We start from the raw sequence: 72,089 nt of genomic DNA, 5'->3' as shown, positions 1-72,089 counted from the left end.
AATAGGCCAGTGTATCCATCGGGGCCTGGGGCTTTCTTTGCCGGAGAATTCATAATGGCTGCCCAAACCTCTCCCTCTGAGAATGGGTTATCTAACCCCACTTCCGGCAGAAGAGGCAAATGGAGCTGCTCCCAGTTGATTGTGAGGGGCCGGTTTTTTCTCGATCCCAACTTATTTGAGAAATGCATGAAGATCTCTTGGGCTTTCTCCTGATGCTGGGTTAGTATCTCCCCTCCTTCAGATTGCAGTGAATGCACATAATTTTTTCTCCTTCTATTGTTGTACTTTGCGGAAGAATTTTGTGCTAGCATCTCCAGCCCTAATCCATAGCACCCGAGAAGCTTGTCGTCTTCTAACTCTCTCAATTGCCGCAAATCCGAGCACTCTGGCTTTAAGCATTTTCCTTAGTGCAAATTCTTCCTGGGTGAGTTGCCTGTTCTCTTGAGCAATATCTAGTCTAAGGATGACTTCATTTGCTATGTGGATCTGCATCTTGGCCTTGCTGAAAAGTGATTTGCTCCATATCCTTAAATTCTTTGCAGTTCTCTGGAGTTTTACCTTCAGTCTGATGAAAGGACAGTCGTGGGAGACTGGCCTGTTCCATGCATGCATCACTGTTTCTTGGAAGTGTGGAAACTTGGGCCAGTGATTTTCAAACTTGAATCTTGCTGGCTTTGGTGGGCTTGCACAAGGGGAGAGGAGTAGCGGGCAGTGATCTGAGAAAGACGTCAATGCTGCATTCAGCATGCATCCATTGTGCAAGGTCTCCCAGTCTATATTGCAGAAAAATTTGTCTATGCTGCAGAAGGTTGGGCTCTCTCTTTCATTGCTCCAGGTGAATCTTCTGTTGTGGCATTTGATTTCCTTTAAACCCGCAAAATCTAGGGCTTTTCTGAACCTTCCCGTGAGCCTCCTGTTTAGGCTTGAGTTGCTTTTGTCTCTAGCTTCATAAATCATGTTGAAATCTCCTGTGATCAGCCACGGCTCTCCAACTGGTGGTGTAATGCTGGCCATCTCAGCAAAGAACTCCTCCCTGATGGTATCTTCATTTGGTCCGTAAGCCGTTGTGAGCTAGTACTGAGCATTGGTGCTAAGCTCAGTGACTTTGGCCATGATGGTGAATCCGCCAATTGAGTGTGAGTCGATGGTAACTATATCTTTGTTCCAGAAAAATGCAGCACCACCCCTCGTCCCCAGGGCCGGGAGAACAACGCAGCCCTGCAGTAGCTGCCCACCTACTTCTTTTGCTAACTCTGAAGACCAAATTTCTATCTTTGTTGCTTGCAGCGTCAGTATGGCAGTTCTGTGAGTATATGTAGTTTCTCGAATGGCCTCTCGCTTGGCAGGCGCATTAAGCCCTCTAACATTCCAAGACATTATGGAGCAATGGTTTCTATTCATTTGGACACAATGATTTGCTCCGTCGACTATCATTACTGAAACAGGGGATACAACACACCACCGATCGTTCCAGGGGGCGATGACGGCCACCAACAGGCCCAAAACCCCGTCATCGTCTAACTCGCAACATGATCCTAGAACTGAAGGAAATATGCCCTAGAGGCAATAATAAAGTTATTATTTATTTCCTTATATCATGATAAATGTTTATTATTCATGCTAGAATTGTATTAACCGGAAACATAATACATGTGTGAATACATAGACAAACAGAGTGTCACTAGTATGCCTCTACTTGACTAGCTTGTTAATCGAAGATGGTTATGTTTCCTAACCATAGACATGAGTTGTCATTTGATTAACGGGATCACATCATTAGGAGAATGATGCGATTGACATGACCCATTCCGTTAGCTTAGCACACGATCGTTTAGTATTCTGCTATTGCTTTCTTCATGACTTATACATGTTCCTGTAACTATGAGATTATGCAATTCCTGTTTACCGGAGGAACACTTTGGGTGCTACCAAACATCACAACGTAACTGGGTGATTATAAAGGAGTACTACGGGTGTCTCCAAAGGTACATGTTGGGTTGGCGTATTTCGAGATTAGGTTTTGTCACTCCGATTGTCGGAGAGGTATCTCTGGGCCCTCCCGGTAATGCACATCACTATAAGCCTTGCAAGCAATGTAGCTAATGAGTTAGTTACGGAATGATGCATTACATAACGAGTAAAGAGACTTGCCAGTAACGAGATTGAACTAGGTATTGGATATCGACGATCGAATCTCGGGCAAGTAACATACCAATGACAAAGGGAACAACGTATGTTGTTATGCGGTTTGACCGATAAAGATCTTCGTAGAATATGTAGGAGCCAATATGAGCATCCAGGTTCCGCTATTGGTTATTGACCGAGAAAAGTTCTAGGTCATGTCTACATTTTTCTCGAACCCGTAGGGTCCGCACGCTTAAGGTTTCGATGACAGTTATATTATGAGTTTACATGTTTTGATGTACCGAAGGAGTTCGGAGACCCGGATGAGATCGGGGACATGACGAGGAGTCTCAAAATGGTCGAGATGTAAAGATTCATATATTGGATGATATGGTTAGGCCAAGGGGTCAAGCCCATGAGGCTTTAGGTCGGTGCAAAAGGAGTTTTGCGGAGGCCAGGGGGCCAAACGCCGGAGACCTTGGCGTCTGGCCCTGGGCCAGACACCGAGGCCCATGGCGTCTAGGCCAGACGCCAAGGATTGTGGCGTTTGGTCCTGGAGTCCGAGTGGGACTCTTGCCTTTCGGGCAAAACCGACTTTGAGGAGGCTTTTGCTCCAAGTTTCGACCCCGGGGCTCAACATATAAATAGAGGGGCAGGGCTAGCACCAAAGACACAACAATTGATCCCTTGGATCTCTTAGCCGTGTGCGGTGCCCCCCTCCACTATAGTCAACCTCGATAATATCGTAGCGGTGCTTAGGCGAAGCCCTGCAACGGTAGAACATCAAGATCATCACCACGCCGTCGTGCTGACGGAACTCTCCATCGACACTCGGCTGGATCGGAGTTCGAGGGACGTCATCGAGTTGAACGTGTGCTAGAACTCGGAGGTGCCGTAGTTTTGGTGCTTGATCGGTCGGGCCGTGAAGACGTACGACTACATCAACCGCGTTGTGCTAACGCTTCCGCTTACGGTCTACAAGGGTATGTAGACAACACTCTCCCCTCTCATTGCTATACGTCACCATGATCTTGCGTGTGCGTAGGAAATTTTTGAAATTACTACGTTCCCCAATAGTGGCATCCAAGCCTAGGTTTTATGCGTTGATGTTATATGCACGAGTAGAACACAAGTGAGTTGTGGGCGATACAAGTCATACTGCTTACCAGCATGTCATACTTTGGTTCAGCGGTATTGTTGGATGAAGCGGCCCGGACCGACATTATGCATACGCTTACGCGAGACTGGTTCTACCGACGTGCTTTGCACACAGGTGGCTGGCGGGTGTCTGTTTCTCCAACTTTAGTTGAACCGAGTGTGGCTACACCCGGTCCTTGCGAAGGTTAAAACAGCACCAACTTGACAAACTATCATTGTGGTTTTTGATGCGTAGGTAAGAACGGTTCTTGCTAAGCCCGTAGCAGCCACATAAAATTTGCAACAACAAAGTAGAGAACGTCTAACTTGTTTTTGCAGGGCATGTTGTGATGTGATATGGTCAAGACGTGATGCTATATTTTATTGTATGAGATGATCATGTTTTGTAACCGAGTTATCGGCAACTAGCAGGAGCCATATGGTTGTCGCTTTATTGTATGCAATGCAATCGCCCTGTAATTGCTTTACTTTATCACTAAGCGGTAGCGATAGTCGTAAAAGCAATAGTTGGCGAGACAACAACGATGCTACGATGGAGATCAAGGTGTCGCGTCGGTGACGATGGTGATCATGATGGTGCTTCAGAGATGGAGATCACAAGCACAAGATGATGATGGCCATATCATATCACTTATATTGATTGCATGTGATGTTTATCTTTTATGCATCTTATCTTGCTTTGATTGGCGGTAGCATTTTAAGATGATCTCTCACTAATTATCAAGAAGTGTTCTCCCTGAGTATGCACCGTTGCGAAAGTTCTTCGTGCTGAGACACCACGTGATGATCGGGTGTGATAGGCTCTATGTTCAAATACAACGGGTGCAAAATAGTTGCACACGCGGAATACTCAGGTTAAACTTGACGAGCCTAGCATATACAGATATGGCCTCGGAACACGGAGACCGAAAGGTCGAGCATGAATCATATAGTAGATATGATCAACATAGTGATGTTCACCATTGAAAACTACTCCATCTCACGTGATGATCGGACATGGTTTAGTTGATTTGGATCACGTGATCACTTAGATGACTAGAGAGATGTCTGTCTAAGTGGGAGTTCTTAAGTAATATGATTAATTGAACTTAAATTTATCATGAACTTAGTCCTGGTAGTATTTTGCAAATTATGTTGTAGATCAATAGCTCGCGTTGTTGCTTTCATATGTTTATTTTGATATGTTCCTAGAGAAAATTGTGTTGAAAGATGTTAGTAGCAATGATGCGGATTGGATCCATGATCTGAGGTTTATCCTCATTGCTGCACAGAAGAATTATGTCCTTAATGCACCGCTAGGTGACAGACCTATTGCAGGAGCAGATGCAGACGTTATGAACGTTTGGCTAGCTCAGTATGATGACTACTTGATAGTTTAGTGCACCATGCTTAACGGCTTAGAATCGGGACTTCAAAGACGTTTTGAATGTCATGGATCATATGAGATGTTTCAGGAGTTGAAGTTAATATTTCAAGCAAATACCCGAGTTGAGAGATATGAAGTCTCCAACAAGTTCTATAGCTAAAAGATGGAGGAGAATCGCTCAACTAGTGAGCATGTGCTCAGATTGTCTGGGTACTACAATTGCTTGAATCAAGTGGGAGTTAATCTTCCAGATAAGATAGTGATTGACAGAATTCTCTAGTCACCACCACCAAGTTAGTAGAACTTCGTGATGAACTATAATGCAAGGGATGACGAAAATGATTCCCGAGCTCTTCGTGATGCTGAAATCGATGAAGGTAGAAATCAAGAAAGAGCATCAAGTGTTGATGGTTGACAAGACCACTAGTTTCAATAAAAGGGCAAAGGGAAAGAAAGGGAACTTCAAGCAGAATGGCAAGCAAGTTGTCACTCCCGCGAAGAATCCCAAAGCTGGACCAAAACCTGAAACTGAGTGATTATACTGCAAAGGAAATGGTCACTAGAAGCGGAATTGCCTTGAATATTTGGTGGATAAGAAGGATGGCAAAGTGAACAAGGGTATATTTGATATACATGTTATTGATGTGTACTTTACTAGTGTTTATAGCAACCCCTTGGTATTTGATACTGGTTCAGTTGCTAAGAGTAGTAACTCAAACAGGAGTTGCAGAATAAACAGAAACTAGTTGAGGGTGAGGTGACGATGTGTGTTGGAAGTAGTTCCAAGATTGATATGATCATCATCGCACACTCCCTATACTTTCGGGATTAGTGTTGAACCTAAATAAGTGTTATTTGGTGTTTGTGTTGAGCATGAATGTGATTTGATCATGTTTATAGCAATACGGTTATTCATTTAAAGTCAGAGAATAATTGTTGTTCTGTTTACATGAATAAAACCTTCAATGGTCATACACCCAATGAAAATAGTTTGTTGGATCTCGATCGTAGTGATACACATATTCATAATGTTGAAGCCAAAAGATGCAAAGTTAATAATGATAGTGCAACTTATTTGTGGCACTGCCGTCTGGGTCATATCGGTGTAAAGCGCATGAAGAAACTCCATAAAGATGGATTTTCGGAATCACTTGGTTATGAATCATTTGATGCTTGTGAACCGTGCCTATTGGGCAAGATGACTAAAACTCCGTTCTCCAGAACAATGGAACGAGCTACTGACTTATTGGAAATAATACATATCGATGTATGCAATCCAATGAGTGTTGATGCTCGTGGCAAGTATCGTTATTTTCTGACCTTCACAGATGATTTGAGCAGATATGGGTATATCTACTTGATGAAACATAAGTCTGAAATAGTTGAAAGGTTCAAAGAATTTCAGAGTGAAGTGGAAAAATCATCGTAACAAGAAAATAAAGTTTCTGCGATCTGATCGCGGAGACGAATATTTGAGTTACGAGTTTGGTCTTCAATTAAAACAATGTGGAATAGTTTCACAAACTCACGCCACCTGGAACACCACAATGTAATGGTGTGTCCGAAAGTCGTAATCGTACTTTACTAGATATGGTGCGATCTATGATATCTCTTATCAGTTTACCACTATCGTTTTGGGGTTATGCATTAGAGACAGCTGCATTCACGTTTAATAGGGCACCATCTAAATCCGTTGAGACGACACCGTATGAACTATGGTTTAGCAGTAAACCTAAGCTGTCGTTTCTTAAATTTTGGGGCTGCGATGCTTATATGAAAAAGTTTCAACCTGATAAGCTCAAACCCAATCGGAGAAGTGAGTCTTCATAGAATACCCAAAGGTAACTATTGGGTACACCTTCTATCATAGATCCGAAGGCAAGTTATTCGTTGCTAAAAATGGATCCTTTCTAGAGAAGGAGTTTCTCTCGAAAGAAGTGAGTGGGAGGAAAGTAGAGCTTGATAAGGTAATTGTACCGTCTCCCAAATTGGAAAATAGTTCGTCACTGAAATCAGTTCCAGTGATTCCTATACCAATTAGTGAGGAAGCTAATGATGATGATCATGAAACTTCAGATCAAGTTACTACAGAACCTCGTAGGTCTTCCAGAGTACGGTTCGCACCAGTATGGTACGGTAATCCTGTTCTAAAAGTCATGATTACTAGACCATGATAAACCTACGAACTATGAGGAAGCGATGATGAGCCCAGATTCCGCAAAGTGGCTTGGGGCCATAAAATCTGAGATATGATCCATGTATGAGAACAAAGTATGGACTTTGATTGACTTGCTCGATGATCAGCAAGCCCTGTTAAATAAATGGATCTTCAAGAGGAAGACAGATGGTGATAGTAGTGTTACTATCTACAAAGCTAGACTTGTCGAAAAAGGTTTTTGACAAAGTTCAAGATGTTGAATACAATGAGATTTTCTCACTCGTATCGATGCTTAAAAGTCTGTCCGAATCATGTTAGCAATTGCCACATTTTACGGAATCTGGCAAATGGATGTCAAAACTACATTCCTTAATGGTTTTTCTTAAAAAAAGAGTTGTATATGATGCAACCAGAAGGTTTTGTCAATCCTGAAGGTGCTAACAAAATGTGCAAGCTCCAGGGATCCATCAATGGACTGGTGCAAGCATCTCGGAGTTGGAATATACGCTTTGATGAGTTGATCAAAGAATATGGTTTTATACAGACTTTTGGAAAGGTCTGTATTTACAAGAAAGTGAGTGGGAGCACTACAACCTTTCTGATAAGTATATGTGAATGACATATTGTTGATCAGAAATAATGTAGAATTATTCTGCAAAGCATAAAGGAGTGTTTGAAAGGAGTTTTTCAAAGAAAGACCTCGGTGAAGCTGCATACATATTGAGCATCAAGATCTATAGAGATAGATCAAGACGCTTGATAAGTTTTTCAATGAATACATACCTTGACAAGATTTTGAAGTAGTTCAAAATGTAACAGTCAAAGAAGGAGTTCTTGCCTGTGATGCAAGGTATGAAGTTGAGTAAGACTCAAGACCCGACCATGGCAGAAAATAGAAAGAGGATGAAAAGTCATTCCCTATGCCTCAGTCATAGGTTCTATAAAGTATGCTATGCTGTGAACCAGACCTATTGTATACCTTGCTCTGAGTTTAACAAAGGAATACAATTTTGATCTAATAGTAGATCACTGGACAGCGGTCAAGAATATCCTTAGTGAGGACTAAGGAGATATTTCTCAATTATGGAGGTGATAAAAGAGTTCATTGTAAAAGTTACATCGGTGCAAACTTTTACACTGATCCAGATGACTCTAAGTATCAATCTGGATACATATTGAAAGTGGGAGCAATTAGCTAGAGTAGCTCCGTGCAGAGCATTGTAGACATAGGAATTTGCAAAATGCTTACGGATCTGAATGTGACAGACCCGTTGACTAAAATTATCTCACAAGCAAAACATGATCACACCTTAGTACTCTTTGGGTGTTAATCACATAGCGATGTGAACTAGATTACTGACTCTAGTAAACCCTTTGGGTGTTGGTCACATGTCGATGTGAACTATGGGTGTTAACCACATAAAGATGTGAACTATTGATGTTAAATCACATGGCGATGTGAACTAGATTATTGACTCTAGTGCAAGTGGGAGACTGAAGGAAATATGCCCTAGAGGCAATAATAAAGTTATTATTTATTTCCTTATATCATGATAAATGTTTATTATTCATGCTAGAATTGTATTAACCGGAAACATAATACATGTGTGAATACATAGACAAACAGAGTGTCACTAGTATGCCTCTACTTGACTAGCTCGTTAATCGAAGATGGTTATGTTTCCTAACCATAGACATGAGTTGTCATTTGATTAACGGGATCACATCATTAGGAGAATGATGTGATTGACATGACCCATTCCGTTAGCTTAGCATACGATCGTTTAGTATTCTGCTATTGCTTTCTTCATGACTTATACATGTTCCTGTAACTATGAGATTATGCAACTCCCGTTTACCGGAGGAACACTTTGGGTGCTACCAAACGTCACAACATAACTGGGTGATTATAAAGGAGTACTACAGGTGTCTCCAAAGGTACATGTTGGGTTGGCGTATTTCGAGATTAGGTTTTGTCACTCCGATTGTCGGAGAGGTATCTCTGGGCCCTCTCGGTAATGCACATCACTATAAGCCTTGCAAGCAATGTAGCTAATGAGTTAGTTACGGAATGATGCATTACGTAACGAGTAAAGAGACTTGCCAGTAACGAGATTGAACTAGGTATTGGATACCGATGATCGAATCTCGGGCAAGTAACATACCAATGACAAAGGGAACAACGTATGTTGTTATGCGGTTTGACCGATAAAGATCTTCGTAGAATATGTAGGAGCCAATATGAGCATCCAGGTTCCGCTATTGGTTATTGACCGAGAATAGTTCTAGGTCATGTCTACATTGTTCTCGAACCCATAGGGTCCGCACGCTTAAGGTTTCGATGACAGTTATATTATGAGTTTACATGTTTTGATGTACCGAAGGAGTTCGAAGTCCCGGATGAGATCGGGGACATGACGAGGAGTCTCGAAATGGTCGAGATGTAAAGATTCATATATTGGATGATATGGTTAGGCCAAGGGGTCAAGCCCATGAGGCTTTAGGTCGGTGCAAAAGGAGTTTTGCGGAGGCCAGGGGGCCAAACGCCAGAGACCCTGGCGTCTGGCCCTGGGCCAGACACCGAGGCCCATGGCGTCTGGGCCAGACGCCAAGGATTGTGGCGTTTGGTCCTGGAGTCCGAGTGGGACTCTTGCCTTTCGGGCAAAACCGACTTTGAGGAGGCTTTTGCTCCAAGTTTCGACCCCGGGGCTCAACATATAAATAGAGGGGCAGGGCTAGCACCAAAGACACAACAATTGATCCCTTGGATCTCTTAGCCGTGTGCGGTGCCCCCCTCCACTATAGTCAACCTCGATAATATCGTAGCGGTGCTTAGGCGAAGCCCTGCGATGGTAGAACATCAAGATCGTCACCACGCCGTCGTGCTGACGGAACTCTCCCTCGACACTCGACTGGATCGGAGTTCGAGGGATGTCATCGAGCTGAACGTGTGCTAGAACTCGGAGGTGCCGTAGTTTTGGTGCTTGATCGGTCGGGCCGTGAAGACGTACGACTACATCAACCGCGTTGTGCTAACGCTTCCGCTTACGGTCTACAAGGGTATATAGACAACACTCTCCCCTCTCATTGCTATACGTCACCATGATCTTGCGTGTGCGTAGGAAATTTTTGAAATTACTACGTTCCCCAACAAGAACTACACATGAAAGGGAAACCTAGCTCAAACTGGCGCAGGGCCAGCGTCGACGAAGCCTACAAGCTACTTGATACATGGAGATCTACTGGGCCACATTGGCCGCACCATCAGGACCGAGCATGCCGGCCGCAATCTTCAGAGCATCTGCATTCAGGCTTGTCAAGCGAGCAATGGTGGCTATGTCTTCTTCAGTCAGTGGCTCATTGAACTTCTTGATCAGAGCAGCTGCAGCATCCGGGGTCATCTTGTCCTTTGGTGCCATCTTGCCCAGTTCCTGCACCAGCCTGAGCGTCGCCCTCTGCGAGACCAGCACTGAGAAGCGGCTGAAGCTTGCCGAGCGCTACGCCTTGAAGGAGCAGAGCAAGCTCGAGACTTGTGTGGGGCGGAGGTGCGGGTAGGCTTTGGGGTGGGGAGGACAGGAGCTTGGACTGTCTTGAAGAGTTGCTGCACACCATCTTCAAAGGCAGGGTCAGGCTGCACTGACTCGCCGTCTGGGCTTGCCTGCAGCTGCAGGTGGCTGACCTTCTGCGTGACAGCCTCGACCTGGAACTGGACAGCTGCTGGGGTGGGCTGGTTGATGCAGGGCAGAACATCAGGCAGCAGGGCGAGCGGCAGGTGATCTTCCTTGGCCTTCTGCTCGATCGGGTCTTCGTTGTCGCTGAAGGAGAGAGGGGTGGCGAGCGCCTCGAGCATTGCATTTTCGAACTCCAGTTGCATGCAGTCTGATCATGGTGGAGGAGAGAAGGCGCGTCCCGAGTCGGAGAAGGAGAAGAATGCGGTGATCGGGTCGGTCTCCGGCAGGGGGGGGGGGCGTGGCTGCAGCGGCAGGGGTGGGGTCGCATGTAGCATCGTCTTCGGGGAAGGAGACAGGGCAGCACGCTCCACAGAGCGACCGCGACATCCCTGGTAGCATCGCGAGGCAGGGGTCCTGCTCCTCTGACGCGGCTCTTCTGCTGTCGGGGCCTTGGCGCTGGGCTGGCGACCACGGCCGAGGAAAGTGTCTTTCCAGGACCGGCCGCGGTTGCCAAGGTCGTCTCTGTCGTGGTCGCGGCGCTCGCCGAGGGAGGGGAAGCTGCTGCAGCCAGAGGAGGACACGCGAGGCACAGAGCGACGGACCCTGCTCTGTCCGTCCTCAACACCAGCCGCCCAAGAGCCTGTCTCCGAGCGGGGGAGGGGGCGGGTGTCTTCGTCTTCAGAGGAGGGGAGCCCGCTCTGGCCCGAGTGCAAGGAGCGGGGTGAGAGCGGGTTCCAATCCTCCACGCGGTCCACATGGATCAGCAGGTCGTAGCGGTGGACGCCCGGCGGTGGGGGGACGTTGCGGTCTAGTGGGGCGAAACCGATGATCTCGTCGACGCAGCCAGCACTGCGCTTGAGCACCCACAGCGCCCTCTTGGTTGGAATGTGCGCCACATCCCAGCACCACAGCCAGCACGCGAACCTCTTGGTGTGGCCTCGCTCGTGCGTGCGGCTGTCAAGCCGGTCGATGCGGCCGAAATCGCCGAACGCATCATCCGCCCCCTCCAAGCTCCAGAACTGCATAGGCAGGTGCTCAACGACGATGCGGACGTGGAGGGAAAGCTTCAGGATGGCCGCGTGGTCATCTGGACTCCAGGCGCGGACGAAGTACTTGCAGCCGTCCACCTTGAGGACGCCGCGGCGAACCGCGTTATCGCGGTGCGCCGGCAGGTCGAAGTGCACCAGGAAGGCCTCGGGGTGGTGGGCGGTGACGCGGAGCTGGTGCGCCGGGGTGCGGAGCTGCTCGTCGATGGCCTTCCCCACCGCCATGGGGCTTGTGACATGGGCTTGATCCGCGGCCGTGAGGGTGACCACGTGCTGCCGTAGGATGTACTCCGCGTGCTCCAGGGCCGGCGTGGCCACCACCATCTTGTGGCTCTCTCGGGGCCGCCGCGTCGGATCGACGTGGGAGAAGCCAGCCATGGGCGGAGCTTGACGGGGAGGGCCCGGCGGAGGCGGAGGGGGGTCGAAGCAGAGGCGCTCCCGCACCGGCACACGAGCTGGCGCCGGCTTGGGCGGCCCCTCCTAGGCCGCGGGAGCGGTTGGGGCACTCTTTGGCGAAGTGGCCTTGGCGCTCACAGGAGATGTATCGGAGCGGGTCACGGCAATCTTTGCGCCGATGGTGCTTGCTCAGGCAACGAAAGCACTTCCCACGAAAACGCCTTAAGAAGGCCTCGCGGCCGGGCGAAGACATGGAGGTGCGCCCGCGGTCCGAGCGGGGAGCACTAGAGCGCCTACTGTTACCCGCCGGCCCCTTGCTGGCTCGCCGGTTTTTGCGCGACTGGACGCAAACCCAACCATCTCCCTCCTCCAGAGGGGAGGAAATGGCAAGGTTTGATGGCGCAACGACGATGGATTTAAGGCACTGAGACCCGTTGGCGAGCGGAGGCAGCAGATCTACCGGTTCGGAGGGGGCGGTGGAGGACTCACCCTGGAGCAGGAGACGCGACGGAAGGCCCGGATCTGACAGCCGGCCATCCAGGGAGAACCCCCGAGCGTCCGGGGCACGCGACAGACCGCCAGGCGAAGGGATGCAGGCGCCGGACGCAGGGGTGGAGGCCGGGCTAGCTCTCCTACTACAGCTAGGCGTGCGGATCCTAGCCATGAAGGCTGGTGGGTGGCCGCCGCGGCCGGAGTGGCACGCGGCGCGGGGGCGGAACGGGGAGCCGAGCCTGTTTACTACTACTCCAGGTGGGTCTTATATCATCTATAATGGTATGGTGGTATGGCGTGCTTGCATGTTGAGATAAATAAGTTAGTGAGGATGAATATCTTTGGTATATATATATAGGATATGTTAGGCCATTGGTCATTGGGCGTTGCCAACGATTTTAGTCCCACCTCGGTTATAGAAGGAGGCTAAGGAGCGCCTTGCAAGGAAGAGTGCCGCGCTCTCTTCAGACTAGTTTTTGGGATGTGGTGAGCTCTCTGATGGCCGATCTTACTAATATGTGTCTGACGCACGCTTGTCCATCGCCACGATGATCGAGCGACTTCTGTGTGACGGTGTCGTTGCCACAGCTGCCTACATCGCCAGAACTTACTCCCATGCTCTTGTAGCTGCCAGCCGTGCTGAATTGGTCGCAAATTTGTCAAGATTGGATGATTGACGTAGTTTAACTAAAGCATGCGGGGATCGGTCACATCCGCATATCATATGTACACACAAACCCATGAAATCTCACTCGATATCTCAAAAGACTGGCACATGTCACGTGTTATAATGTTACATGAGTTCTCGGTTCTTTCTCTTCATGCCTCGTTGAAAGTCCGTCGAACTGATAGTACATTTTTATTAACGGTCATCAGAGAGAAAAGCTTCCCCATCCGAATATATTAGCACTCAAAAAATATGAACCATATTATCATTACACCAGAGCATCAAGGCGGGAGGATAGATAGAGCAACCAAGGCTTGGCTCCATCCTTTTTTGGTAGGTTGGAGAAAGGAAAGAGCCACAAGGTGAAATCAAGTAAAACATTACAAATGGGCCGTGAGGAGTGGCAGTTGGCATGGAAGGCCATAGCATTTGAAGACTCCCAAATCTTTCATAGAATGGTGAGTGCCATCGAGGGCCAAATACTGGGGTCGAGGCCGGGTGGTGAAGGAAACTCTCAAAGAAGCGCCAAAAGAAGGTGGTGTGACTATACCAAGGTTGTAACATCCCAAAAAATTTAAATTCGGTAATGTTAATTACTAAAATAGGATTAATTCAAGGGATAACTGATTTTATTAGTTGGGTCACACTGAGCAGTTTTGCTCTAATTTTCAAAAACCCTCCGTCTTGCCCAAGTGCGTTTGGTCCCCTTATGCTTTTGCCCTTCCGTCCCAATTTCGTCTGGTCAAAGGCATTTGACTGTTAGGGAGATATTATTTTGGACCATTTTGCCCTTCCTTATGTATTGGCAATGACTTGTCAAATAGGGCAGCTAGATCAGTGGGTCCACCTATCATAGAGTGAAATGCTTATTTTTTCTAGTTGTCTCCCTGCCATGTCTGGCCCACCTGTCACTATATATATAAAATAAAACCAACTCAAAAATAAAATCACTTGACAGAAGGTAATATGACTCCTTCAATATAGAAAAAAAAGATGGAAATGTTTCAAATATAATTTGAATATTTGTTTGCGTGTTCAAAAATGTTTTGGGAATTATTTATAGGGACATTCACATTTATGCCCCTAATTTGCACCCACTCTTATATTTAACCCTAAATTTTTCATGTGCTCAAATTTGCCCCTAAAAAACATTTTAGGTCACGAGAATGCCCTTCCAGCTGGTCAAAATTGTTTGACCGAAACTTTGAAAATTCATAACAAATTCATATGAGTTCAGAAGAATGCAAATAAGGTATCAAGATGTTCATAAAAATATCACCTATACGAGCATGTCATTTACATTCATCGGCTATACGTGCATTTATTTGTATTAACCCTAAATATTGTTTTAATGTTATAAACCCTAAAAGACTTTAGAGTGCTTTTGCCATGAATATAAATGAAATGTGCGTACAGATGATTTTTTACGAACATTTTGATATCTTATTTTCCATTCTTCTGAATTCATATGAATTTGTTATGAATTTCCAAAGTTTTGGTCAAACAACTTTAACCAGATGGAAGGGCATTCTTGTGACCTAAATGCACTTTAGGGGCAAATGTGAGCACATCAAAAAGTTAGGGGTAAATTTGAGTGGTGGGTTCGAGTTAGGGGCACAAATGTGAATGTCCCTCTGTAACCCAAATTTATTTTAGGAAACATTTATAATGCCCAAAATATGATTTAACAAAAATATTGTATATTTTTTTATAAATATCTCGGTGTAAAAATGTTCCTTAGCTCCAACATAGTATTTTGGAATTATTTGTAAATTTGTAGAATTTTAAATATTTTTAAATCAAAATCATGGAGGTAGCAAGGTTGATGTAGATGGCCTTCGTGATCAATTCCTCATTGACAGAGTACCGGCGAAGGCCTCCAGATGGGATCACGGAAGAATAAAGGTTTGTGGCAGCGATAAAATTCTTTCGAGTCTCGCTCTAGGGGTTTCCAAATATATCTTAATTTATAGCATTGGAAATAGGTCAAACGGAGCTCCGAGGGGCCCACAAGCTCAGGTTGGGCACGCCGTGTGAGCTTGTGGCTCTCTTGTAGATCTTCTGGCCTCCCCCGAAGCTTCTATGGTCTCTTTTGCTCCATAAAAAATCACCGTAAAGTTTAATCGTGTTTAAACTTTGTTTAGTATGGTTTTTCTGCGAAACAAAGAAATAGGCAAAAACAGAAACCGACACTGGGCACCGTGTTAATAGGTTAGTTTGCAAAAATGATATAAACTAACATATAAAGCATACAAGATTAATAATATAATAGCTTGGAAACATAAAAAATTATAGATATGTTAGAGATGTATCAGCATCCACAAGCCTAATTCCTGCTCGTCCTCAAGTAGGTAAATAATAAAAACATAATTATTAATGTGAAATGTTATCTAACATGTCTTATCATGTTATTCTTTTACGGTATGAATATTGGGAAGCAACGACTTATTTGATATCAACGTAATAATATGCACGAATATTAGAAAATAATCATCACTCTTCAAAATATACGATACTTAAAGAATGTCATGCCTAGTCATCCTCTGTTCCTAAATAGCTACCTCCCACTAGTGAATCTTCCTGCCATATGGTGAAGCCACGTCATCTGCTTACATCATCCTTTTATTTTACTTTTTATGAAAACTCCACCCGACTCAGCTGCCCTCCTCTCTCCCAGCAGCGCCTCCTATCTTCTCCACGGACTATACCATAGTAGTGTTCTTATTTATTGTCTTTCATATTGATTCTCCCCCCTCTTCACCTTCTCAATCAACTCCCATTCCTCTATAGCCCACTACTGTTTTCAAGTAGGGTTGATTGATTTCGTCTCCCTCATGCAGGACAGCAGGAGTAACTGATGCACTTGATCTTCTTTTTAATTGTTGTTGCCCCGTTCCATCGTCTCCACAACTCCCTCTCTCGCTCCTGATCAATAATGGCCAAGTTTCATCCTTGGAAAGTCATCAAGCCTAACCAGACAAATTCAACGCCGTTGTCGGAACCCATCGTCCGTTGGTGTCGTGCATGATGCCTGGGATGCATCTACGACCCCGTTGTCACTGACAACGGTTTCAACGCTTTCGTACGAGGTTCTTCTTGATTAATTCCCCTGTTCCAAATTATCCTCTACTTCTCTTTCATACTGTCATTTGGCATGTTGATTATTTCTACCTGACCTTCTTGAGTATGTGCAAAGACGAGCTAATGTTCGTATTATGAGTCACACATGTGTTACCCACTTTCCCTAGCTTAATGTATCAGTACACTATTAGCTAGATTGAGTGGCAAGCAAAACACAAGAAAAGGGAGCATTATTCATTTTATATGTTAATCTCTCTCTCATAAGTAATGTTCATGTACATCTTCTTGTATCATTTTGTCGATTTGTTTTGCCGAAATTGGGTATGTAGTTGACCATGTTCTTATCTAAGTACTTACCGGATTGGCGACCATTGCATTTTCTCGGGGACAATCAATCATTCCCTTTGCTAACAATACATGTATTATTTTCCATGTCTAATCTTCAACTTGACAAAAATGGTGGCACCAGCTGTAGCTACATTATATATCCTCCGGAGGAATACACATTTTTGTTTGTTACACTTGACAACATGGATGTTGGAGGGAGTTCTCAGGTACAATTAGTCATTATCCTTATACATCCATCTTTTATGTTAGCACACTCGAGAAGTAAGTGTTCGTATAGCTCCAAAGGGGAGTCATCTTCTTTGCATACTTTGAACGTGTTTATTGTTGGTTGGAGTGATACAACTAAATTAGATTAAGTTTTGCTTCTATTCCCTTTATAACGCATTAGTATAATAACTTGAGTACGGCACACATCGAACTTTTTTACTTGCAAAATTTTCTAAGTATGATAATGGAATCTTGCATTGTACATTTCAATGTGGTGCCTGGTTGGTTTGTCTGCCCTCTATAACAATTCATCATGAACCTTTTTATTAAATTTATATTACATTATTTCATTTCACGCTGTTGTGTGCTCATGACTGGATGGCCTACTATAATTCATTGTTTTTGTTGGTTGATATTGCACTGAAGCAAACAAGATGTTACTTTGCGCTAGATAGATCTTTCTCATTCACATCGAGCCCATATATGAATCAACACAAATTTCTAAAATCCTTCTAATATCCCGCAACAACATGCGGGGCATCATCTAGTTGTATAATGTAAGCATGCCATAACTCTGTCTTCCTAACATAGACTATAAATCATGAGCACCCCGGTGCCAAACCAAGCAATTATATCATACTTTTTCTTGCTTCAGCTTCTCAATCTCACTCAATACGTGAGCATGAGTCATGGACTTAACACTACAGGTAGCAAAGAGAATGATGGTAGAGGTATATAAGGTAAGACAAAGGTGGATGAACTATCACATCAACTTTGGGGATAGTTAGGTAATGGAGTGGCCTTACAATCGATATCAATGTGAGGAGTAGGGATTGCCATACAATGGATGCACTGGAGTTATATATAAAAGCTCCCTATATGAAACTAAGTGGATGTGCATCCAACTTACTTGCTCATGAAGACCTCGAGCATTGGAGGAAGCTCGTCATCGGAATACACAATCCAAGTTCTATAATGTAAAAATTCCCACTAGTATATGAAAGTGACAAATCATGGAGACTCTCTCTATGAAGAACATGGTGTGCTACTTTGAAGCACATGTGTCGGAAATGATAGTAGCATTGCCCCTTCTCTCATTTTCTATCATTTCATTTTTTTCTATTTTCTTTTTTTAGAACAGTATCATGTTCGATGACTCATTAGTCTCCATCATTCTTTTCCTCACCATGCAATGCTCTAGTAGTGATGATCATCACACTTTTAATTACTTACAACTTGATAAACTGAATAATATGACTACATATGGATGCCTTTGGCAGTGTACCAGGATGTGCAATGATCTAGAGTAACATGTATAACAACGATAAAGGTGACTTTGCCACAAATATCATGTCATCTCTATGTGATCATACCCGCAAAAAAACTCTATGCAATCATGAAGCAATATGACAATAAACACTCAAGTCATGTGAATAGTAACAATGAAAGTTGCATGACAATATATCTCGAAATGGCTATGGAAATGCCATGATAGGTAGGTGTAATGGTTGTTTTGAGGAACAATATAGTAAGGCCTATGTGTGATAGAGCGTATCATATCACGGGTTTCAGACACAACTGCGAAATCTTACACCAAGTCTCCAAGTGAGAGAGGGCAATGCATGGTACTGGAGAGGCTAGGAAAATATGGATACGTGGGAGTGCTTAAGTCCACAATTGCACATTAGTCATAAAGAACTCATATACTTATTGTGAAAATTTCAAAACCTTCAAAGCAAAGTACTCTCGCATGCCCCTATGGAGGAGGTTGGGAGGAGTTAACCATCGTGCGCCCTGATCCGAACAACATAAAGGATTTCAATAAAGGATAAATTATGATCCAACTTACTGGCTATGCCATAACCGACATCGTAATGAATAGTGCATAACAAACTTTAAATCGACATTTCTACAAACCAATGATTATTGACTAGTAAATCTTTATATAATAACCTCAATATCATTTTAATTACCCGCATCATATTAAGTGATCTACATGCAAGTTTTTATTATACCACTCTTGTATACCTATCATTTTTAGACTAAACATATAGCCCGTGCAAATTACCTTCCTATTTAACCCTCCAAAAGATATAAGTGAATCATGAGAGTGAAATTGATTTCTACAAAATATATCTATCACTGTGCTCTAAGGATATAAGTGAAGCACATGAGCAACTGCCTACTCAAAAGATATAAGTGAAGCAGAAAGAGTATCCTAATAAATTGTGATGAATGTGTGTCACTCATAAATGTGTGATCATAGAACAATGATTGTGGAAACTAGCAAACAAACAAAAAATAATACACGACACTCCAAGCAAAACACATATCTTGTGATGAATAAAAATATAGCTCCGAGTATTACCGATGGATTGGAGATGAAAGAGGGGTTGCCTTCCGGGGCATCCCCAAGCATAGATGCCTGAATCTTCCTTAAATATTACCTTGGGGTGCCTTGGGCATCCCCAAGCTTAGGGTCTTGCCACTCCTTATTCCTTCATCCATCATGATCTCACGCAAAACTTGAAAACTCCAGCACACAAAACTCAATGAAACCTCATGAGATCCATTAGTATAATAGATAAACCATTAACTTACGTATTGTGATAAATAGATTCATAATTGTTCTTGCATAATACATACTGTATTATAACTTCTCCATGACTTATACCCCACCACCCCACACAATATAATTCATAGTTTTATCAAAACAAGCACACTATGCAATAAAAACAAAATCTATCTAAAACAAAACAATTTGTAATGATCTAAACTAAAACATACTTCTGTAACTCTAAAAAATTAGGACAACGTAGGCATTTTTTATCCAAATACCGTGTAAACCTTTTAGACCATTCTCATGTTCCAGTAAAAAAGGTAAATTCAAATACTAGGTGCAAAACTTTCTTTTTTTGCACAAACTCAAAAGAAAAGATACAAACACAATCATCCAAATCATCCTAAAGGCTTTACTTGGCACAAACTCCAAAGAAAAGATACAAACACAATTATTATAGTAGAAATAATCATGTTGACTCAAAAAAATAAAAAGGAAGCAAAAAAGATAACTATTGGGTTGCTTCCTAACAAGCGCTATTGTTTAATGCCCTTAGCTAGGCATAATGCTTGAAACCAAAATAAAAGCTTTTAAGCAATCTTTTGATATGACATTTAGGATTAGCTCTAGCATGCATCTCTAATATTCTATCCCAAGCTCCTTTTAGGGTTTCATCATTTTTTGTTTAAATTTCAAGATTTCAAAACCTTCTCCAAAATATGGAGGGGTAGGAAGAGCAGGTTCCATGATAACAAATTCTAGCAAAGATGACTCACAAAATATTTTTGGTATTTTTAAGTTTTTTAGAGAGGTTGTGGGAGCTGAAAAGAGAAGGCAAATAAAAAGGCAAAGGGTAAGAAAGTAAAACAAGTAAATGATAAATGTGAGCGAAGGAACCTAGACTCCTTCACATGATGCCTCCCCGACAACGGCGTCGGAAATTGGCAAGTTGACAGGAGACTACTTCCGCCTCCTCGATAACGGTGCTAGAAATTCTTTTGCTACTTTGTGATATCATCGGGGTCTCCCTGAAGAGGAGGGTGATGTAGTGTAGTAGTGAAAGTATTTTCCTCAGGTAAGAACCAATGTTTATCAAACCAATAAGAGACGTCTCGAGAATGAGATAAACGGTACCTGCACACACACAAAGCAAATACTTGTACCCAAGGAAGGCAAGAGGGTTTGTCAATCCCCTTGTTCTCGCCAATTATAAGGATTAAATCTATTATGGTAGATAGATAAAATAAAAAGGAAATATAACTAAATAAATTGCAACAAGTATTTTTAGGGTTTTAGTAAATATGAAGTGGATGGGCCCGGGGGGGCATAGTGTTCACTAGAGGCATCTCTCTCATGAGCATAACAACAGTGAGTTAACAAATTACTGTTGGACAATTGATAAAAAAACGCGTAGTTATGACGCATGACATGATCAATACATAGGCATTACATCCAAGACAAGTAGACCAACATCCATTTGCATCTACTACTATTACTCCACCACTCAACCGCTATCCAACATGCATCTTAAGGTATTAAGTTCATAACAAACAGCGGAATGCCCGGAGCATGATAACATAATGTAGATAAGATAAAATCAATTGATATGATTGAACCCCATCGTTTTACCCTTAGTAGCAACAATAAAAATACGTGCCTAGCTACTCCTCCTGTCACAGAGTGAGGACACTGCAAGATTGAACCTACTACCAAGCACCTCTTCCACTGAAGATAAATGAATCTAATTTGCCAAACTAGATGGATAGATCAGAGAGAAATACAAGGCTATAGAAATCACACATAATAAAGTTCGGAAAAGATTCGATTATTTTTAGTGAATAATCTGATCATAAACCCACAAGGCCACAATTCATCAGATCCCAACAAACACACTGCAAAAGATTTACATCAAATCGATCTTCGAAGAGAACACGGTATTGAAGATCAAAGAGAGAGATGGTCATCTAGCTACTGCTATCGACCCGTAGATCCTGTGGGAACTACTCACATGGAGGCAGCAAGGTAGATGTAGACGAGCTCTATGATCGATTCCCCCTCCAGCAGAGTACCAATGGAGGCCTCTAGATGGGATCGAGGAAGAACATAGGCTTCCAGTGGAGATAAAATTGTTTCAGGTCTCGCTCTGGGGTACCTGAATTTTTCTGAATTTATAGCGTTGGAATTAGGTCAAAGGGAGCTTCGAGGGCCCCACAAGCTCAGGTGGAGCCCCCCTGGGGTGCGCCGTGTGAGGTTTTGGCTCTCTTGTAGATATTCTGCCCTCCCCTGAAGCTTTTATGGTCTCTTCTGATCCATAAAAATCACCGTAAAGTTTCATCATGTTTGGACGTCATTTGGTATGGTTTTTCTGCAAAACAAAGAAATGGGCAAAAACAAGAACTGGCACTAGGCACTGAGTTAATAGGTTAGTTCCCAAAAGTGATATAAAATGGCATATAAAGCATACAAGATTGATAATATAATAGCATGAAAACATAAAAATTATAGATACGCCGGAGATGTATCACAACTTCGATCGGAGCCGCGCCACAACCGTCCCCATTTTTGTCGGCGTCCTATTTCGGTGAGCCGTAATCCTAGCCTACGTGACCTATCTCCAGCTGTTCATACCCACTTAAAACTAACAACTCGTTTTAATTCACCATGAACCGGTATGCTCCAATCAACATGCGATATGTGGCACAATCTCATAGTCTCAGATCAGCTACGGTAGCACTTCCAGAAACACTACCACGACAAACTTTTTATCAATTTTTGTTCAAATCTTATTTTTGCTATACCTCTCAATCTACACATCTAGATGGTGTAATTATTTTCCTGTGTTTTCATGTTGACCGGGAGAATCATGTAGAACCATTTTTTCATTTTGAAAACATTTTCAAATTTCACCAATTCAAATTTGAATTCAAACCTTCTTTTGATCATATCTTGCTAACCATGTCACCTATTAAATTGATTCCTTTTGCCTATGGACACTTCTATCAAATACTCGCTAAAAATATTCTATACACTCATATTGAAATAATGTTTGACCCATTTGAATTCAAATTCAATTCAAACTTCATATCACTATAACTTGAGTTGTAGTGTTCCCTTTCAATTAATTCCTTTTGTAAGTGAATTCCTATGTCATATACAAACTGTCAAACAACATATAGTTTATTTTCCAGACAATTTTGACCTATTCCATACTATCTCAAGTATAATCTTATAAAGCAACAATTCTTTATACGTTGACTCTTTTGAGTTGATTCCTTCACGTGTTACCTTATAACACCGTAAGGACCTATATTATATATTAAGCCTATTTATTTCGTTATCGCTTAACCTTGTCATAATTATTTATTTGTTCTTTTGATTTTCTCTACGGTATGATTGTTTATTTGGATTCTTTTCACTTACCATAGATTGTTCGAAGTGTGACAAGTAGAATTATGAGGAATTATGAGTGTGACAATATTCATCAAACTTACCAGGCAAGTTACACCTTGATCATCCTTTATCCTATTATTCTTTTCTATGCATGTAGTTTTATGTGACATTATAATAATACACATGTGCATGAATATTGTGGTAGTATGTTATTGCTATTGAGATTCAACTTAGTATGGCCATATTGTAGACCATGGTAGTTGTATTCTTGCAATGCTATGTAGACGGGGTTGGTTTGTGTATTCATCGAGATTATGTGATGACTTATTAATGAAGTGAGTACTAACTAAAAATGTAATTCAACTCTGGGCGAAAGTGGTATTGCTGGGTGGTTTCAAGAACATCATGGTTTCTACCCTTTGAATGTAAGTGGAATGCCGCCGAGGTTCAAAAAGATCAGACAGACTTAGTGACTAGTAGTTTTCATGCGGAACCACTAGCTATATGGGTTTTGGCTTAGTTGAGTAGGTTGTGTGAACCTCGCCTGGGCAAAGCTAGCAGATATAAGGATATATTTTTTGAGTAGGTGTATCGTCTACTAGTGGGTGGAGCGGAATGCTTCTGAAAGACTTCATCTCAATCTTATGGCTGAGTCTAGTGGGTAAAATACAAAAATCACTGTAGAGTATAAAAACTAATCATGATTAGCCGTGTCCCGATTTACAAACGAATTGAGCAGATAGACCATTACAGTTGTTGGATGATCTTAACAGATGTTACACCTTAATAAAACTTGATGGGAAACTTAATAATGGGAATATGTTGGAATTAGACCAGTTCAACCATATGTATTTAATTGTAGCAAGATAATTTAAAATTTGACTATTATGTAGCTATTAGGGAAAATTAGCTTTTCTGCAGAACAACCACTAGCCTATTCTTTTGATATACCTTGCATATAGAAGTAGGTCTGTTATAATTCTGTGTGACCAGCAAGTACATTCAACGTGCTGACCTACACAAGTGCAACTCATCATGTTGCAGGATTTTATATGATGTATAAGTGATACAACGTAGGGTTACAATGTCTATACTCAACATTTGCCTCTGGTGTTGGTGGACTCCATGAATATTTTTTTTGCTTTTCCGTTGTATTATATTTGTAAGCTAACCTTGAGCTACGTAGGTATGTAATATTTAAATTATGGATCTATGATTTAATATTTATGACATGTGGTTTATTCTTGATATCACATCATGTATTATGTGTGCTACCTATTGATTCAAGGTCTAGCACTTTGAGCACAGAGACTCGAATATTATCAGGTTTGGTTGTTACAAAGGTTTAGCCACATCAGATCAACTAATGGGCAAAAGAGAGCAGTGTCCAGGGTGTCCTCATGCGGAATTCCCCCCCTCTAGCAAAGTGCCAGATCAGGCTAAAGACGTAGACCGGCTCGAAGCACGAAGTGGTGACATTGAAAAAATCAACTATAATTAGGGTGAAAGTTTCGCAACATATATAGACCATCGGGCACCCGAGCCACCACGGGGGAGCCCCGCAAGCCCTGTGAGCCCCATACTGGGACTTGGCACCTTGATCTTCTTCCAACACAAAAAGTCCCCACCTATGTTTGTTTTATTTTTTATGAACTTTTTGCATCACGATTTCCTGAAATCCTCAAAACAGCAAAATTAGAGCTCAACACTTGATTAATATGCTACCCCAATAAGAACTGATAAAAAATATGCCACAGTGTATATAATAGATAACAATTAGCCATTTTCTAACAAAATGGGAAACATGAACTGCATAAGTATGCTTCAAGCACCCATCATACACCATCCATGATGGCACAAAAACTAATGCAAACAAGTAAATATAACTGGCATGCCTGACTTGCTAATGGACATGGTTGCATGAATATATTAATAAAATTGTGGTATGATTGCATGATAGTGAAAATATGTTTTTCAAATAATAGAGAAATATGTAGGGTTGCAACTATCTAGAAGTAGAAATGTTTGGGGCTTAAGGGTTTCCTATCAAATGCTACTCAGAAAGCCCAAACAAACAATTAAGGCCGTAAAAGGCCATCGAAAGGGGAGCAAGCCCACCTTACTCCCTCCGTGTCTTCTCTCCCGTCGTTCAAGTCCCAAGTCGCAACTCAGATCTCCCCGTCCTCCCAACCCCCGCGAGCTACCACAACACTGCACATCGCCTCTGCTCTTCCCCCGGATCTCCAGATCTCTCGCGCTCACGCCTACACCCACCCCTCGCCCGCTACGTCGCCGCCGCCGCACGCGGTGGCCACGGCGAGATGCTCCGCCTCAGGGCGTTCCGGCCGACGAGCGACAAGGTGGTGAAGATCCAGCTCCACCCCACTCACCCCTGGCTCGTCACAGCCGACGCCAATGACCGCGTCTCGGTCTGGGACTGGGAGCACCGCCAGGTACCAGCTCGAATTGGGCCCTCTTATACTTTCCGTCCCCATTTCTTATCGGCGTGCTAAACCAGCTTAGCAAGCTCTGTTTGCAATCGAATTGATTTCTACTTGCTTTGGAATTATTGGCGTTGGGTGGCTAGGTGGTCTATGAGCTGAAGGCTGGTGGCGTCGATGAACGGAGGCTGGTTGGTGTGAAGCTTGAGAAGCTCGCCGAGGGAGAAACTGGTATTCTTTCCAGTAATTTTGGTTGCAACAGCTTGTTAGGAATGACATAGGATCGTTATGCGCTGTTAGAGTGGTAATGCTAGATTTGCTGGTTTTCTCGTTTGTTGAATCACAATGCACTGTTACTTAAATTGTTCAAATGCTTGTGTTTAACTGATTGCCAGAAGCCATGATGCATGTGTGGAACTAGTTTACTTATTGGATTAGTTTCATGTAATATCATTTATTCTCACACACTCATCCTTAAAAAGTAACAGCAACGATAATTGTTGCACTGAGGGGTTTGAGAGACTTTAGATTTACTACTCCCTCCGTCCCAAAATAAGTGTCTCAACTTTGTACTAGCTTTAGTATAAAATTGTACTAAAGTTAAGACACTTATTTTGAGACGGAGGGAGTATTTTTGAGCCAATACATATTTTTGTCCTTGAACTATCATACATAGCTCATTTTCTTTCTTGAATACGCATGTTGTATTAGAAGGAGAACGCCGATAAGGCTTAGTGCAAGGAAAACTGGCAAAAAAATAAATAAATAAAACAAAAGGAGATCTAGGCTAGACAAATCTAGAAACTATGTGCAGAGGAAAGAAAGCCGAGCCAAAAGGAGACCAAATCCTACGGCTACTGCTCCAAGGATGTAAGTCTGGTGGCCGTGCGTGAGAGAGACACATCACAATTGTGTCCTTGAACTACAAAACTGACAGAACCAGTCCCTGAACTCTGAACTTTCGCTTGCTTACGTCCCACCACTTATGTGGTGCTACATGTGGACCAACTGACTCAATACGGCTAAGTCACTGTCCAGTCATAGGGTGCAAAAAAACTCAATACTCCATCCTTTGAGCTTATTCACTTGTGAAGTCCAGACCAAAGCATCTCAAAATTCTTTTCACCTTGACCCTAATAAAATCCAAATTGTTGTGCTGATAGGTTATATTTGCCATGGAGCTTGAGCCAAAGGTAGCCCTGGTGGGTTATTAGCAGTGTCTTGAGTGCAGAAATATCATCTATAACAGCGGCATTTAGGTCTTTTTGAGTGTTTGCCCTAGTGCGTTAGCATGTCCACGTGTGACACATGGCAACAGTAAGGAAGAGAGTTGAAATTAAAAGTTCAGGCCTTCAGGGGCCTGCTCGGTGGCTATATAGTTCAAGAGCAAAATTGTGCCCCAAGTGGATAGTTTGTGAACCAAAGTTCTTATCATTGTTTATATGTTACCAACATCTCTAGTATAATTTCGAAAGTAATTTGCAAACTTACTTGGAAAAATTCCTCAATCCGAACTCAACTGCAGGCTAAGTTTTAATCCGTGTCGAAGCTAGCTTGTAATTTAGTTCTCATGACAATAGTCTGTTTTCTGGCTTCGCAACATTCCCCTCAACCTTCGCTATACATGGTTTTTGGCATAGTTTAAAATAGCGGGCTATGCCAAATAGCGGCACCCTGCTCAAACAGCTATAACAGGGCTATAGCCTGCTATTTTGTAACTTTATGAGACAATTGTACATCAATACCATTTAGTGGCATCCTGCTATTTATAACTTTGGTTTTTGGTTATTTCCTTTATTTTTTTGTCTTCTTTTCAAGATGGGAATGCAAATTAGCATACTATATAGATATATACTTTTCGCTTACTCTGGCCTGTGTCAAAATCTGTGCAGATTCGAAAGGAAAGCCCACTGAGGCAATCCGAGGCGGAAGGTATTGATTTGAAAGTTTTTTATTTCCGCATGGCCCTTTTACATGGTATCTTTTACCTGACATCCTATGGGACAACTGTTATACTTCAAGTGTAAAGCAGGTTTCTTTTTATGATGACGATGTACGCTTTTGGCAACATTGGCGCAATTGCTCTGCTGCTAGCGAGGCTCCAACTGCAGTTAATCAACAATCGTCCGCTTTCAGTGCACCTGCACCATCTACAAGAGGAAGACATTTTGTTGTCATTTGTTGTGAGAACAAAGCAATATTTTTGGACTTGGTGACTATGCGTGGCCGCGATGTTCCTAAGCAAGAGCTTGACAACAAGTCTCTTTTATGGTATGATTACTTTGCAGAGTATACATCCTTATATCTATATGTATTTCTTTTCATTTATTCATGGTGTTTACGTGGACCTAAATCAAATGTGAATGCCAGATTTAAGTTTTCTTTATAATATTTTGGGTTGGTGATGTAGGGCATAAAATAGGAAAACCTTATTTTAGATGTGTGACACTTGTCCTGCATCAAAGTCTACAGGCTATACTGGTTGGATCCATTTCTGGCAGCTGAGCATCCATGGATCTTTAATGTTTACTGGAAGTAATAATAATTGATCATAATAGGCAGGCATTGTATTCTTAGTTTTCACAACATCATATTTGTTCTTAAATCCTAATTACATGTGTTTTGTTGATATTAACAAATACATCTGCATTTGGTATTGGTTCCAACATTTTAGCATTATTCTGTAACTGGAGCCTGGACTTGAACTGAGCTGAAATGCTACATTCATCAACCTTATGTTTTTTTATTGGTGCTGCTGCATGTCATGGTATATTTAGACCATATACTCCCCCCCTTTCTAAATATAAGACTTTTAGAGATTTCAATAGGGGCTACATACGGATATATATAGACATATTTTAGAGTGTAGATTCAATTTTGCTCCGTATGTAGTCCGCATTGGAATCTCTGGAAAGACTTATATTTAGGAATGGAAGGAATACGTAAGAAAATGAATCAATCACCGCCAAGTTCAGTACAGGATTAAGAGCTACAAACAGCTTGGCTTATGTTATTTACCCATCTTGAAAACCCAATTCAACATACATCTACTGAACAGCAAGTACTTTCAAACTTTAGACTAGTGCTAGATGTTGACTAAGAGCATGTTTGTGCTTTTGCAGTATGGAGTTCCTCTCCAGGTCATCTTCTAGTGATGCCCCTCTTGTTGCATTCGGGGCATCCGATGGTGTGATCAGAGTTCTCTCAATGATGACATGGAAGGTTACACATCTTATACCTGCCCCCTCTGTTTCTCCGTAACTACATTTCAAACCTAGCAGTTTGGTCCTTGCAGCTTGTGCGAAGGTATACTGGTGGACATAAAGGAGCAATATCTTGCTTAATGACATTCATGTCTGCAGCCGGCGAGGTAAATTTTTGCATAGTGTGTTTTGTTTTAGGCTTCTGTTTGGTCATCAGATTTACCCCTGTTGACTATTATGTCCATATGCTATCTGCGTGTGTTGTTTGTTGTACTTATCTGCTATTTCATTGTTTTTAGTTTCTGCAGCATTTTCATTTTCCGCATGGTACTGTTGACCCGTAAGGTACCATTATATATTTACTAATCAATAACCATGTGTGGCTTCAGGTACATTTAGTTTCTGGTGGTAGTGATGGCCTGCTGGTATTATGGAGCGCTGATCATATCCATGACTCTCGGGAACTTGTACCTAAGATTAGTTTGAAGGTATCATTTTTAAACATTTATTTATTTCTGTTTTCCCAAAATGCAGAATATTTATGTAAACCATGTAAATGTTAGAATCACTAGCTTCTCTAGCTCTCACCCAGGACTCTAAAAGAGATGTGTTTCACACACACAAAGAACTACTACTAGTGGGAAGCTTTATTAGATATCTTAATTGCTACAAGCTTACATTTTACATATGGGGTGCCTGCTTCTTATATAGGCTGTAGGGGAGGTGCTACAGCAATAGACCTGCTACAGCTAGCTATTACAGCTCACTCTGATCTTCCTTAACTACTAAGTCACCCAAGACCAAAATATCCTAAAAGGGCTGCTAGTCTGCTACTACAGGATACAAGGATTATCCTAATACATTTTGCCAAACTCAAATTGACTTCTTGTTCCATGCATCTTCCTTAACTACTAAGTCACCCAAGACCAAAATATCCTAAAAGGGCTGCTAGTCTGCTACTACAGGATACAAGGATTATCCTAATACATTTTGCCAAACTCAAATTGACTTCTTGTTCCATGCATCTGTTTGGTACTCCCTCCGTTCCTTTATTTAAGGTGTATTATTTTTGGCACGGTGCTCAAGGCACACAATTATAGACGTGCTAGGACGAAAGTAACCTTGGCAAATTTATTGGTTAGTGGCAAGTAAATGAGTTAGTTCAGGAAAGTAAGACATACATGCAATCGACGTAGAGATAGTTTCCTTATTTTGCTACAATGAGAGATACAAACAATCAGGAGAGAGATACTTTCCTTTTTCTGGAGGGCTAACAAGGGAATTGTGAGAAATTAAAAGAAATGCACCTTACATTCTGAAATTTGATCAAAAAATAAATACACCTTATATAAAGGAATGGAGGGAGTATATGACAATATTAACTCTTAACAGTAAATAACATCAGTAAGCAATTTAGCATATGGGTTGTTTAATACTGGCTTCTTTTTTATGGGTATCTTTTTGAAGGCTCACGATGGAGGGGTGGTTGCGGTTGAACTTTCAAGGGTAATGGGAAGTGCTCCACAGCTCATTACAATAGGGGCTGATAAAACTTTAGCCATATGGGATACAGTTACATTCAAGGTATGCACATTCAGTATTTCCATGTAACTGTATGTTTTGTTAGTATTCTATAAAGATATTATTGAGTAGCATATTTGCTGTGCAGGAAATAAGGCGCATTAAACCAGTACCTAAACTTGCCTGCCATAGTGTTGCATCTTGGTGCCACCCTCGTGCACCAAACCTTGATATTCTGACTTGTGTCAAGGACTCCCATATTTGGTATATTTTTTTGCCTGTTTGGAACAAAAATCAGATTGTAGATATTCTGTATTGATGACAAGAAAAAAAAACTCGTGCATAATTTTGCATTCTGTGTTGCTACAGGGCCATAGAACATCCGACCTATTCTGCTTTGACAAGACCACTCTGTGAATTGTCCTCGCTTGTTCCTCCACAAGCCCTTGCACAGCATAAGAAACTGAGGGTATGCTTCTGGACTGATTCCTTTAACAGAAAATTTTATTTTTTTCATTTCAGGTCAAGCTGTTGTCTTTTCTGACTTTTATCTGATAACAGTACAATATTGTGTAAATATTTGTTTCTTTTTCATGTTCTCCCTGCTTTAGTTACTGTAGTGCTACAGATCTAGGCATGTGCGTTGTAACTAAAAATGCGACACACAGCCAGAGCGTAAAGCTCACAACAATCACCTGTCATGTACTCATGTTGTTAGCGTTCTTTATCCATTAATTTTTTAAGTGTTAAATGTATACCCCGAGTGACCTGTGGATGATGCAGTTTGCAAAGGCCGTACTCCACATTGTTCTGGACTTAAAAATGGAAAGAGAATTATGATGCATCAGTGGAAGATAACTTGAATATACATAATACCAAAAAGAAATTCTGGTTCACGGTACTCCATGTCGCTGAAGGAATGCTGATTTCCATTTAAAGATAAGCCACCATGGTACATTTTGTCAAACATGCTAACATAGACTGAAATTTGTGACTACTCTAGGTTTACTGCATGGTGGCACATCCCTTGCAACCGCATCTTGTTGCTACTGGAACAAATATCGGTATTATTTTAAGTGAGTTTGATCCAAGAGCACTACCGGCTGTTGCTCCCCTACCAGCACTGACAGAAAGCAAGGAACACTCTGCTGTTTACATTGTTGAAAGAGAACTTAAGTTGCTGAATTTCCAATTTTCAAACACAGCAAACCCGTCCCTGGGAAGTGCATCTGAAACAGGAAGATCAAGGAATGAATCTATAGACCAGCTCATAGTAAAGCAAAGCAAGAAGCATATCAGCACGCCCGCTCCTCATGATTCGTATTCAATTCTTTCAGCTAGCAGTTCTGGAAAGTAAGTGTTTCTGCCATCTTATCACCTAGCACTTGACTACTACAAAAGATAGAGACAACAACACACTCGGTTTTTCTATTTCATGAATCTCTTGTTGGCTGCAGTACACATGGTCCCTAGCTGAATACTTTCTAGTCTTTATTTTCTGGATACTATTGCATTATACACTGTGTGTGAGAGGTTTAGTGTTAAATGGTAGTTATTTCGCCCGTTATGTGCTGTGACTTATTCGTTGCAATCTGTGAAAATTTAGAAGTCAATGTTTGCGATGTCTAATCTGTTTTGCCATGTCCTAATGTTTTGCGGCGCTCGTGTAAGCTATAGCTAGTTGCTCTGTAGATATATCTTGTGATTTCAAATAAATTTCTAAAACAAAATATTTACTTATATGCAGGTATGTTGCAGTTGTATGGCCAGACATTCCTTCATTCGTTGTGTACAAAGCTAGTGATTGGTCAGTTGTTGATTCAGGCACGGGAAAACTTTTCGCGTGGGACAGCTGTCGCGACAGATATGCTTTGGTCGAGAGTGCATTGGCTCCAAGGATGCCACTTATTGTGAAAGGTGGCTCCTCTAAAAAGGCAAAAGAAGCTGCTGCAGCAGCAGCTCAAGCAGCAGCTGCAGCTGCTAGTGCTGCTTCTTCAGCCACAGTGCAAGTTCGCATTTTGTTAGATGATGGAACTGCTCATGTTCTGCAGAGATCCATTGATGGCCGTAGTGAACCGGTTAGTAATTGTCATTTGTGATATATTCTTTATGAACTTAATGGAGAATCTTTCCTTTCCTTTCAATATGCCAGTTTGATCGGAAGACAGTGATTATATCTGTTTACTTTTGTGGTTGTTTCTTGATGGAAATGCAGAGATCATCGGTGTCACTTATAGAAAACCATCGTAAAATGCCTGATACATGCTGGAAAAGTCCATCCTAAGTAGCTTAGTTACAATCAAACATTGTCGAAACAAATATTTGGCCACATTTTGACATGATGCAGTAATGTTCTTTTTGGGCGTAATAGAGCTATAATTTTGTATTTATTTGATATAAAAAGGTCCATTTTCTCTTTTCTGGGCTGAAATGTTTTTAGTCCAGTTAATGTTATTGATCTTTACCATACAAAATACAATATGAGATTTATTTCTGATCATATTATGCTTGGTTAATTGTACTGATTACTTATTTTAAAAATCTGTTGGCGTTGCCATTGTTCAGGAAATGCCTGTGCTGTAATACCGTGTTGTAGCTGTCTTGCATACATCATAGCTGAAACATAAGTTGGTATGCAATGCTTTTAGATGTTCGCATGGTTGCGTGTTCTTACTTCCACCTCATACCCTTGGTTGACCAGTTAAAGGAATCTTAACTTTCTGATGTTTCTTTTGGGCTCCTTGTGAGAGAAAGATTTTCATAGTACTTTTGTGGAATTTCAATCTATAGGAATTTTTTCATTAGAGGCCATTTGGATCATAAGACTGACAAACTCCTACGGATTGCTTTCCCGCGCCCCAGTTCTATAGATTTTCATAGTGAGAGGTTTGACCTAATTGAATTTTCCCTTCATTCCTGGATGCACCTTCTCTCTTGTGGAATTCCTGCGAAAATCCTGTTGAGCATCGAGAGTGCCGTGTTTGCAGTTTTCGTTTCCTGTAGGATTGACCAAGTCATGGCATATCAATTCCTATCCCTGTTTCTAGAAATTTTGAATCCTGCATTCCAAAGAGGTTTAGTTTAGCGTGTTACTCTTAGTAGTTTCAAGAGATTTATGGTTCTGTTCTTGCAGGTCGTTGGCTTGCATGGTGGTGCTCTGCTTGGTGTTACATACCGAACATCTCGTAGAATCAGTCCTTTGACGGCCACTGCTATATCAACTGTTCAATCAATGCCCCTATCAGGCTTCGGAGGAAGTGGATCATCTTTTGCTTCGGATGACCCATTTTCCTCCAGAGAAGGGCCGCCCCAAAATTTCCAGTTATACAGGTATGTATGCACCTAGGTATTTCATGCTTTCTGCATATCCAGAAAGTTTATTTATTGGCGAATGCGGAATGATCCTATGCTATGTATTATTACTTGTATTAATTTATCTAACTTTTTTCTTTCCTATACCCATGATATTTTGAAGCTAATGTTTGTGTTACGGTGTTACCCTAAAACTGCTTACTTAACTACATTTGGTTGGTGCAGCTGGGAGACCTATCAGCCCGTAAGCGGCTTACTTGCACAACCTGAATGGACCGTGTGGGACCAAACTGTTGAATATTGTGCATTTGCTTATCAGCAGTACATTGTAATTTCTTCCCTGCGACCCCAGTTTAGGTATCTCGGGGATGTTTCAATTCCTTCTGCTACTGGTGCTGTTTGGCATCGTAGACAGTTGTTTGTGGCTACACCAACAACCATCGAGTAAGTTAACCCTTTTGCATACAGTCCAAATAGTTCATTTAGTGCCCCCAATATTTCCATTATCATGTGTGCCCAATTTATGCCGTTGAGTCTGTTTGAAACTCTTGATTGGTGTGCAATGCAATATGGTAAATAGAAAAAGTGCTGTAGGAAGCTTATGACTCCTTGCGTGATTCACGTTATGTTGTCCAATAAATTCTGAAGACCATTTTACAGTCATGAAGTTGTATTGTATTATAATTTACATCCAATGGCGTAGAAAGTGGCAGTGGTAGGATATTGAGAAGGCAGCTACTTATATATTAGTTCTGTTTAAGTTTAAATTTTGAAGTGCTATTATTTTGAAATTTTTGTTGTGGGTAAAATGGATTTCTGGTCTAGGTAAAATTTTGCCAGAGGTAAAATTTTGCCAGCAAATGGCGTTTTCATGCTTTGACAGCACTCCTGCCTCGGAAAAAAAGCATTGATAGCACATGGGACATCTTTCTCTTTTGAACTTTTGAACAATATTTTGCAGGTGCGTTTTTGTTGATGCTGGAGTTGCTGCCATTGATATTGAGACAAAAAAGAGGAAAGAAGAAATGAAAGCAAGAGAAGCCCAGGGTCGAGCAGTTGCAGACCATGGAGATTTGGCTCTTATCACAGTCGAAGGTCCCCAGGTCACAGCAAGTGAAAAAATATCATTAAGACCTCCTATGTTGCAGGTGCGTATTTGTGTATGTTGAATGCTGTTAGTAACCTTTTTTTTACTCTATTAGCTTGTTTTCTTCCTTGTTCACTAAGGGTGCGTTTGGTACCCTGCATGACCCTAGCATGCTATCCTCCCATGAGACATGCTTAGTACATACAACTGCAGTTGTTGGTTGCCTGTATGTGCTGAGACTTTGTTTGGTAGCCTGTATCTCTTGAGACATAATGTGCTGAGACTTTGTTTGGTAGCCTGTATCTAAGGCAGATGTGGTTACCTCCTCCTTAAAGTGGTGAGGATACCACAATAGTTAGGAAACACGATGAATAAAATTTGTGTGCACAATTGAATGATGATTTCTTCTATACCTGGTAATGAGTTCCCCTACTGTTTTATCAATGGTTAAGTGATAACAGGACCACTTGCTTTCTCTAGAAAAACTAATTAGTAACAAAAACTGCATATTCAAAGGAGTGTTTCATACGTGGGTCATCACAAAAACATTTGCATTCTCTTGAAACAAACTAGATGCATGGTGTACAAGAACCATATGTACAGAACAGTAACCACTAACCAACAACTTGTATTGCAGTGCTCTTTATACGAAGGTTTCAAGTATAAATATTCAGATTCTTGATTATCAATTTCTACAATCACAAATTGGGAATAGAAAGCGTGCTAACCAACCAGGAGTTACAATCGACTGAAGTAGTTTGACATGTTAGTTATTCAGCTCTTGGCTGCACGCGGTAGCACTATGTGCGTGAGCGACGCCTAGAAGCATGGCTACTTGCTCCAAGGGCCTCCAGACACCGGCAAAACCAGCCGGGTCGCGGCCTCACCACACCTGCAGGCGGTCCCGACGCGCCCGACGCGTCCAGTGCGCACCCATAACACGCACCGGCCGCGCCCAGCTCGCCGCCGCGCCTCATTCGCCACGCTCTGCACGTCTCCAGCTCGCCCCACGATCGCGCTCCGACGCGATCAACGCGACCGATCCGGCGTGTCCAGGAGCTTGGCCTTCTCTCCGCCGAGCCACGCCGCGCCACCGCAGCCTCTTTATACCCGGGCAACGCTGGGCTCCGACCCACTCGCTCCTGCCCACACCCGTGCATGTAGTTAGCTCTGGCTGCGGTGGATGCATGCGTGCTTGCCTGATGTGTAGCTTGGGTACAAAAGGCCCTCTGTGTACTCGTTGTAGTCTGCGGGTTGAGTTCGTGCTCAGGGAAATACAAGCGGCCGTTCGTGCGGCCGGCGGCGTACGTGCGCCGGGCAAAACTACCTGTGTCTTTGTGTCCATCTCCTTCCTCTAGTCTTCTTCTTCCTCGAGAGCTGAGTGAGGCAGGGAGGTCGAGCTCCGGCGAGCAGCGGGAGGAGGCCGGCGGCACCAACAGCGGACGGTGGAGGACTGCGGCGCTGGTGAAGAACGAAGAGTGGCTTGACTTGGATGGCGGCCGCCGGTGCTGTTGGAGAACGGTGTAGTACTGTGGCGGTTCAATTTGGATGGCTACCCACGGTGCTTGGTTGCGGTGGAGAAGATGAGGAGGAGGATGAGGCGCACGGCGTGGTTAGTCGCCGGAGTAGGCAGGAGCTCAGAGGGGAGGAGACTGCGCGGGGAGGCGGGGAACTCCAGCGAACTGGGGCGGTGGTGGGGATGGGCGCAGCGGCAGCGGTGATGCTGGGATCTAGGTGGTGACGCGAGGCAGTGAAGGGGCTCCGGTGGCTGCGCTTTCCTTAGTCGCCTTCGCCGCGAGGGGTTGAGAGTGGCGACTAGGTCAAGGGGGGTTCATTTCGGGAGGGTAGCCCTCGTCCTCGTGCGTGATGGGCTGGGGAGGGCACCGGTGGGTTACGGGGAGATTTTTCTGGGGGTCCAATAGAGCATAGACGAGGAGCGAACCCTCCCACCACGAGTTTGCAAGCGAGCTTGGCTGAGGCCCTTTTTCGCATGAGATGGGCATGGCTGAGGAGAGCCCATACACCCTACCAAACAGCAAGCAGTGGGCTGGGTAGGGAATATCTGAGACCATTCGGGCTACCAAACACACCCTAAATGTTATTGGAAGCCAGGGTTAATAGTAGCCATTTTTGTAATCTACGTCATTTTGATGTACTTCACTGTGTTATGCGACTTCTCTTTACCTGTACAGCTTTCATCTCCATGCTCCTTTTTACATATACTAGGTAGTATTATGTGCTGTTGTTGATTACAGCCTATACCTTGTAATTTTCCAGGTTGTTCGTTTAGCCTCCTTTCAGCATGCTCCGTCAATACCACCGTTTATAGTGCCGAAGCAATCCAAATTAAATGGGGATGATTCAGTATTTCTGAAAGAATTGGATGATAGAAGATATTCTGAAGTGGCTGTTGCTGGAGGAGGGGTATCGGTTGCAGTAACTCGCTTTCCTCCTGAGCAGAAAAGACCTATTGGGCCACTTGTCCTGGTTGGTGTCAGAGATGGAGTTCTGTGGCTTGTTGACAGGTAATACATATTCTAAGGACATCATGAGCAGTTCCTTGATCCTTTATGCACAAGGGAGTGCTGGTGGAAATGGAAATAAAATTCACTCAAATAAGCCTAAGTTCTTATTTTTAGTTGTTCTGGTGATATCTGAGATGCTGATTTTGATGCAATTCTGACACTTCAAATATTTCTACAAGGTATATGTGTGCACATGCCTTGTCTCTCAGCCATCCCGGTATTAGATGTCGGTGCCTTGCAGCATATGGTGATCCAGTTAGTGCTGTCAAATGGTATGTGTTTATGCTTTAGAGTGTTGCATTTTGTCTACTTATGCAAGCGGTAGGAATGACAACTTAAAACCAATCATGCAGGGCTACTAGACTTGGCCGAGAGCACCATGATGACCTTGCTCAATTTATGCTTGGAATGGGCTATGCTACTGAAGCACTTCATTTACCTGGAATATCCAAGAGGCGAGAATTCTTGCCGCCTTGATTGTTCTGTCATCAGATATCGTTATAGCATCGCATCATATTCATGTGTTTCTCTTTATTTAACTGTATTATCATGTTTTGAGTCAAGTATATCTGTTGATATTGATAGATAAATCCTCACTATTTTCATGAGTTAAAATTTGTGCTGATATTTCTCAGGTTGGAATTCGATCTTGCAATGCAAAGCAAGGACTTGAAAAGAGCACTTGCATGTCTGCTGACAATGAGCAATAGCCGAGACGTGGGACAAGAAACTACTGCTACAGATGTTACGCAGATTCTCAATTTGGCAGTAGCTAAGCAGGCTAAGCAAGAAAGTCTTGCAGATGCCGTGCAGGGAATAGTGAAATTTGTCAAGGAGTTTTTTGACCTTATTGATGCCGCAGATGCCACCGGCCAGGCTGAAATAGCTCGTGAAGTTCTGAAGAGATTAGCTGCAGCAGCTTCTGTAAAGGGAGCTCTGCATGGGCAAACCTTACGAGGCCTGGCACTCCGTCTTGCAAACCATGGGGAACTTACTAGACTATCGGTATGTTACTTTGACCTAATAATATTTTACTGTTAGAACTCGGTTCTTGGCCATAATGGTGATTACCATCCATAATGACAGTTATGGAATGTCATGATTATGGAGTACAGTAGTACACCATAGACCACATGCCTACTATTGACAATTGTTTCTGCAATATGGCAAGACACCTTGTTCATGCATGCATGCTAAGACCTGCTGTTCTTGTTTGTTGACGTGTTATGTTTCGTTTATGATGATTTGCACATGTTAGAGTTTCTTCGGGGCAATTGCTAATACTGTTGCACTTTTTTAGGGTTTAGTGTCCAATTTGATCACAGCTGGCCATGGACGTGAAGCAGCATTTGCAGCTGCAGTTCTGGGTGATAATGCCCTCATGGAGAAAGCATGGCAAGACACAGGAATGCTGGCTGAGGCCGTTTTACATGCTCAAGTAAGTTTTATATTGAATTCCATTCGAAGAGCACTGGTGTCAACCAATCATATAAGCCATCCATAATCTTTAGATCCAATTGCTAAGAAAATAAGTTGGTCATGCGTATGGCCTATTTGGTAGGTATCCAGATCATTGTTTTTGCAGCTCTCTGCTCTTGATCCACCGAGGATTTGAATCTATCTGATAAAAGCATTCAGCTACTAGTTGGCTCCAAAAACACTGAAATGGTGGTTTGGGAATAAATAGACAATAATACTCTTTGGTTCCAACACCTGGGACTAAAAGGATGCGCAATTGCTGGCTATCTTATAAATTTTTCTTATGTCGTTTGATGCCTTATGCATTTCAATGGACAAAAATATAGCGTCCCTCATACCTCAGTGAACATGGTATACTTTGCACTGTGATTGCACTACATAATGCTTGTGTATACGCACATTTTACGGTCAACAAGCTTTCAGGTATGTCCTGGTTGGAATGTGCAACAATATCTAGTCCATATACTGTTACATGTTTGGTTGGGGGTAGTTAGAGTTAGGGATGGAAATTGAAGGATACAGGCTTTAAATCTATGTATGGTTAGAGGGAATGGTAATTGAGGAGGGATTAGGTATTGGAGTTGAGAATGCAACTCCCACAGTTTAAATAACAGGGGAGGGGGTGGAAATTGTTTTAGTGATTCATCTTGGACCTTCATCACAACTTATGTTATCGTCCCCTATCTAATTCCTCATCAATTCCCACTAACCAAAAAAGGGGGATGAAGTTCTCCCTCAAATTCCCACACGTAATTTCTGTTACATACCAAACAATGGTTTGAAAAAAAAACCTGACACACCATGTCTAATCTCAATACGATTCCCTCTAAACTCCCATTCCCCTTCCCAATTGTTGCCAGAGCCAGACACACTGTTAGTAATTCATCTAGGCATACACGTACAGAAGAGCCAACAATTTTCAATGATCAAGCCTGATTTGCTTCAGTTTAACACCAAGTGGTTGCTTACAGTCCACAACAGAGATCCAAATTGCATGAATTACATTCGTTCAATGCAAGGAATCACACACACACAATGTAATGCATTCGGGCACATGGTGTGACACAAAATTGGATCTGGGCACACATTCAGTTCACCTCCATGGATCTTGCAAAGGGAAGACATTAGAAGGGCTGTGCAGCAACATGGATCAGTTTTTTTGGGGCGTCATACGGATTAGGGTTTGGGGGTGTAGCGGCCTCATGCGAGGAACAGAGTATGTGGTTATACGCGGTGCAGAAGGCTGTCGCCGATAGTCACTGGTACTAGCCGTCGTCGCATGAACTCATGCCGGTAGGAATAGGCGGCACTTGTGCTCACCATCGTCATCGTCTCTAAGTTGATTCAGTGTCGTACATGAGAGGGGGCTAGAAAAGATTAGAAATGATATATCAAATGAACCGGTACGGGGTCAGAGATGGCTTATGGCATTTGCAGGTAAGTTGGCCCATCTCCTCTGGACAGATTTGTTTTGATCTGTGAGTATTTACGGAGAGCCCGCTCCTCCATTCTAGTTGTTTTTCTGCCCCTGCTCTTGCCTGCTCCTAGGATCTCCTTTTCATGAGCCAGATGCGTTTGGCTATATGACTTGTTCTTCCTCTCCCACCCTTAATACCCTATTCTCCTCAATTGATTTCTGTATATTCAGAATGCATGCTAAATGATTAAAAAGAATGGAGTTGATGCACTTCCTTGCAGTTTCAAGTTTCACCTAGCATCAGATCAGTCCATCTATTATGAAGCACTGGTTCGTCCTCCAAAAAAATAATAATATTAAGAAGCATTGTGGCCAGAGGTTGGGTTTATAATTCGTGCAAAGAACTTGTATGATTGCTAGTGACGTCATTGCTCTTGAGATAGCTAACCATTGCGATTGTCTATAATAAATGGTATCCTGTCAATGCATTGTGCTGCTGCTGGTTCCCCTAAAGATGATGTCTCCTTTTTCACTTTGCCGACTGATCTACAATTAGTATGATTATGAAGTTCTTACAAGGATTTTCCTCTCTCTAGGCCCATGGTCGTCCATCATTAAGGAGCTCAGTCATAACATGGAACAAGATGCTACAAAAGGAGCTGGATCACACACCAACCGTAAAAACCGATGCTGCAGCAGCGTTCTTGGCTTCTCTTGAGGACCCGAAGCTCACTAGTTTGGGAGAAACTGAGAAAAAGCCACCAATTGAAATACTGCCTCCTGGAATGCCGCCTCTATCTGCACCTCCCATCATTATTAAAAAGGCTGCTGCAAAACCTGGGCTTCCTAATGCCGCACAGACCCCAAATGCAGGTGCTCCTATGAATCAAGGCACCCCAATGGCTCAAGGTACTCCCATGAATCAAAGCACCCCAATGGCCCAAGGTACTCCCGTGGCACAAGGTGCCCCCATGGCTCAAGCCCCTCCTGCTCCGGCACAGAGCACCGATGAGGTAAAGCCATCAGAGGCTACAACAGCTCCTGACAATGTGGAGGCTACAGCAGCTACCAGCAATGCCGAAGCTACTGCAGCCCCTGGTACTGGGGAAGCTACAGAAGCTCCGGTTCCAGACCCAACAAATAGCAGTCCTGACGCTGCTGCTGCTCCAGCTCCTGCCCCAGCAGCTGATTCCAGTGGCACTGATGCACTTGCTGTTACTCCCAGTGATTCTACAAATGATGCACCTTCTTCCAAGGAACCAGAGACACAGGATAAACCACCTTCAACAGAGGTGTCGCCATCACCTACACCCAGTATTTCTGCTGTATAAAAATATTTCTGATTCAGTTCTCATAGCAGTGTGCCATTTTTTTTATGTGTGCTGATTCCTTTGTCCCACTGTAATTTTTTCCATTGGTATAGATATTTGTTATATGTAGTGCTCAAAAGACGACGAGCAGCATGTGAGTAGCCATGTACATCTGCTGTTCTCGTCAGGAAGAGAACTATACCGTGACTGCAGCCATAGCCCAAGCCTTCTGTGATTTGTCATATCATGTTTGTGATTTGTCGAGATGTCGCAATTGAAGTTTTGTAAGATGAGTTAATCGTGTTTGGATGCCAATGCCGCATGTTGATGTGCCTCTGAGTTCCTGTCGTGTGACCAGTTTGTATATAGTACTCCTCCATTTCTTTTTTACTTCGTGCATAACATTGTTTGTGTTGTTTTGCTTTTTTTCCCCCATTTAGTCTGCCTTACGCATGCGAATCATGCATTGATATGCGTGTCTGAAGTTTTATGCAGAGTAAAAGGATGTTATGCGCCGCCAGGTGCAGTAACATAACGATTTCTTAACTATTAATGTCGGATATGTTTTCGGAAAAATATAGCAACGAGCTACATACTACTTGTTTGCCCAGAATTGTACGTGCCTGCAGCTCAGTCAAAGTCGTCTCAAATAGCTAGTGCCTCTGAAACGGATAGCGTAGAACGATATAGTTGTCGTCAATCCCGAGACTTATTCTGCTTGCTTAAACACATTCGTCAACCCGAAAAAGCTATGCCACTTTCCGTGCTACCAACGCTTCAACATTCATATTTCCAGACTCCAGTTATACTGCTTCGGTTCGGTTTAAGTCAAGTCTACGATTAAACTTAGGGCATTGCAATCATAAGCATAAGGGCATTCTAACGGCAACTCGCAAATTTCCTCCTGCATCCATCCACACACATGGATGCGGGAGGCCGTCATCCAACGCTACCCGCATTCATCCGGCCAACAACTCAAACAAACCAAACAAAATTTGATCAAACATGGCCAAATTTTATATAGACATAACGGATTTCATTACATTTACATCAACTAAGTGTCGCTAGTCTGGCTTTGGAGGTATAATTAATACCTCGCTCGCGCCCGTTTCCTGTGTCTGGCCATGAGCCCCGATAACTGAAGTTTCGCCTTCTCTAGTTCTGCCTCGGTAACCTCCGCCTCTGGAGCCCCGAAAAATGAAACTGTTCGCTTTCACGTTGCTGCCAAGCGACTAATCAGCCACCGATGCTCAGCCCACCAAGCCTGGTGTCGACGGAAGGGGAGGAACGGTGGCCTTCCTGAGACCCGAGCGGCGGCGCCCGCGAACGTGCCGGCGGGGAGTAGCCTCGGCGTTGTCCTCCTCATCGTCGGTCTTGCCGAACACCGTCTTGCCTGGCTCATCGCCGCACTCCTTATAGGCGGACGCCACCTCCGCCGCCCATCGACGGGCGAGGCGAATCTCGCGGGCGGAGCGATAGGACTCAAGCAGCGCCTCCTGCGCTGCTCCACAGGGTCCGCGTCTGACGCGGTCTCCTTGATGGCGGCAAGCTGATCCTCTGCCTGCAGGTGCTCCCGGAGGAGGAGGTGGTTATAGGCGGCGTCGGCCTGCACCTCCCGGTACTGATCCTCCCGCGCCATGTCCATGTAATGGGCACGAGCCTTGCCGATGGTCATGGTGCAATGCATCGGCAAGGGTGGAGTGGAGGAGGAGGAGGGTGGCGCTGGCTCGTCATCAGTCGCGTCCTCCATTGGGATGTCGTCGTCCTCCGGCTGCCTACCAGCCATCCAGCCGACGGCAATGGCAGTCATCTCCTTCTTCTGGTCCGGCGTCAGCCCGTCCGAGAGAACTTTGGCGGGGCAGGAATCCATGGTGGGAATGGTGTGGAGATGGATCGGAGGCGGATGACTGTGGCTATGGCCGGGGCAGCGGTTTATATAGCAATGATGGGGAACAGAAGGATGGACGGGTGGCATCAGAGCAACCAGCTCGGCAACCGCATCTCATTAATGTGGGCAAAAGAGGGACGGACAGGCGGTCGTCGTGTCATTTAAACGTGGAGCAGACGCCTGCACCGGGAAGCGGCGCGTGCGGCGCTCTCTCGGCTGACACGCTGCTTCAATGCCGATGCCAGTGAGCGAGCGGTCGCGTCCACTCTGGCCAGGCAGAATGCGGGAATTGACTCTTTGGAACGGCGGTGACCGTTTCGGGCGGGAAGCGCGTGCGTGAAGGAGGAGGGGGTTTTGGCGGGACAAGGCGGTTAGAGGCGGACTTGGCAGCGGACCGCACTCCCGCAACTCCCCCCACGTTTGTCTTCGGTTTACAGGAGAAAACACATCCAGACCGTCATGCGGACCGATACAGGCCTGCTTTGGACTGCTTCCGCTGTCCGGACAACGCGGTCCAAATGAATGCAGAAGGTTTGAGAGTTGGCGTTGGAAATGCCCTAAGAAAGGGGAAAAATTGAAAAGCATATCTCCATGCATCATTAGGAAGCATATTTCCATCCATTAGGTGTAAACATATTTCCATCCATTAGGTGTAATCATATTTCCATGATTTACATATTAGGAAGGAAAAATCTTAGGAACTGAGGCTGGGAGAGACTTTTTGCAGTGGCTTTTTCTTGGGGGCAACCTCGCAAAAAAAGGAAACCTTACAAAACTTTTTTTACCATTGCTAGTTTTTTAGGCAACCTCACATAACCTTTTATCCACACATCACAATGTTTATAGGGGTGAAGTGAAGATCTCCAGGATTGCCTAACCAAAGATAGCGACCAACTCATAAATAAAGAGCATACTTTGCTAAGGCCAGTTTGCTAAAGCAATAAGGGAGGCGGTCCAGACCAGCTATCAAACAACGTACATGCACTGTAACAGGGTGCCCTCATGGCCCATTACAACCCCGATCAACCACACATGGCTTCTTTCCTAGGAAGCTTAGAGTTTTAGTACTCCCTTCGTCCGAAAATACTTGTCATCAGTTCTTTCGGACGAAGGTAGTAGCTTTTTTTTTAAATGGCACCAGTGTTGTAGCCGCAGTTCTTTCAAATTCTCGGGGTGAAACTACTGCAGGGACGTCGAATTTGCTACAAGGTGTGAAGCTAATTACTGAATCGGCCGCACCAAGGATGTGTTTGGTTGTAGAAGCAAGTAGGACGTAATGTAATGGTTCCATTTCACTAGAGTAGAATGGAACGGTTTTATCTCTGTGTTTGGTAGAGCTAATGAGATGGAATGGAATGGTTATGTCTCGGTGTTTGGTTATTGTTGTCTGACTGTGTCGAGCTGTTTGAAGCATGCAATGGGAGGATTGACATTTAGAACCCTAATACAACAATACTTGCAGATTGTTTCCACTTAGCTCATGGTATACCAATGTTTTCTTTCAAGCATTGTCCAAGTGAAGCAAATGGATTGACACATTATCTTGCTAGGTTTTGTTATGATTCTAAAACTAGATATGATTGGGTAGATGATACTCACATGTTTTATTATCACATATACTCTTAAATATAACTCTGCCTATCAGTGGGAACGACACCTATGGGATCACTGGAATCCCTACTACGGTCGACGAGCGCGGGATCGTGGAAAGAGTGGGTTTAAGAGCCAACACAAAGATTGTTTACCCAGGTTCGGGCCGCGAGGATGCGTAATACCCTAGTCCTGCTTTGGTGTATATTTGAGTGTTCTTGAGCTAGCTACGGTGCGTGACTTGCTCAAAAGAGCCAAATCCCTCTCCAGTACGCTTCGGGCCTCCTTTTATAGTCGAAGGAGGCGCCACAGTGGCACACAGGAGGTGGAAAGGTGTACAGTGTACAAGCTTATCGCCTGTCATTATGGGACAAGGCACATTAAATGCGCTCCTTAGGTGTCCCCTTGCTTTATTGGGGACGGGAACGAGGTCCGTCCCGTCCGTCGCCGCCTCGCCTCGCTTCGACATGCGCCCTGGCTAGCGAGGCATGCGGTGCCATGTAGGCTGGCAGGCTGCTGAGCTGGTGTGGTGGCAGCATCTTCACGAAGATCTGCATGCCACCACACAGGTGCTTTCTGAGTTGGGTTGGAGGCCGCACGTCGCCACACAGGTGCTCGCCTCGCTGGCTGAGCTGGCAGCTACATGGGAACGACGATGGAGTCTTGGTGGGTGTGGGCCTGGCCGCGGCTCCGCTGATGTCTGATGTGTACTATGCAACCTTCTTCTTGTAGACGTTGTTGGGCCTCCAAGTGCAGAGGTTTGTAGGACAGTAGCAAATTTTCCTCAAGTAGATGACCTAAGGTTTATCAATCCATGGGAGGCGTAGGATGAATATGGTCTCTCTCAAGCAACCCTGCAACCAAATAACAAAGAGTCTCTTGTGTCCCCAACACACCCAATACAATGGTAAATTATATAGGTGCACTAGTTCGACGAAGAGATGGTGATACAAGTGCAATATGCATGGTAGATATAGGTATTTGTATTCTGAAATTATAAAAACAGCAAGGTAACTAATGATAAAAGTGAGCGTAAACGGTATTGCAATGCTAGGAAACAAGGCACAGGTTCATACTTTCACTAGTGCAAGTTCTCTCAACAATAATAACATAACTAGATCATATAACTATCCCTCAACATGCAACAAAGAGTCACTCCAAAGTCACTAATAGCGGAGAGAAAACGAAGAGATTATTGTAGGGTACGAAACCACCTCAAAGTTATCCTTTCTGATCGATCTATTCAAGAGTCCGTAGTAAAATAACACGAAGCTATTCTTTCCATTCAATCTACATAGAGTTTGTACTAGAATAACAACTTAAGACACAAATCAACCAAAACCCTAATGTCACCTAGATACTCCAATGCCACCTCAAGTATCCGTGGGCATGATTATACGATATGCATCACACAATCTCAGATTCATCTATTCAACCAACACAAAAGAACTTCAAAGAGTGCCCCAAAGTTTCTACTGGAGAGTTAAGATGAAAACGTGTGCCAACCCCTATGCATAAGTTTTTTGAACCCGCAAGTTGATCACCAAAGCATACATCAAGTAGATCATGTGAATATCCCATTGTCATCACAGATAAGCACAGCAAGACATACATCAAGCGTTCTCAAATCCTTAAAGACTCAATCCGACAAGAATACTTCAAGGGGAGAACTCAATCCATTACAAGAGAGTATAGGGGGAGAAACATCATAAGATCCAACTATAATAGCAAAACTCGCGATACATCAAGATTGTATGACCTCAAGAACACGAGAGAGAGAGAGATCAAACACATAGCTACTGGTACATACCCTCAGCCCCGAGGGTGAACTACTCCCTCCTCGTCATGGAGAGGGCCGGGATGATGAAGATGGCCACCGGTGAGGGATCCCCCCCTCTGTCAGGGTGCCGGAATAGGGTCCCGATTGGTTTTTGGTGGCTACAGAGGCTTGCGGCGGCGGAACTCCCGATCTATGGTGCTCTTCGATGTTTTTAGGGTATATGGACATATATAGGCGAAAGAAGTCGGTCAGAAGAGCCACGAGGGGCCCACGAGGATGGGGGCGCGCCCGGGGGGTAGGGCGTGCCTCCCTGCCTCGTGGCTTCCTTGTTGCTTCCCTTACGTACACTCCAAGTCTGTTGGATTGCTTCCGTTCAAAAAATAACTCTCCCGAAGGTTTTATTCCGTTTGGACTCCGTTTGATATTTCTTTTCTTCGAAACACTGAAATAGGCAAGAAAACAACAATTTGGGCTGGGCCTCCGGTTAATAGGTTAGTCCCAAAAATAATATAAAAGTGTATAATAAAGCCCATAAACATCCAAAACAGATAATATAATAGCATGAATGCTTCATAAATTATAGATACATTGGAGACGTATCAGCATCCCCAAGCTTAATTCCTGCTCGTCCTCGAGTAGGTAAATGATAAAAGAAAGAATTTATGAAGTGTGAATGCTAGCAGGTGCACAAGTTTGATCAATGATAATTTCAATCACCTTTTCTAGCATGATTATATGTCATAACAGTAGCTCATCTCATAAAACTTCTCATGATCAAGTAACAAGCTATTCAAATGTTAAAGCATATACCATAAACTTTCTAGCAAACTAGCAAACTTCATTCTCAGTCATCAAACAATTGCAATTCATCTTATTTTCAGGAAGGGTCTATGCCAGAGCTTTGATTTAGCAAATCCCACATACTCAACTATCATATAGTCTTCCATGATTGCTACCACTCAAAGCATATTTTTAGAACAAATAGCATCGATCGAACACAAAGAAAGATAGGGGCTTAATGTTTCGCCTCCCAACTTACTTATCATATAGATAATTGTCAACAATAATAATTCATGATCAAATATATTTGAATGGCCATATATGCTTAGATATTTCCCATCATACGATGCTTGCCAACTAAAGAGTAGGTTGGAGTGAGAAGGAATACTACTGACTCTTGCATAAAAGTAAAAGATAGGCCCTTTGCAGAGGGAAGCAGGGATTTGCAGAGGTGCCAGAGCTCGAAGCTTTTAAACAGAGATGAAAATAATTTTGAGAGGTATGCTTTCATTGTCAACATAACAAGCAAGAGTTCCCATTTTCTTCCATACTGGATGCATTATAGGCGGTTCCCAAACAGAATGGTAAAGTTTTTACTCCCCCTCCACCAACAATCATCAATCCATGGCTTTCTCGAAACACAGGGTGCTTCCAACTAACAACAATCCTGGGGGAGTTTTGTTTGCAATTATTTTGATTTGATTTTGATCTTTTGATCATGGGACTGGGCATCCCAGTTACCATTTTTCTCGTGAATGATGAGCGGAGTCCACTCATCGAGAGAATAACCCACCTAGTATGGAAGATACTGACAGCCCCTAGTCGCTACATGAGCGATTCGGGCATACAAAACCGATTATTATTTGAAGGTTTAGAGTTTGGCACATGCAAATTTACTTGTAACGGCAGGTAAATACCTGCATATAGGTAGATATGGTGGACACTCATAAAAAAAACTTGGTTCAAGGAATTTGGATGCACAAGAAGTATTTCCGCTTAGTACAGATATTTGGCTAGCAAAGGATTCTAAATAGCAAGCACCACATGTTGGAGGATCTATAACAATATAACTTATATACAAATATACCCAAGCATAACTCATTATGTTGTCTTCCTTGTCCAACTTCAACTAATTTGCTCAAGTTTGAAAATAATTAATGGGGCTCACAATCATAGAAGATGTCTAAGATAGTATATTTATATGTGAAATCTCTCTTCCTTCAATATTCTTTCATGAATTGTTCAAGTGACCAATACTATGTTTCTTAACTTTCAATAAATTTACTACCTCTACTTCTTAGATGTGAAGTCATTACTCCCCATGGGATAAGCATATGAAACATATATAATTTCAGATTTATGAAATTCAAATCATTCAACCATTTACTCATAGGATTTAAGTGAAGCACACGAGTAAATGACAAACTACTCCAACAAGATATAAGTGAAGATCAATGAGTAGTTAAATAATTATGTAGCTATGTGAAGATTCTCTCTCATTTAAGAATTTCAGATCTTGGTATTTTATTCAAACAGCAAGTAAAACAAAAGAAAACAAACTGACGCTCCAAGCAAAACACATATCATGTGATGAATAAAAATATAGTTCCAAGTAAAGTTACCAATGAACAAAGACGAAAGAGGGGATGCCATCCGGGGCATCCCCAAGCTTAGGCTCTTGGTTGTCCTTGAATATTACCTTGGGGGTGCCTTGAGCATCCCCAAGCTTAGGCTCTTGCCACTCCTTATTCCATAGTCCATCGAATCTTTACCCAAAACTTGAAAACTTCACAACACAAAACTCAACAAAAAACTCGTAAGCTCCGTTAGTATAAGAAAATAAATCACCACTTAGGTACTGTTGTGAACTCATTCTAAATTCATATTGGTGTAATATCTACTGTATTCCAACTTCTCTATGGTTCATACCCTCCGATACTGCTCATAGATTCATCAAAATAAGCAAACAACACAAAGAAAACAGAATCTGTCAAAAACAGAACAGTCTGTAGTAATCTGTATCATTCGAATACTTATGTAACTCCAAAAATTCTGAAATAAATTGGTGGACCTGAGGAATTTGTCTATTAATCATCTGCAAAAAGAATCAACCTAAAATCACTCTCCGTAAAAAATGGCAGCTAATCTTGTGAGCGCTAAAGTTCTGTTTTTTACAGCAAGATCACAAAGACTTCACCCAAGTCTTCCCAAAGGTTCTACTTGGCACAAACACTAATTAAAACATAAAACCACATCTAACCAGAGGCTAGATGAATTATTTATTACTAAACAAAAACAAAAATCAAAGAACAAAAATAAAATTGGGTTGCCTCCCAACAAGCGCTAACATTTTAACGCCCCTAGCTAGGTATGATGATTTCAATGATGCTCACATAGAAGATAAGAATTGAAACATAAAGAGAGCATCATGAATAATATGACTAGCATAGGAAGGCAAAACAAGCATAACTTCAAGATTTTCAACACATAGAGAGGAAACTTGGTATTATTGCAATTCCTACAAGCATATGTTCCTCCCTCATAATAATTTTCAGTAGCATCATGAATGAACTCAACAATATAACCAGCACCTAAAGCATTCTTTTCATGATCTACTTGCAGAGAAAATTTACTACTCTCCACATAAGCAAAATTCTTCTCATTCAGAATAGTGGGAGTATCATAAGAGACTTGAATACTATAAATTGTTTCCATATTAAAAGAGTAATGTTCAGAAAAAGGGTAATCATAATCATGACAAGTTTTATAAATATAATCATCACTACTTTTTATAGCATAAGTTTCATCACAATAATCATCATAAGTAGCAACTTTGTTCTCATCATAATCAATTGAAACCTCTTCCAAAATAGTGGACTCATCACTAAATAAAGTCATGACCTCTCCAATTACACTTTCATAAATATTATAAGATTCAACATCCTCCAAAATAGTGGGATCATTACTTCCTAACGTTGACACTCTTCCGAACCCACTTTCATCAATATAATCATCATAGGTAGGAGGCATGCTATCATCGCAACAAATTTGCATATCAAAACTTGGGAGGCTAAAAATATCATCTTCATTAAACATAGCTTCCCCAAGCTTGTGGCTTTGCATATCACTAGCATCATGGATATTCAAGGAATTCATACTAACAACATTGCAATCATGCTCATCATACAAAGATCTAGTACCAAACATTTTAATGCATTCTTCTTCTAGCAATTGGGCACAATTTCCTTACCATCATTTTCACGAAAGATATTGAAAAGATGAAGCATATGAGGCAAACTTAATTCCATTTTTTTGTAGATTTCTTTTATAAACTAAACTAGTGATAAAACAAGAAACTAAAAGATTCGATTGCAAGATCTAAAGATATACCTTCAAGCACTCACCTCCCCGGCAACGATGCCAGAAAAGAGCTTGATGTCTACCACGCAACCTTCTTCTTGTAGACATTGTTGGGCCTCCAAGTGCAGAGGTTTGTAGGACAGTAGCAAATTTCCCTCAAGTGGATGACCTAAGGTTTATCAATCCTTGGAAGGCGTAGGATGAATATGGTCTCTCTCAAGCAACCCTGCAACCAAAGAACAAAGAGTCTCTTGTGTCCCCAACACACCCAATACAATGGTAAATTGCATAGGTGCACTAGTTCGATGAAGAGATGGTGATACAAGTGCAATATGCATGGTAGATATAGGTATTTGTATTCTGAAATTATAAAAACAGCAAGGTAACTAATGATAAAAGTGAGCGTAAACGGTATTGCAATGCTAGGAAACAAGGCCCAGGGTTCATACTTTCACTAGTGCAAGTTCTCTCAACAATAATAACATAACTAGATCATATAACTATCCCTCAACATGCAACAAAGAGTCACTCCAAAGTCACTAATAGCGGAGAGAAAACGAAAAGATTATTGTAGGGTACGAAACCACCTCAAAGTTATCCTTTCTGATTGATCTATTCAAGAGTCCGTAGTAAAATAACACGAAGCTATTCTTTCCATTCGATCTATCATAGAGTTTGTACTAGAATAACAACTTAAGACACAAATCAACCAAAATCCTAATGTCACCTAGATACTCCAATGTCACCTCAAGTATCCGTGGGCATGATTATACGATATGCATCACACAATCTCAGATTCATCTATTCAACCAACACAAAGTACTTCAAAGAGTGCCCCAAAGTTTCTACCGGAGAGTCAAGATGAAAATGTGTGCCATCCCCTATGCATAAGTTCATTGAACCCGCAAGTTGATCACTGTCGGTGTCAAAACCGGCAGATCTCGAGTAGGGGGTCCTGAACTGTGTGTCTAAGGCTAATGGTAATAGGAGGCAGGGGACACGATGTTTTACCCAGGTTCGGGCCCTCTCGATGGAGGTAATACCCTACTTCCTGCTTGATTGATCTTGATGATATGAGTATTATAAGAGTTGATCTACCACGAGATCGTAGAGGCTAAACCCTAGAAGCTAGCCTATGATTGTGATTGTTGTTGTCCTACGGACTAAACCCTCTGGTTTATATAGACATCGGAGGGGGATAGGGTTACACAGAGTCGGTTACAGACAAGGAGATCTACATATCCGAATTGCCAAGCTTGCCTTCCACGCAAAGGAGAGTCCCATCTGGACACGGGACAAAGTCTTCAATCTTGTATCTTCATAGTCCAATAGTCCGGCCAAAGTATATAGTCTGGCTGTCCGAGGACCCCTTAATCCAGGACTCCCTTAGTAGCCCTGAACCAGGCTTCAATGATGATGAGTCCGGTGCGCAGATTGTCTTCGGCATTGCAACGCGGGTTCCTTCTCCGAATACTTCATAGAAGATTTTGAACACAAGAATCGTGTCTGGCTCTGTAAAACAAATTCCACATACCATCGTAGAGAGTACAATATTCCACAAATCTAATCTACTGACAACTTTTTATAGCATGACTCACGCCATGGTCTGGTCATTATTCGAACCTTTTTCACAACCAGCTACTGCACGTAATGCGAGGCGGTTTCCTTGACACGTCTTGTCGAAGCAGAGATCATGTCCCCTTATCGTGGGATTCTCATCAATACGGGCATGGGTAACCCAACCGCACCATCAATCGTGGCGCTTGGGGAATAAGCGATTTTAACGGGCGAGTGGGGAGGCGCATAGTTTCTACCGCCTTTATAAAGAGATAGGGATTCTCCTCTTTCACCCATGCCTTCTTCTTCCTCCGTTCATCCATTCTCACACGCTCGAGCTCCAGCGCCCCAGTTCTCACCTTCTTCGTACAACCATTCCAAACATGTCCGGAGCGGGAGGCAAGTGGATGGCCTCCTCCGTCACGGAGGTGGACATTACGAAGCTCCGGGAAGCTGGATACTTGGCCGCAGACATCGCGCACCAGCTCCCAGACGCAGGGCAGATTGTTCCGACTCCGCAACCCCACGAGAGGGTTGCGTTCCTCACCCACTTCGTCCGCGGACTAGGATTCCCCCTCCACCCATTTGTTAGCGGGCTCATGTTTTACTATGGGTTAGATTTTCATGATCTGGCCCCTAATTTCATCCTCAACATCTCGGCGTTTATCATCGTGTGCGAGGCCTTCCTCCGCATCAAGCCGCACTTCGGTCTGTGGCTGAAGATCTTCAACGTGAAGCCGAAGATAGTGGTTGGCCAGCAAGCGGAGTGCGGAGGTGCTATGGTGGGCAAGATGCCCAACGTCACCTGGCTCGAGGGCTCCTATGTGGAGACCATAAAGGGGTGGCAGTCAGGGTGGTTCTACATCACTGAGCCACGCGACGCCAATTGGGCGGCGGCACCCGAATTCTGATCTGGCATCCCCATGCGGCTCACCTCCTGGAAGAAGAAAGGATTAGCGTGGGGTGCGCCAGCGGAGCTGACCGGACTCCAGAACTACGTAAAAAAATATGATAAGCAAGAAGATCAAGCTTGTCAACATGGTCCAGGTCGTGCTCTTTCACCGAATCCTCCCGTGTCAAAGACGGGCATTCAACCTGTGGGAGTTTGATTCGGCCAAACACCAGACGCTGCGAGAGCTCTTCGACATGATGCACGAAGACATCTGGAAGGTGTTGTTCAAGGCCGCCAAAGTACCTCCTCCCACCACCGAGGACCGCGGACTCAACGCAAGGCGCCACGCCAATTCGGCAAGCACTCTATATTTCACCAGATGTTCCTTTCCTCAGTATATTCGTGGGTGGAATCTAAGCCATCATACTGATTTAACAGGACTATGTGGTGACAGCGGAGCGGATCGACTGTCCAGCTCCATTGCCTGAAGATCCAGCAACTGATCTCCTGACGGAGATGCTGTTTTCGGCGCCCTATGAGGTGCCGGAGAAGAAGGCCAAGAAGAAGGCCACGGGGACCAGGAAAAGTCTCCGGCGCAAGGTGGTGTCGGACTCATCGTCCGAAGACACTGAGGTGCACTCCTCCAGCGACAACGAGGAGGAGGAAGAGGAAAACCCTCTTCCCCAAACCGAGAGGGAGAAGAAAAGAAAGGCCGCCCCTTCCGGGGAGGCCGAAGGGTCCAAGAAGGGAAGGACCCTCCCTCCCGACCACTCCACCACAGCCGCCTACAGCGACGAGGAGTGGCTACCTAGGGACAAGCCCCTAGCGAAGTCGTAAGTATTCGGATACCATAATACTTCTGGCATGTTTAGCTTTATGGCCTCTTTATCATGTCAAAATATATTTGTGCAGTCCATCCAAAGCCCACATTGACTTATCCTCCTCGGATGGGTCCTTGAGCTCGTCGGAGATGAACAACTATTCGATCCCGACGGCCTCCACTCCCGGCCCTCGGATGACACCGAGGTGTTATCTCAGAGGATACCGGGCCAGGGAGAGATAGTTCTGGAGGCGCCTCAAGGCGAAACCCCCGATGTCGGGCTCATGGGGAGGGGGGAAGATCCCCATGGATTCTGATAAGGGGGGCCGCAGCAAGCTTGCCCTCCCAGACGGATACTGCGCCGGAACCTCCAGTGGTTCCGGATTCAGGCAGGCAGCCCCTCGCCAAGGGGGGCGAGCCGCCTGTGCCGATGACCTCTGTCCATCCAGAGGCATCGGATAACTTGGTGGAAGCGCATCAGAGCGCTTCCCTTGATGAAGGACACCATACTCTTATGAGTACGGTGATTGCGAAGGTTCAGTCCGCCAAAAGCTGATTGACCGAAGCCTGCGCTAGCCTCCTGACATGCTTTGAGGTAAGTAACTCAAATTATGAGAAAGTATCACAGTATAGACAATAGCCCCTGATGCTCTGTTTGGTGTTCGAAAAGAAAGGCCGAACAGAGGATCAAATATTATTCCCAGGAGTCTAATCATATTATGTCTATGTGAATGAGCAGGCATTGCTGCTGGCCACCGCAGCCGCCACTGCGGAGGTCTCCGGATTGAGGCAGAACCTTGGGCGGGCCGAAGAAGAGCTCGGCCTCGTGAAGAGGCAGCTCGAGGAGAACAAAGGTAAGTGATACCCCGTCTGAATGTTATATAAAGGAAAAAGAAAAAAATCATTGATGCTAATAGAAGCATGATGAATTTTAGTAGGGGCCAAGACCGAGGTGGCGGCCCTTAAGAAGGCGTTGTCCGAGGCCGAAGGCAAAGCGGCCAGGGAGCGCACCGAGCGCGAAAAACAAGAGGCTCGAGTTGATGAGGTCCAGCAAGAGCTCCAGGATTTCGTCAAAAAATTTGAGTCCTTGGAGTGTGACTCCAAGACGCAAGAGTCAGAGCTTGATAAGGCCCGTCAGAGCGTGCAAGACACCAAGGTAGAAGCCTAGAAGGCCCTCCAGGAAATTGAGGCGGCCGAGAAGATAGCTGCAGGTAAGGCTTTCATTATGCAAAGCAAGCATGTGAAGGAGACTTTCCTTTTACTTACCCGAATTCGGAGCTCTCCAGGAGCATTCGCAGATCTGCCGCGCAGCATCTCTGATCCCGCAGAGTTCTACCGGACTGAGGAGGGGAGCTCGACGGATAAGCTATTTTGGTCCCAGTATATTGGGGCCGAGCATCCGATACCCTTGAGCGACCAGCTGAAGCAACTGGTCGAACTTCACAAGGCGGCCGAACTGGCCATGAAGGACTTCATAGTCCGGCTGTGGCCTGGCGAGCCCCTGCACAGCAGCTACTTCGGCCTTGTCAAGCAGATGGTAAATGCCTTTCCGCGACTTGAAGTCGTTAAGCGGCCCGTCTGCATTGAGGGTGCACGCAGGGCCTTGGCCCATGCGAAAGTGCACTGGGGGAAGATGGACGACGAGAAGCTAGTGACAGAGGGGCCGCCGAAGGGCAAGGAGCATCGCTACCTCGAACAGTACTATGACAATGTCATTAAGGGTGCGTGCCTTGTGGTGGATGAATGTATTAAGGATGTAATATTCGAATGAATGTACTCGTGTCATCCTGTAATATGAAAACCAGTTCATATGCACTATATGGCGCTTGTTAATTTAAAATATTACCTTCTGTGCGGTCGTTTATAAAATCTTGAGAGTTGGCCAGTCGTCGGCTTCTGCCCCCATGTAAGTAGTACTGGGGTGTTCGGGATAAATATAAACACTCTTTATCCAAATTTTTGGTCCTTTTAACGAGGTGTTTAGCGCCACGAACGAGGCAATCGGACTATACGGCTTTATCGCTCTCACTTAGCCATAGAAGTCTACAATTTTAAATTTTGGTGAAGCCCCTAGTATCCGGAAGGCCGGACTCGGGGCGCTATACACGCCTAAATCGGACAAGGTCGATTCCTCGCATGAAGCGGAAAAAATCTTTAAGGATTTGAGACCTCTCGAACAGCGACCAGCTCTCGCCTTATCATGACAGTCAGTTTTCGGCTTTCTCTACTGAGGTGCTCGTCCGGAAGAACCGAGACACAATCGCAGTAGTTCTCCCTGTGCTACCTTAGCCGGTATAGCGGAACGTAAGGTACCAAAACATAGGAGCCGGGCAAACCCAACTATTGACGCAAGACATGATTCAGAGCTGATGCAAATAGTGCTATAAGTTCAGGGTGCCGCACTGTCAAAAGTGTTCGGACTTTTCTTGCCAGGTTATGGGGTACACTGAAGCCCCTGGCAAACTGGTCGTGCCAAAATGCACGGGTATAATAAATAAGCAGTAAAGGAAAGGGGTAAATAAACGTAATAGCAAGCTGACGCTATAGACTATTTTCCCTTGTTATTCAAGTGATACGTCAAAGCGTACATATACAAGTAGTGCGATAAGCAAAATAAGACTGTTTGACACATCATGACCAGGAGCGGGCTGTATGCGGGTATGTAAAATAGGTATAAAGATCGTTATCAGAGACCACCTGAGGATTCCCTTGTACGCCAAAGCTTCTTGTCCTCCTGGTGTGTCCGTCCCGCTATGTGTCCGATAGCCGGTCTTTCGGAAGAGCCTCCTGAAGATAGGGACCTGAAAGAAAAAAGGTGCAAAGATGCGTGGGTCCCGGGGCGGTCGAACCGCATTGTGGACCGTGTCATGGACGTGCCTCCGCCTGTGCCCAGGGTATTTTAAGTGCGTAGTTGTGTACGCACGGCACAAATTTCGCCGCTTGACTAGGACTAGGACGGAGGCCGGATTGCAAGTCGAGCTCTGGACGTGCCGGATGATCCTGTTGTGGAGTACTCCGAACTCGCTTGACGGTGTCCGGATTATTTATCGCCGAATTGGCTGTTTGCCTAAGAAGGCTGTTTTGTACTTCCGCCGCGAGGGCCGTGGTGTGCTCCTCCGTGCGGAGCGAGCGCTCTGTGTTTCCAGTAACTGTAATAACCCTGCGAGGTCCTGGCATTTTGAGCTTGAGGTATGCATAATGCGGTACCGCATTGAATTTGGCAAATGCAGTTCGTCCGCACAGTGCATGATAGCCACTATGGAAGGGGACGATGTCGAAGATTAACTCCTCGCTTCGGAAATTATCCGGAGATCCGGAGACCACTTCCAGTGTGATTGAGCCCGTGCAACAGGCCTCCACACCGGGTATGACACCCTTGAAGGTGGTTTTTGTGGGCTTGATCCTTGAGGGGTCGATGCCCATTTTGCGCACTGTATCCTGATAGAGCAGGTTCAGGCTGCTGCCACCGTCCATGAGGACTCGTGTGAGATGGAATCCGTCGATGATGGGGTCAAGGACCAATGCGGCCGAACCGCCATGACAGATACTGGTAGGATGGTCCCTGCGATCGAAAGTGATCGGACAAGAGGACCATGGGTTGAACTTTGGGGCGACTGGCTCCATCGCATAGACGTCCCTTAGTGCACGCTTCCGTTCCCGCTTGGGAATATGAGTTGCGTATATCATATTCACTATTTTCACCTGGGGAGGGAATTTCTTATGTCCTGCTGTGTTCGGCGGCCGGGGCTCCTCGTCGTCATCGCTATGCAGCCCCTTTTCCTTGTTTTCGGCATTCAATTTGCCGGCCTGTTTAAACACCCAACATTCTCTGTTGGTGTGGTTGGCTGGTTTATCGGGGGGTGCCGTGAATCTGACATGAGCGATCAAGTATGTGGTCCAAACTGGACGAGCCCGGATTGTTTCTTTTGAATGGCTTTTCCCGCTGTCTGGATTTAGAGCTATTTAGAGCCTCTGAATCCAGCATTGACTATCGTGTCTTCGGCGTTGTCGCCATTGTTGCGATGCTTGTGTCTATTTCGTCGTGGCTTGCCGTTGCTATCCCTGGCGTCTGAATCGCCTGAGTTTTTGGTGTGATGTTGCTACAAGCCAGCCAACTGTCTTTGCCCATGCAAAAGCAGGTCATGAGTGTTGTGAGGGCTGCCATGGACCTTGGCTTCTCTTGGCCGAGGTGTCGGGCGAGCCATTCGTCACGGATGTTATGCTTGAAGGCTGATAAGGCTTTGACATCCGGGCAGTCGACAATTTGGTTCTTTTTAGTTAGGAACCGAGTCCAGAATTTCCTGGCTGACTCTCCGGGCTGTTGGATTATGTGACTTAAGTCATCAGCATCCGGTGGTCGCACATAAGTGCCCTGGAAGTTGTCGAGGAATGCATCTTCCAGGTCCTCCCAACTGCAAATGGAGCTTGCTGGCAGGCTATTCAGCCAATGCCGAGCTGGTCCTTTGAGCTTAAGTGGTAGGTACTTTATGGCATGTAAGTCATCGCCGCAGGCCATGTGAATGTGGAGGAGAAAATCTTCAATCCATACCGCGGGGTCTGTTGTGCCATCATATGATTCAATGTTTACGGGTTTAAACCCTTCTGGGAATTCATGATCCATAACTTCATTAGTGAAGCATAGGGGGTGTGCGGCGCCTCTATGCCGGGCTACATCTGGACGTAGTTCAAATGAATCTGGTCTATTGTATTCAGCCCGGCCAGACTTTGGTTTATTGTATCCGGCGTGATAGTCATCGTCACGTCTTGTGGCGCGCCCCCGTGATCCATAGATCGATCTTGACTGTCCTGCTTTGTTTTCCAATACATCTCGCAGGTCCTTCGTGTAGCCCCGGGCCTTAGTATTATCGTTTGATTCGCGACGGGGTGCGGTCTGGACTTCAGGCTGGTACGCCGCTTTGTCGCGGCCACGGCATGGCCGGTCAGCCGCATCATGCGTTGGTAGCGTGCGCTTTAAAGCCTCCTCCTCGAGTTGAGGTAGCAACCTGCGCTTTGGGTAACTTTTGCTAGGGCGCTTGAGTCCGTATTCCTTGGCAGCCAGAACCTCGATCCATCTATCAGTTAGCAGATCTTGATCAGCTTGAAGCTGTTGCTGCTTTTTCTTCAGGATTTTTGCAGTGGCTATAAGCCGGTGCTTGAAGCGCTCCTGCTCGACGCGATCCTCAGGCACAATGAATTCTTCGTCGCCAAGGCTCACTTCATCTTCGGAGAGAGGCATATAATTATCATCCTTTGATTCTCCATCTGTTGCCTGTTCCTTAGGGCTAGCTTGCCCATCCTCTTGCTCGGCCTGCTTGAGGCCTGGCTAGGCATGATTTTTTTTGTCTTCGGCACCATCCGGATTGTCATCTCTTGTGCCGGTATCGTTATTTTTGCAATGGTGGGGCTTGGAGCGGCGCCTATGACGCTGGTGCTTAGATTGCTTATCCAAGGGGTTATCATCCGTTGCCTCATTGCCATTGCTTTCTTTGGGGGTGTCCACCATATATATATATCATATGATGAGGTGGCTGTCCAGTGCCCTATAGGTGGTGGTTCCTGTTCTTCTCCTGCATCGTCGTCCATACCGTTGATGTCTTCGGAGTTGAAGTCAAGCACGTCGGTTAAGTCATCGACAGTGGCTATTAAGTGGGTGGTGGGTGGGGAACGAATTTATTCGTCGTCCGCTTCCCACTCGAGCCGGACATAGTTCGGCCAAGAATCTCCCGACAAGGAAAGAGACCTTAATGAGTTTAGCACATCATCCAAGGGCGAGTGCTGAAAAATATCCACGACAGTGAACTCCAAGACCGGTGCCCAATCAGATTCGATAGGCACGGATGTACGCGGTTCGGATCCTGTAGCCGGAGACGAGTCCAAGGGGTCCGATGACACCACCCTCATAGGAGGTGGGATCAGTGTTTGGCTGCAACGCCGATGAGTGCGCGGCCTTCGTGCCAAGGTCCATTGATGTCTACTACACAACCTTCTTCTTGTAGACGTTGTTGGGCCTGCAAGTGCACAGGTTTGTAGGACAATAGCAAATTTCCCTCAAGTGGATGACCTAAGGTTTATCAATCCGTGGGAGGCGTAGGATGAATATGGTCTCTCTCAAACAACCCTGCAACCAAATAACAAAGAGTCTCTTGTGTCCCCAACACACCCAATACAATGGTAAATTGTATAGGTGCACTAGTTCGGCGAAGAGATGGTGATACAAGTGAAATATGGATGGTAGATATAGGTTTTTGTAATCTGAAAATATAAAAACAACATGGTAACTAATGATAAAAGTGAGCACAAATGGTATTGCAATGGTAGGAAACAAGGCATAGGGGTCATACTTTCACTAGTGCAAGTTCTCTCAACAATAATAACATAGATAGATCATATAACAATCCCTCAACATGCAACAAAGAGTCACTCCAAAGCCACTAATAGCGGAGAACAAACAAAGAGATTATGGTAGGGTACGAAACCACCTCAAAGTTATCCTTTCTGTTCTATCTATTCAAGAGTCTGTAGTAAAATAACGTGAAGCTATTCTTTCTGTTCAATATATCATAGAGTTCATACTAGAATAACACCTTAAGACACAATCAACCAAAACCCTAATGTCACCTAGATACTCCATTGTCACCTCGAGTATCCGTGGGCATGATTATACGATATGCATCACACGATCTCAGATTCATCTATTCAACCAACACAAAGTACTTCAAAGAGTGCCCCAAAGTTTCTACCGAAGAGTCAAGACGAAAACGTGTGCCAACCCTTATGCATAGGTTCATGGGCGGAACCCGCAAGTTGATCACCAAAACATACATCAAGTGGATCACGTGATATCCCATTGTCACCACAGATAAGCACGACAAGACATACATCAAGTGTTCTCAAATCCTTAAAGACTCAATCCGATAAGATAACTTCAAAGGGAAAACTCAATCCATTACAAGAGAGTAGAGGGGGGAGAAACATCATCAGATCCAACTATAATAGCAAAGCTCGCGATACATCAAGATCGTGCCATAGAGAGAACACAAGAGAGAGAGATCAAACACATAGCTACTGGTACATACCCTCAGCCCCGAGGGTGAACTACTCCCTCCTCTTCATGGAGAGCACCGGGATGATGAAGATGGCCACCGGTGATGGGTTCCCCCTCCGGCAGGGTGCCGGAACAGGCTCCCGAGAGGTTTTTGGTGGCTACAGAGGCTTGCGGCGGCGAAACTCCTGATCTATCTTCTGTTCTGATGGTTTTAGGGTATATGGGAATATATAGGCTAAAGAAGTCGGTCGGAGGAGCCTCGAGGGGCCCACAAGATAGGGGGGCACGCCCAGAGGGGGTGGGCGCGCCACCACCCTCGTGGCCACCTTGAAGCTTCCTTGCCTTCAACTCCAAGTCTCCTGGATCATGTTCGTTCCAAAAATCACGCTCCCGAAGGTTTCATTCCGTTTGGACTCTGTTTGATATTCCGTTTCTTCAAAATACTGAAATAGGAAAGAAAACAACAATATGGGCTGGGCCTCCGGTTAGTAGGTTAGTCCCAAAAGTAATATAAAAGTGTATAATAAAGCCCATAAACATTCAAAACAGATAATAAAATAGCATGAATGCTTCAAAAATTATGAGAATTTTTTATTGCTTGCACCGATGACAACTTACTTGAAGGATCTTACTCAATCCGTAGGTAGGTATAGTGGACTCTCATGGCAAAACTGGATTTAAGGAAATTTGGAAGCACAAGTAGTATCTCTACTTGGTGCAAGGAATTTGGCTAGCATGAGGGGGAAATGCAAGCTCAACATGTTTGAATGATCCATGACAATATACTTTAACTGAGATGTGAGAAAACATAACCCATTATGTTATCTTCCTTGTCCAACATCAACTCTTTAGCATGTCATACTTAATGAGTGCTTACAATTATAAAAGATGTCTAGGATAGTATATTTATATGTGGAATCTCTCTTCCTTCAATATTCTTTCATGAATTGTTCAAATGACCAATACAATGCTTGCTAACCTTCAATAAATTTACAACCTCTACTTCTTAGATGTGAAGTCATTACTCCCCATGGTATAAGCAAATGAGACATATATAATTTCAGATTTATGACAATCAACTCATTCAACAATTTACTCATAGGATATAAGTGAAGCACACGAGTAAATGATAAACTACTCCAAAAAGATATAAGTGAAGATCAATGAGTAGCTAAATTATGTAATTATGTGAAGACTCTCTCTCATTAAAGAATTTCAGATCTTGGTATTGTATTCAAACAGCAAGCAAAGCAAAATAAAATGACATTGCAAGGATAGCACAACTCATGTGAAGAAGCAAAAACTTAGGCTCAACCGATACTAACTGATAGTTGTTGAAGAAGAAAGGTGGGACGCCTACCGGGGCATGCCCAAGCTTGGATGCTTGAGACTTCTTGAAATATTATCTTGGGGTGACTTGGTCATCCCCAAGGTTGAACTTTTGTGTCTACTTAATTCCTCTCATATCATGGTTTCTCTTTTTATCAAAAGCTTCATCCACACCAAACTCAACAAGATCTCGTGAGATAGGTTAGCATAAACCAATGCAAAACCTTATCATTTTCTACTGTAACAAATCACTAAAATTATTATTCAACATTGCATACTAAATGCCTCTGCATATTTAATACTCCTATCCTCAAATGGAATCATTAAACAAGCAAACATATGCAAACATAATAGCAATCTGCCAAAACAGTATAGTCTGTAAAGAATGCAAGAGTATCAATACTTACCTAACTCCAAAAATTATGAGAAAAATACTACGCTGTAGAAGATTTATCAGAGCTCATTATTCAAAAAGTTTCAAAATTATATGTAAAGGGAATTTTTGCAACAGCGGTAAACTTTCTGTTTTGAAATAGCAACATGTATACTAGCAGAATAAGCATGGTAAAGGCTATCCTTGACATTTTTATTGAAACTAAAGATGCAAAACATTATTCTAAATAACAGCAAGCAAATACTAACAAAATAAAATGACGCTCCAAGCAAAACACATATCATGTGGTGAATAAAAATATAGCTCCAAGTAAAGTTACCGATGAACGAAGACGAAAGAGGGGATGCCATCCGGGGCATCCCCAAGCTTAGGCTCTTGGTTGTCCTTGAATATTACCTTGGGGTGCCTTGAGCACCCCCAAGCTTTAGCTCTTGCCACTCCTTATTCCATAGTCCATCGAATCTTTACCCAAAACTTGAAAACTCCACAACACAAAACTCAACAGAAAACTCGTAAGCTCCGTTAGTATAAGAAAATAAAACCACCACTTAGGTACTGTAATGAACTCATTCTAAATTCATATTTGTGAAATATATACTGTATTCCAACTTCTCTATGGTTCATACCCTCCGATACTACTCATAGATTCATCAAAATAAGCAAACAACACAAAGAAAACAGAATCTGTCAAAAACAGAACAGTCTGTAGTAATCTGTATCAAATGTATACTTCTGGAACTACAAAAATTCTACCAAATTAGTAAGTCCTAAGCAATTTGTGTACCAATCCATATAAAAAAGAATCAGATCATATGCGCATTTCTGTGAATTAAAAAAACTAATTTACTGGGTGCAAAAGCTTCTGATTTTCAGCAGGATCAACACAACTATCACCGTAAGCTATCCTAAAGGTCTTACTCGGCACTTTATTGAAACAAAAGCTATAAAACATGATTACTACAGTAGAATAATCATGTGTACACACAAAAACAGTAAGGGTAAATATTGGGTTGTCTCCCAACAAGCGTTTTTCTTTAATGCCTTTCTAGCTAGGCATGATGATGACAATGATGCTCACATAAAAGATAAGAATTGAAACATAACGGGAGCATCATGAAGCATATGACTAGCACATTTAAGTCTAACCCACTTCCTATGCATAGGTATTTTGTGAGCAAACAACTTATGGGAACAATAATCAACTAGCATAGGAAGGCAAAACAAGCATAACTTCAAAATTTTAAGCACATAGAGAGGAAACTTGATATTATTGCAATCCCTACAAGCATATGTTCCTACCTCATAATAATTTTCAGTAGCATCATGAATGAATTCAACAATATAACCAGCACCTAAAGCATTATTTTCATGATATACAAGCATAGAAAATTTACTACTCTCCACATAAGCAAATTTCTTATCATGAATAGTAGTGGGAGCAAACTCAACAAAATAATTATCATGTGAGGCATAATCCAATTGAAAACTAAAAATCATGATGACAAGTTTCATGGTTATCATTATTCTTAATAGCATACAAGTCATCACAATAATCATCATAGATAGCAACTTTGTTCTCATAATCAATTGGAACCTCTTCCGAAATAGTGGAATCATCACTAAATAAAGTTGACACTCTTCCAAATCCACTTTCATATTCATCACAATAAGATTCAACATCCTCCAAAATAGTGGGATCACTACTTCCTAAAGTTGACACTCTTCTAAACCCACTTTCATCAATATAATCATCATAAATAGGAGGCATGCTTTCATCATAATAAATATTCTCATCAAAACTTGGGGGACAAAAAATATCATATTCATCAAACATAGCTTCCCCAAGCTTGTGGCTTTGCATATCATTAGCATCATGGATATTCAAGGAATTCATACTAACAACATTGCAATCATGCTCATCATTCAAAGATCTAGTACCAAACGTTTTAATGCATTCTTCTTCTAGCACTTGAGCACAATTTTCCTTTTCATCATACTCACGAAAGATATTAAAAAGATGAAGCGTATGAGGCAAACTCAATTCCATTTTTGGTAGTTTTCTTTTATAAACTAAACTAGTGATAAAACAAGAAACAAAAAGATTTGATTGCAAGATCTAAAGATATACCTTCAAGCACTCACCTCCCCGGCAATGGCGCCAGAAAAGAGCTTGATGTCTACTACACAACCTTCTTCTTGTACACGTTGTTGGGCCTGCAAGTGCACAGGTTTGTAGGACAGTAGCAAATTTCCCTCAAGTGGATGACCTAAGGTTTATCAATCCGTGGGAGGCGTAGGATGAAGTTGGTCTCTCTCAAACAACCCTGCAACCAAATAACAAAGAGTCTCTTGTGTCCCCGACACACCCAATACAATGGTGAATTGTATAGGTGCACTAGTTCGGCGAAGAGATGGTGATACAAGTGCAATATGGATGGTAGATATAGGTTTTTGTAATCTGAAAATATAAAAACAGCAAGGTAACTAATGATAAAAGTGAGCACAAACGGTATTGCAATGGTAGGAAACAAGGCATAGGGTTCGTACTTTAACTAGTGCAAGTTCTCTCAACAATAATAACATAGATAGATCATATAACAATCCCTCAACATGCAACAAAGAGTCACTTCAAAGCCACTAGTAGCGGAGAACAAACGAAGAGACTATGGTAGGGTACGAAAGCACCTCAAAGTTATCCTTTCTGATCTATCTATTCAAGAGTCCGTAGTAAAATAACGTGAAGCTATTCTTTCCGTTCAATCTATCATAGAATTCAAACTAGAATAACACCTTAAGACACAAATCAACCAAAACCCTAATGTCACCTAGATACTCCATTGTCACCTCGAGGATCCGTGGGCATGATTATACGATATGCATCACACAATCTTAGATTCATCTACTCAACCAACACAAAGTACTTCAAAGAGTGCCCCAAAGTTTCTACTGGAGAGTCAAGACAAAAATGTGTGCCAACCCTTATGCATAGGTTCATGGGCGGAACCCGCAAGTTGATCACCAAAACATACATCACGTGGATCACGTGATATCCCATTGTCACCACAGATAAGCACGGCAAGACATACATCAAGTGTTCTCAAATCCTTAAAGACTCAATCCGATAAGATAACTTCAAAGGGAAAACTCAATCCATCACAAGAGAGTAGAGGGGGGAGAAACATCATAAGATCCAACTATAATAGCAAAGCTCGCGATACATCAAGATCGTGCCATAGAGAGAACACGAGAGAGAGAGAGAGATCAAACACATAGCTACTGGTACATACCCTCAGCCCCGAGGGTGAACTACTCCCTCCTCGTCATGGAGAGCGCCGGGATGATGAAGATGGCCACCGGTGATGGGTTCCCCCTCCGGCAGGGTGCCGGAACGGGCTCCCGAGAGGTTTTTGGTGGCTACAGAGGCTTGCGGCGGCGGAACTCCCGATCTATCTTCTGTTCCGATGGTTTTAGGGTATATGGGAATATATAGAAAAAAGTCTGTCGGGGGAGCCTCGAGGGGCCCACGAGATAGGGGGGCGCGCCCAGAGGGGGTGTGCGCGCCCCCCACCCTCGTGGCCACCTCGAAGCTTCCTTGCCTTCAACCCCAAGTCTCCTGGATCATGTCCGTTCCAAAAATCACGCTCCCGAAGGTTTCATTCCGTTTGGACTCTGTTTGAAATACTGAAATAGGCAGGAAAACAGAAATATGGGCTGGGCCTCCGGTTAGTAGGTTAGTCCCAAAAGTAATATAAAAGTGTATAATAAAGCCCATAAACATTCAAAACAGATAATAAAATAGCATGAATGCTTCATAAATTATAGATACGTTGGAGATGTATCATCCATCCACCTGTCCTCGGAAGGCACGATCTGCTCTGGATTGATTCCCGGCGCCGCCGCAGGTGCGATCTCCCGAATACTGTCTGATGGCAGATCAAAGTCATGCCCATCGTGACCGTTCGGCACACCTGACATGGGCTCGAATCCATCGAAGATCAAGTCTCCGCGGATGTCGGCAGTATAGTTCAAGCTTCCAAACCTGACCTGATGGCCTGGGGCGTAGCTATCCATCTGCTCAAGACGGCCAAGCGAGTCGGCCCGCAGTACGAAGCCGCCGAATACGAAGATTTGTCCGAGAAGGAAAACCTCCCCTTGGATCGCATCGTTGAAGATGATTGAAGGGGCCATCAAGCCTTACCGCGACGACATAGTGGAACTCTCAATGAAAGCACCAATGTCGGTGTCAAAACCGGCGGATCTCGGGTAGGGGGTCCCGAACTGTGCGTCTAAGGCTAATGGTAACAGGAGGCAGGGGACACGATGTTTTACCCAGGTTCGGGCCCTCTCGATGGAGGTAATACCCTACTTCCTGCTTAATTGATCTTGATGATATGAGTATTACAAGAGTTGATCTACCACGAGATCGTAGAGGCTAAACCCTAGAAGCTAGCCTATGATTATGATTGTTGTTGTCCTACGGACTAAACCCTCCGGTTTATATAGACACCGGAGGAGGCTAGGGTTACACAGAGTCAGTTACAGAGAAGGTGATCTACATATCCGAATTGCCAAGCTTGCCTTCCACGCAAAGGAGAGTCCCATTTGGACACGGGACGAAGTCTTCAATCTTGTATGTTCATAGTCCAACAGTCCGACCAAAGTATATAGTCCTGCTGTCCGAGGACCCCTTAATCCAGGACTCCCTCAATCACGAAAACATACATCAAGTAGATCACGTGAATATCCCATTGTCACCACAGATAAGTACAACAAGACATACATCAAGTGTTCTCGAATCCTTAAAGACTCTGACAAGACAACTTGAAGGAGAAAACTCAATCCATTACAAGAGAGTAGAGGGGGAGAAACATCATAAGATCCAACTATAATAGCAAAGCTCGCGATACATCAAGATCGTATCACCTCAAGAACACGAAAGAGAGAGAGAGAGAGAGAGATCAAACACATAGCTACTGGTACATACCCTCAGCCCCGAGGGTGAACTACTCCCTCCTCGTCATGGAGAGCACCGGGATGATGAAGATGGCCATCGGTGAGGGATCCCCCCTCCGGCAGGGTGCCGGAACAGGGTCCCAATTGGTTTTTGGTGGCTACAGAGGCTTGCGGCGGCGAAACTCCCGATCTATGGTGCTCTTTGATGTTTTAGGGTATATGGACATATATAGGCGAAAGAAGTCGGTCAGAGGAGCCACGAGGGGCCCACGAGGGTGGGGGCGTGCCTAGGAGGGTAGGGCGCGCCTCCCTGCCTCGTGGCTTCCTCGTTGCTTCCCTTACATACACTCCAAGTCTCCTGGATTGCTTTCGTTCCAAAAATAACTCTCCCGAAGGTTTTATTCCGTTTGGACTCCGTTTGATATTCCTTTTCTTCGAAACACTGAAATAGGCAAGAAAACAACAATTTGGGCTGGGCCTCCGGTTAATAGGTTAGTCCCAAAAATAATATAAAAGTGTATAATAAAGCCCATAAACATCCAAAACAGATAATATAATAGCACGAATGCTTCATAAATTATAGATACGTTGGAGACGTATGAATGTCCTCGGCAAGGGTCTTGCCGGGGCCCCGACAAGGGTCTTGCCGTGGCAACGCGGTCGTCCCCGACAAGGATCTTGCCGGAGGTCTCGTGGATTTCCTCGGCAAGGATCTCGCCGAGGATCGTCGTCTTCTGGTCCTCATTTGATCCTGCATGCTTATGATCTTCACGAAGATGTGCATGCCACCATGGAGGTGCCTCCCGAGCCTTGGTTCCAATGTGGTTGATGGTGTTGGAACCCTTGGGCTCAAGGGTGGCGTGCTCTGTTGGCGTTGGGCAAGTTACCCCGGCAAGGCTCTTGCCGGGGCTGCAGAGACCGCCCCGGAAAGGGTTTTGCCGGGGGAGTCCACCTCACCCTCTTGATCTTTGTGTCTCTGGTCTTGGCTTCCCTCCTCTGCCCTGCTAAGTGTGGCCGCGGGCGTGGCTCTGACTGCCCGTGCACAAGTAGAGGGGTACAAAGTAGAGCCCCTATTTCTATACACCGACAGGAGCCCCGGGTCCGGGCCACACATAAGCGCGACGCGTTGTTGGTCTAGGCGCAGAACGGTGCGCGGGCAGGTGGGGCGAATTTTTACCGCGGTAACTTTTTCGTCTGATGCGCTTCCCCACGACCTGCGTTGAACACACAATGTGGAGGGTCGTGCGTGACATGGGGGTCATGAGTGGGGCGCCTGCTGCACGCAGGCATCACATCGCAGTAAATGGTAAAGAGGCGGCCCGCGCCTTCCCCATAAAAAGGAATAACTGCAGGCGCACTGCTCATTTTACCCTCTGCGCCTTCTCCAATCTCGGAACCGCCGTCCCTATCTTCTTCTTCCTCAGGCTCCCGTTCTTGCTCGTCGCCACTGTGCCCTCATTGCTCTCGATCCTTCGCCTCCTTCCAGCTTCCATGGCGCCCAAAACCAGCAGGGGAAAGGGGGCGACCAAGGACACCGGGGAGAGGGAGGCGCCGAAGAACGAGGCGGCGGTGCGTGATACGTCTCCAACGTATCTATAATTTTTGATTGTTACATGCTATTATATTACCCGTTTTGGATGTTTATGGGCTTTACTTTACACTTTTATATCATTTTTGGGACTAACCTACTAACCGGAGGCCCAACCCGAATTGCTGTTTTTTTGCCCATTTCAGTGTTTCGAAGAAAAGGAATATCAACTGGAGTCCAAACGGAATGAAACCTTCGGGAGAGATCTTTTTCGAACAAACGCAATCCAGGAGACTTGGAGTGGACGTCAAGAAGTAGCCGAGGTGGCCACGAGGCAGGAGGGCGCGCCCTAGGGGGGTGGGCGTGCCTCCCACCCTCGTGGGCCCCTTGTGGCTCCCCTGACCTACTTCCTTCGCCTATATATATCCATGTACCCTGAAAACATCCAGGAGCACCACGAAAAACTATTTCCACCACCGCAACCTTCTGTATCCACGAGATCCCATCTTGGAGCCTTCGCCGACGCTCCGCCGAAGTGGGAATCGACCATGGAGGGCCTCTACATCATCTCCAAGGCCTTACCGATGAGTTGTGAGTAGTTTACCACAGACCTTCGGGTCCATAGTTATTAGCTAGATGGCTTCTTCTCTCTCTTTGAATCTCAATACAAAGTTCTCCTCGATCTTCTTGGAGATCTATTTGATGTAACTCTTTTTGCGGCGTGTTTATCGAGATCTGATGAATTGTGGGTTTATGATCAAGTTTATCTATGAGAAATATTTGAATCTCCTCTGAATTCTTTTATGTATGATTGGTTATCTTTGCAAGTCTCTTTGAATTATCAGTTTGGTTTGGCCTACTAGATTGATCTTTCTTGCAATAGGAAGTGCTTAGCTTTGGGTTCAATCTTGCGGTGTCCTTTCCCAGTGACAGCTGGGGCAACAAGGCACATATTGTATTGTTGCCATCGAGGATAAAAAGATGGGGTTTATATCATATTGCTTGAGTTTATCCCTCTACATCATGTCATTTTTCTTAATGCGTTACTCTGTTCTTCATGAACTTAATACTCTAGATGCAGGCAGGAGTCGGTCGATGTGTGGAGTAATAGTAGTAGATGCAGGCAGGAGTCGGTCTACTTGTCACGGACGTGATGCCTATATACATGATCATGCCTAGATATTCTCATAACTATGCACTTTTCTATCAATTGCTCGACAGTAATTTGTTCACCCACCGTAATACTTATGCTATCTTGAGAGAAGCCACTAGTGAAACCTATGCCCCCGGGTCTATCTTTTATCATGTAAGATTTCCATCTACTTTTATTTGCATCTTTTACTTTCCAATCTATATCATAAAAATACCAACACTATTTATCTTATCTTATTATCTCTATCAGATCTCACTTTCGCAAGTTACCGTGAAGGGATTCACAACCCCTTTATCGCGTTGGTTGCGAGGTTCTTGTTTGTTTGTGTAGGTACGAGGGACTTCTGTGGAGCCTCCTACTGGATTGATACCTTGGTTCTCAAAAACTGAGGGAAATACTTACGCTACTTTGCTGCATCACCCTTTCCTCTTCAAGGGAAAACCAACGCAGTTCTCAAGCGGTAGCAAGAAGGATTTCTGGCGCCGTTGCCGGGGAGGTCTTCGCTCAAGTCAAGACATAACAAGTACCCATCACAAACTCATCTCCCTCGCGTTACATTATTTGTCATTTACCTCTCGTTATGTTGATATTGCTATTGTTTCTTTCCTCTTCCTTGCATATGTTAGTTTTTGCTTGCTATGATAATTTGTTTGCCTACAAGATGCCTATGCATAGGAAGTATGTTAGACTTATATGTGTTTGTCACGTGTTTCACGATGCTCTCTTTGTGCTTCAAATCTTGTCTTTCATGTGAGCATCATTAAAATTATAAATGCCTAGCTAAAAAGGCTTTAAAGAAAAGCGCTTGTTGGGAGGCAACCCAATTTTATTTTTGTCCTTTACTTTTTTCTCATGTTTAGTAATAAATAAATCATCTAGCTTCTGTTTAGATGTGGTTTTATGTTTTAATTAGTGTTTGTGCCAAGTAGAACCTATAGGATCATCTTGGGTGATAGTTAACTTGATTCTGCTGAAAAACTGAAACTTTTGCATGCACGAGAATATTTTTAATAAATCACAAAAACGTGATTTTTAGTTGATTCTTTTCGAAGTAGATCAATAGACAAATTTCCTAGGATTTACTATTTTGGTAGGGTTTGTAGAGTTCCAGAAGTATTCGAAAGTTACAGATTTCTGCAGATTGTTCTGTTTTTGACAGATTCTGTTTTTCGTGTGTTGTTTGCTTACTTTGATGCATCTATGGCTAGTATCGGGGGGTATGAACCATAGAGAAGTCAGAATACAGTAGGTTTAACACCAATATAAATAAAGAATGAGTTAATTACAGTACCTTATGTGGTGGTTTTTCTTTCTCGCACTAACGGAGCTCATGAGATTTCTTGTTGAGTTTTGTGTTGTGAAGTTTTGGTGAAGATTTGATGGACTATGGAAAAAGGAGTGGCAAGAGCCTAAGCTTGGGGACGCCCATGGCACCCCAATATAATCCAAGGACAACCAAAAGCCTAAGCTTGGGTATGCCCCAGAAGGCATCCCCTCTTTCGTCTTCGTCTATCGGTAACTTTACTTGGAGCTATATTTTTATTCACCACATGATATGTGTTTTGCTTGGAGCGTCTTGTATGATATGAGTATTCGCTTTTTATTTTACCAAAATCATTTTTGCTGTACACACCTTTTGGGAGAGACATGCATGATTCGGAATTTATTAGAATACTCAATGTGCTTCACTTATATCTTTTGAGCTAGATAGTTTCGCTCTATGTGCTTCACTTATACTTTTTAGAGCACGACAGTGGATTAATTTTGTAGAAGTTATTGATCTCTCATGCTTCACTTATATTATTTTGAGAGTCTTTTAGAACAGCATGGTATTTGCTATGGTTATAAAATTGGTCCTAATATGATGGGCATCCAAGATGGGTATAATAAAAGCTATCATAGGAAGTGAATTGGGTGCTATGATCAATTTTATGCTTGATAATTGTTTTGAGATAAAAAGGTGGTAATATTAGAGTCATGCTAGTTGGGTAATTATGAATTTGAAGAATACTTGTGTTGAAGTTGGCAAGTCCTGTAGCATGCACGTATGGTAAAAGTTGT

The 72,089-nt window shown here is 43.7% G+C and overlaps 1 protein-coding gene across 1 annotated transcript; it reads left to right on the top strand.

Annotated features, from left to right (window-relative positions):
* Positions 1-24,800: 24,800 nt before the first annotated feature.
* On the top strand, positions 24,801-41,274 carry LOC123070242 (uncharacterized). The gene is made up of 21 exons (XM_044493339.1): positions 24,801-25,117; positions 25,252-25,336; positions 26,998-27,037; positions 27,128-27,376; positions 28,228-28,327; positions 28,401-28,475; positions 28,698-28,796; positions 29,776-29,892; positions 29,978-30,093; positions 30,199-30,298; positions 30,833-31,182; positions 31,577-31,907; positions 32,963-33,159; positions 33,367-33,585; positions 34,103-34,289; positions 36,506-36,753; positions 36,933-37,025; positions 37,107-37,208; positions 37,389-37,758; positions 38,054-38,191; positions 40,246-41,274. The coding sequence occupies exons 1-21, from the start codon at positions 24,986-24,988 to the stop codon at positions 40,978-40,980; spliced, it is 4,083 nt and encodes a 1,360-aa protein (XP_044349274.1). The 5' UTR covers positions 24,801-24,985; the 3' UTR covers positions 40,981-41,274.
* The last annotated feature ends 30,815 nt before the right edge of the window (positions 41,275-72,089 follow it).

Source organism: Triticum aestivum, chromosome 3B (assembly GCF_018294505.1).
Source record: "Triticum aestivum cultivar Chinese Spring chromosome 3B, IWGSC CS RefSeq v2.1, whole genome shotgun sequence".
NCBI classification, from domain to species: Eukaryota; Viridiplantae; Streptophyta; class Magnoliopsida; order Poales; family Poaceae; genus Triticum; species Triticum aestivum.
The sequence above is the reverse complement of the archived record's forward strand: the minus strand, read 5'-3'. Positions and strand labels throughout refer to the sequence as shown.

What these genes read in the sequence shown, in the direction of transcription:
- LOC123070242 (XM_044493339.1), top strand. Translation starts at nt 24,986, where the DNA reads ATGCTCCGCCTCAGGGCGTTCCGGCCGACGAGCGACAAGGTGGTGAAG. An exon ending in GTCAAGGACTCCCATATTTG is followed by an intron (nt 30,094 to 30,198) that starts GTATATTTTTTT and finishes GTGTTGCTACAG; the next exon opens with GGCCATAGAACATCCGACCT. An exon ending in CACAGCATAAGAAACTGAGG is followed by an intron (nt 30,299 to 30,832) that starts GTATGCTTCTGG and finishes TGACTACTCTAG; the next exon opens with GTTTACTGCATGGTGGCACA.